At 51.9% G+C, this 71,403-nt stretch overlaps 1 protein-coding gene across 4 annotated transcripts; it reads right to left on the reverse strand.

Annotated features, from left to right (window-relative positions):
• Positions 1-22,949: 22,949 nt before the first annotated feature.
• On the reverse strand, positions 22,950-48,321 carry LOC116937539 (fructosamine-3-kinase-like). Of its 4 annotated transcripts, none has more exons than XR_012945466.1 (7): positions 48,025-48,043; positions 36,227-36,318; positions 32,997-33,119; positions 31,982-32,139; positions 31,040-31,228; positions 28,192-28,320; positions 22,950-24,362 (listed from the first exon to the last, which is right to left on the reverse strand). XR_012945466.1 is itself a non-coding variant. In XM_076070160.1 (7 exons), exons 3-5 carry the CDS (start codon positions 33,051-33,053, stop codon positions 31,210-31,212), a joined length of 234 nt encoding a protein of 77 aa, XP_075926275.1. In that variant the 5' UTR covers positions 33,054-33,119; positions 36,227-36,318; positions 48,170-48,318; the 3' UTR covers positions 22,950-24,362; positions 28,192-28,320; positions 31,040-31,209. The 4 variants fall into 4 exon arrangements, 2 of the variants coding, with proteins under 2 accessions (XP_075926275.1, XP_075926276.1); XM_076070160.1 differs by lacking the exon at positions 48,025-48,043 and adding an exon at positions 48,170-48,318; XR_012945465.1 differs by lacking the exons at positions 22,950-24,362; positions 48,025-48,043 and adding exons at positions 24,673-24,893; positions 48,170-48,321.
• Between the last annotated feature and the right edge of the window lie 23,082 nt (positions 48,322-71,403).

Consider the following 71,403-nt stretch of genomic DNA (forward strand, 5'->3'; position numbering starts at 1 on the left):
AGGGTCCGGGGAGGGTCCGGGGAGGGTCCGGGGAGGGTCCGGGGAGGGTCCGGGGAGGGTCCGGGGAGGGTCCGGGGAGGGTCCGGGGAGGGTCCGGGGAGGGTCCGGGGAGGGTCCGGGGAGGGTCCGGGGAGGGTCCGGGGAGGGTCCGGGGAGGGTCCGGGGAGGGTCCGGGGAGGGTCCGGGGAGGGTCCGGGGAGGGTCCGGGGAGGGTCCGGGGAGGGTCCGGGGAGGGTCCGGGGAGGGTCCGGGGAGGGTCCGGGGAGGGTCCGGGGAGGGTCCGGGGAGGGTCCGGGGAGGGTCCGGGGAGGGTCCGGGGAGGGTCCGGGGAGGGTCCGGGGAGGGTCCGGGGAGGGTCCGGGGAGGGTCCGGGGAGGGTCCGGGGAGGGTCCGGGGAGGGTCCGGGGAGGGTCCGGGGAGGGTCCGGGGAGGGTCCGGGGAGGGTCCGGGGAGGGTCCGGGGAGGGTCCGGGGAGGGTCCGGGGAGGGTCCGGGGAGGGTCCGGGGAGGGTCCGGGGAGGGTCCGGGGAGGGTCCGGGGAGGGTCCGGGGAGGGTCCGGGGAGGGTCCGGGGAGGGTCCGGGGAGGGTCCGGGGAGGGTCCGGGGAGGGTCCGGGGAGGGTCCGGGGAGGGTCCGGGGAGGGTCCGGGGAGGGTCCGGGGAGGGTCCGGGGAGGGTCCGGGGAGGGTCCGGGGAGGGTCCGGGGAGGGTCCGGGGAGGGTCCGGGGAGGGTCCGGGGAGGGTCCGGGGAGGGTCCGGGGAGGGTCCGGGGAGGGTCCGGGGAGGGTCCGGGGAGGGTCCGGGGAGGGTCCGGGGAGGGTCCGGGGAGGGTCCGGGGAGGGTCCGGGGAGGGTCCGGGGAGGGTCCGGGGAGGGTCCGGGGAGGGTCCGGGGAGGGTCCGGGGAGGGTCCGGGGAGGGTCCGGGGAGGGTCCGGGGAGGGTCCGGGGAGGGTCCGGGGAGGGTCCGGGGAGGGTCCGGGGAGGGTCCGGGGAGGGTCCGGGGAGGGTCCGGGGAGGGTCCGGGGAGGGTCCGGGGAGGGTCCGGGGAGGGTCCGGGGAGGGTCCGGGGAGGGTCCGGGGAGGGTCCGGGGAGGGTCCGGGGAGGGTCCGGGGAGGGTCCGGGGAGGGTCCGGGGAGGGTCCGGGGAGGGTCCGGGGAGGGTCCGGGGAGGGTCCGGGGAGGGTCCGGGGAGGGTCCGGGGAGGGTCCGGGGAGGGTCCGGGGAGGGTCCGGGGAGGGTCCGGGGAGGGTCCGGGGAGGGTCCGGGGAGGGTCCGGGGAGGGTCCGGGGAGGGTCCGGGGAGGGTCCGGGGAGGGTCCGGGGAGGGTCCGGGGAGGGTCCGGGGAGGGTCCGGGGAGGGTCCGGGGAGGGTCCGGGGAGGGTCCGGGGAGGGTCCGGGGAGGGTCCGGGGAGGGTCCGGGGAGGGTCCGGGGAGGGTCCGGGGAGGGTCCGGGGAGGGTCCGGGGAGGGTCCGGGGAGGGTCCGGGGAGGGTCCGGGGAGGGTCCGGGGAGGGTCCGGGGAGGGTCCGGGGAGGGTCCGGGGAGGGTCCGGGGAGGGTCCGGGGAGGGTCCGGGGAGGGTCCGGGGAGGGTCCGGGGAGGGTCCGGGGAGGGTCCGGGGAGGGTCCGGGGAGGGTCCGGGGAGGGTCCGGGGAGGGTCCGGGGAGGGTCCGGGGAGGGTCCGGGGAGGGTCCGGGGAGGGTCCGGGGAGGGTCCGGGGAGGGTCCGGGGAGGGTCCGGGGAGGGTCCGGGGAGGGTCCGGGGAGGGTCCGGGGAGGGTCCGGGGAGGGTCCGGGGAGGGTCCGGGGAGGGTCCGGGGAGGGTCCGGGGAGGGTCCGGGGAGGGTCCGGGGAGGGTCCGGGGAGGGTCCGGGGAGGGTCCGGGGAGGGTCCGGGGAGGGTCCGGGGAGGGTCCGGGGAGGGTCCGGGGAGGGTCCGGGGAGGGTCCGGGGAGGGTCCGGGGAGGGTCCGGGGAGGGTCCGGGGAGGGTCCGGGGAGGGTCCGGGGAGGGTCCGGGGAGGGTCCGGGGAGGGTCCGGGGAGGGTCCGGGGAGGGTCCGGGGAGGGTCCGGGGAGGGTCCGGGGAGGGTCCGGGGAGGGTCCGGGGAGGGTCCGGGGAGGGTCCGGGGAGGGTCCGGGGAGGGTCCGGGGAGGGTCCGGGGAGGGTCCGGGGAGGGTCCGGGGAGGGTCCGGGGAGGGTCCGGGGAGGGTCCGGGGAGGGTCCGGGGAGGGTCCGGGGAGGGTCCGGGGAGGGTCCGGGGAGGGTCCGGGGAGGGTCCGGGGAGGGTCCGGGGAGGGTCCGGGGAGGGTCCGGGGAGGGTCCGGGGAGGGTCCGGGGAGGGTCCGGGGAGGGTCCGGGGAGGGTCCGGGGAGGGTCCGGGGAGGGTCCGGGGAGGGTCCGGGGAGGGTCCGGGGAGGGTCCGGGGAGGGTCCGGGGAGGGTCCGGGGAGGGTCCGGGGAGGGTCCGGGGAGGGTCCGGGGAGGGTCCGGGGAGGGTCCGGGGAGGGTCCGGGGAGGGTCCGGGGAGGGTCCGGGGAGGGTCCGGGGAGGGTCCGGGGAGGGTCCGGGGAGGGTCCGGGGAGGGTCCGGGGAGGGTCCGGGGAGGGTCCGGGGAGGGTCCGGGGAGGGTCCGGGGAGGGTCCGGGGAGGGTCCGGGGAGGGTCCGGGGAGGGTCCGGGGAGGGTCCGGGGAGGGTCCGGGGAGGGTCCGGGGAGGGTCCGGGGAGGGTCCGGGGAGGGTCCGGGGAGGGTCCGGGGAGGGTCCGGGGAGGGTCCGGGGAGGGTCCGGGGAGGGTCCGGGGAGGGTCCGGGGAGGGTCCGGGGAGGGTCCGGGGAGGGTCCGGGGAGGGTCCGGGGAGGGTCCGGGGAGGGTCCGGGGAGGGTCCGGGGAGGGTCCGGGGAGGGTCCGGGGAGGGTCCGGGGAGGGTCCGGGGAGGGTCCGGGGAGGGTCCGGGGAGGGTCCGGGGAGGGTCCGGGGAGGGTCCGGGGAGGGTCCGGGGAGGGTCCGGGGAGGGTCCGGGGAGGGTCCGGGGAGGGTCCGGGGAGGGTCCGGGGAGGGTCCGGGGAGGGTCCGGGGAGGGTCCGGGGAGGGTCCGGGGAGGGTCCGGGGAGGGTCCGGGGAGGGTCCGGGGAGGGTCCGGGGAGGGTCCGGGGAGGGTCCGGGGAGGGTCCGGGGAGGGTCCGGGGAGGGTCCGGGGAGGGTCCGGGGAGGGTCCGGGGAGGGTCCGGGGAGGGTCCGGGGAGGGTCCGGGGAGGGTCCGGGGAGGGTCCGGGGAGGGTCCGGGGAGGGTCCGGGGAGGGTCCGGGGAGGGTCCGGGGAGGGTCCGGGGAGGGTCCGGGGAGGGTCCGGGGAGGGTCCGGGGAGGGTCCGGGGAGGGTCCGGGGAGGGTCCGGGGAGGGTCCGGGGAGGGTCCGGGGAGGGTCCGGGGAGGGTCCGGGGAGGGTCCGGGGAGGGTCCGGGGAGGGTCCGGGGAGGGTCCGGGGAGGGTCCGGGGAGGGTCCGGGGAGGGTCCGGGGAGGGTCCGGGGAGGGTCCGGGGAGGGTCCGGGGAGGGTCCGGGGAGGGTCCGGGGAGGGTCCGGGGAGGGTCCGGGGAGGGTCCGGGGAGGGTCCGGGGAGGGTCCGGGGAGGGTCCGGGGAGGGTCCGGGGAGGGTCCGGGGAGGGTCCGGGGAGGGTCCGGGGAGGGTCCGGGGAGGGCGTCCGGGGAGGGTCCGGGGAGGGTCCGGGGAGGGTCCGGGGAGGGTCCGGGGAGGGTCCGGGGAGGGTCCGGGGAGGGTCCGGGGAGGGTCCGGGGAGGGTCCGGGGAGGGTCCGGGGAGGGTCCGGGGAGGGTCCGGGGAGGGTCCGGGGAGGGTCCGGGGAGGGTCCGGGGAGGGTCCGGGGAGGGTCCGGGGAGGGTCCGGGGAGGGTCCGGGGAGGGTCCGGGGAGGGTCCGGGGAGGGTCCGGGGAGGGTCCGGGGAGGGTCCGGGGAGGGTCCGGGGAGGGTCCGGGGAGGGTCCGGGGAGGGTCCGGGGAGGGTCCGGGGAGGGTCCGGGGAGGGTCCGGGGAGGGTCCGGGGAGGGTCCGGGGAGGGTCCGGGGAGGGTCCGGGGAGGGTCCGGGGAGGGTCCGGGGAGGGTCCGGGGAGGGTCCGGGGAGGGTCCGGGGAGGGTCCGGGGAGGGTCCGGGGAGGGTCCGGGGAGGGTCCGGGGAGGGTCCGGGGAGGGTCCGGGGAGGGTCCGGGGAGGGTCCGGGGAGGGTCCGGGGAGGGTCCGGGGAGGGTCCGGGGAGGGTCCGGGGAGGGTCCGGGGAGGGTCCGGGGAGGGTCCGGGGAGGGTCCGGGGAGGGTCCGGGGAGGGTCCGGGGAGGGTCCGGGGAGGGTCCGGGGAGGGTCCGGGGAGGGTCCGGGGAGGGTCCGGGGAGGGTCCGGGGAGGGTCCGGGGAGGGTCCGGGGAGGGTCCGGGGAGGGTCCGGGGAGGGTCCGGGGAGGGTCCGGGGAGGGTCCGGGGAGGGTCCGGGGAGGGTCCGGGGAGGGTCCGGGGAGGGTCCGGGGAGGGTCCGGGGAGGGTCCGGGGAGGGTCCGGGGAGGGTCCGGGGAGGGTCCGGGGAGGGTCCGGGGAGGGTCCGGGGAGGGTCCGGGGAGGGTCCGGGGAGGGTCCGGGGAGGGTCCGGGGAGGGTCCGGGGAGGGTCCGGGGAGGGTCCGGGGAGGGTCCGGGGAGGGTCCGGGGAGGGTCCGGGGAGGGTCCGGGGAGGGTCCGGGGAGGGTCCGGGGAGGGTCCGGGGAGGGTCCGGGGAGGGTCCGGGGAGGGTCCGGGGAGGGTCCGGGGAGGGTCCGGGGAGGGTCCGGGGAGGGTCCGGGGAGGGTCCGGGGAGGGTCCGGGGAGGGTCCGGGGAGGGTCCGGGGAGGGTCCGGGGAGGGTCCGGGGAGGGTCCGGGGAGGGTCCGGGGAGGGTCCGGGGAGGGTCCGGGGAGGGTCCGGGGAGGGTCCGGGGAGGGTCCGGGGAGGGTCCGGGGAGGGTCCGGGGAGGGTCCGGGGAGGGTCCGGGGAGGGTCCGGGGAGGGTCCGGGGAGGGTCCGGGGAGGGTCCGGGGAGGGTCCGGGGAGGGTCCGGGGAGGGTCCGGGGAGGGTCCGGGGAGGGTCCGGGGAGGGTCCGGGGAGGGTCCGGGGAGGGTCCGGGGAGGGTCCGGGGAGGGTCCGGGGAGGGTCCGGGGAGGGTCCGGGGAGGGTCCGGGGAGGGTCCGGGGAGGGTCCGGGGAGGGTCCGGGGAGGGTCCGGGGAGGGTCCGGGGAGGGTCCGGGGAGGGTCCGGGGAGGGTCCGGGGAGGGTCCGGGGAGGGTCCGGGGAGGGTCCGGGGAGGGTCCGGGGAGGGTCCGGGGAGGGTCCGGGGAGGGTCCGGGGAGGGTCCGGGGAGGGTCCGGGGAGGGTCCGGGGAGGGTCCGGGGAGGGTCCGGGGAGGGTCCGGGGAGGGTCCGGGGAGGGTCCGGGGAGGGTCCGGGGAGGGTCCGGGGAGGGTCCGGGGAGGGTCCGGGGAGGGTCCGGGGAGGGTCCGGGGAGGGTCCGGGGAGGGTCCGGGGAGGGTCCGGGGAGGGTCCGGGGAGGGTCCGGGGAGGGTCCGGGGAGGGTCCGGGGAGGGTCCGGGGAGGGTCCGGGGAGGGTCCGGGGAGGGTCCGGGGAGGGTCCGGGGAGGGTCCGGGGAGGGTCCGGGGAGGGTCCGGGGAGGGTCCGGGGAGGGTCCGGGGAGGGTCCGGGGAGGGTCCGGGGAGGGTCCGGGGAGGGTCCGGGGAGGGTCCGGGGAGGGTCCGGGGAGGGTCCGGGGAGGGTCCGGGGAGGGTCCGGGGAGGGTCCGGGGAGGGTCCGGGGAGGGTCCGGGGAGGGTCCGGGGAGGGTCCGGGGAGGGTCCGGGGAGGGTCCGGGGAGGGTCCGGGGAGGGTCCGGGGAGGGTCCGGGGAGGGTCCGGGGAGGGTCCGGGGAGGGTCCGGGGAGGGTCCGGGGAGGGTCCGGGGAGGGTCCGGGGAGGGTCCGGGGAGGGTCCGGGGAGGGTCCGGGGAGGGTCCGGGGAGGGTCCGGGGAGGGTCCGGGGAGGGTCCGGGGAGGGTCCGGGGAGGGTCCGGGGAGGGTCCGGGGAGGGTCCGGGGAGGGTCCGGGGAGGGTCCGGGGAGGGTCCGGGGAGGGTCCGGGGAGGGTCCGGGGAGGGTCCGGGGAGGGTCCGGGGAGGGTCCGGGGAGGGTCCGGGGAGGGTCCGGGGAGGGTCCGGGGAGGGTCCGGGGAGGGTCCGGGGAGGGTCCGGGGAGGGTCCGGGGAGGGTCCGGGGAGGGTCCGGGGAGGGTCCGGGGAGGGTCCGGGGAGGGTCCGGGGAGGGTCCGGGGAGGGTCCGGGGAGGGTCCGGGGAGGGTCCGGGGAGGGTCCGGGGAGGGTCCGGGGAGGGTCCGGGGAGGGTCCGGGGAGGGTCCGGGGAGGGTCCGGGGAGGGTCCGGGGAGGGTCCGGGGAGGGTCCGGGGAGGGTCCGGGGAGGGTCCGGGGAGGGTCCGGGGAGGGTCCGGGGAGGGTCCGGGGAGGGTCCGGGGAGGGTCCGGGGAGGGTCCGGGGAGGGTCCGGGGAGGGTCCGGGGAGGGTCCGGGGAGGGTCCGGGGAGGGTCCGGGGAGGGTCCGGGGAGGGTCCGGGGAGGGTCCGGGGAGGGTCCGGGGAGGGTCCGGGGAGGGTCCGGGGAGGGTCCGGGGAGGGTCCGGGGAGGGTCCGGGGAGGGTCCGGGGAGGGGGGAGGGTCCGGGGAGGGTCCGGGGAGGGTCCGGGGAGGGTCCGGGGAGGGTCCGGGGAGGGTCCGGGGAGGGTCCGGGGAGGGTCCGGGGAGGGTCCGGGGAGGGTCCGGGGAGGGTCCGGGGAGGGACCGGGAGGGTCCGGGGAGGGTCCGGGGAGGGTCCGGGGAGGGTCCGGGGAGGGTCCGGGGAGGGTCCGGGGAGGGTCCGGGGAGGGTCCGGGGAGGGTCCGGGGAGGGTCCGGGGAGGGTCCGGGGAGGGTCCGGGGAGGGTCCGGGGAGGGTCCGGGGAGGGTCCGGGGAGGGTCCGGGGAGGGTCCGGGGAGGGTCCGGGGAGGGTCCGGGGAGGGTCCGGGGAGGGTCCGGGGAGGGTCCGGGGAGGGTCCGGGGAGGGTCCGGGGAGGGTCCGGGGAGGGTCCGGGGAGGGTCCGGGGAGGGTCCGGGGAGGGTCCGGGGAGGGTCCGGGGAGGGTCCGGGGAGGGTCCGGGGAGGGTCCGGGGAGGGTCCGGGGAGGGTCCGGGGAGGGTCCGGGGAGGGTCCGGGGAGGGTCCGGGGAGGGTCCGGGGAGGGTCCGGGGAGGGTCCGGGGAGGGTCCGGGGAGGGTCCGGGGAGGGTCCGGGGAGGGTCCGGGGAGGGTCCGGGGAGGGTCCGGGGAGGGTCCGGGGAGGGTCCGGGGAGGGTCCGGGGAGGGTCCGGGGAGGGTCCGGGGAGGGTCCGGGGAGGGTCCGGGGAGGGTCCGGGGAGGGTCCGGGGAGGGTCCGGGGAGGGTCCGGGGAGGGTCCGGGGAGGGTCCGGGGAGGGTCCGGGGAGGGTCCGGGGAGGGTCCGGGGAGGGTCCGGGGAGGGTCCGGGGAGGGTCCGGGGAGGGTCCGGGGAGGGTCCGGGGAGGGTCCGGGGAGGGTCCGGGGAGGGTCCGGGGAGGGTCCGGGGAGGGTCCGGGGAGGGTCCGGGGAGGGTCCGGGGAGGGTCCGGGGAGGGTCCGGGGAGGGTCCGGGGAGGGTCCGGGGAGGGTCCGGGGAGGGTCCGGGGAGGGTCCGGGGAGGGTCCGGGGAGGGTCCGGGGAGGGTCCGGGGAGGGTCCGGGGAGGGTCCGGGGAGGGTCCGGGGAGGGTCCGGGGAGGGTCCGGGGAGGGTCCGGGGAGGGTCCGGGGAGGGTCCGGGGAGGGTCCGGGGAGGGTCCGGGGAGGGTCCGGGGAGGGTCCGGGGAGGGTCCGGGGAGGGTCCGGGGAGGGTCCGGGGAGGGTCCGGGGAGGGTCCGGGGAGGGTCCGGGGAGGGTCCGGGGAGGGTCCGGGGAGGGTCCGGGGAGGGTCCGGGGAGGGTCCGGGGAGGGTCCGGGGAGGGTCCGGGGAGGGTCCGGGGAGGGTCCGGGGAGGGTCCGGGGAGGGTCCGGGGAGGGTCCGGGGAGGGTCCGGGGAGGGTCCGGGGAGGGTCCGGGGAGGGTCCGGGGAGGGTCCGGGGAGGGTCCGGGGAGGGTCCGGGGAGGGTCCGGGGAGGGTCCGGGGAGGGTCCGGGGAGGGTCCGGGGAGGGTCCGGGGAGGGTCCGGGGAGGGTCCGGGGAGGGTCCGGGGAGGGTCCGGGGAGGGTCCGGGGAGGGTCCGGGGAGGGTCCGGGGAGGGTCCGGGGAGGGTCCGGGGAGGGTCCGGGGAGGGTCCGGGGAGGGTCCGGGGAGGGTCCGGGGAGGGTCCGGGGAGGGTCCGGGGAGGGTCCGGGGAGGGTCCGGGGAGGGTCCGGGGAGGGTCCGGGGAGGGTCCGGGGAGGGTCCGGGGAGGGTCCGGGGAGGGTCCGGGGAGGGTCCGGGGAGGGTCCGGGGAGGGTCCGGGGAGGGTCCGGGGAGGGTCCGGGGAGGGTCCGGGGAGGGTCCGGGGAGGGTCCGGGGAGGGTCCGGGGAGGGTCCGGGGAGGGTCCGGGGAGGGTCCGGGGAGGGTCCGGGGAGGGTCCGGGGAGGGTCCGGGGAGGGTCCGGGGAGGGTCCGGGGAGGGTCCGGGGAGGGTCCGGGGAGGGTCCGGGGAGGGTCCGGGGAGGGTCCGGGGAGGGTCCGGGGAGGGTCCGGGGAGGGTCCGGGGAGGGTCCGGGGAGGGTCCGGGGAGGGTCCGGGGAGGGTCCGGGGAGGGTCCGGGGAGGGTCCGGGGAGGGTCCGGGGAGGGTCCGGGGAGGGTCCGGGGAGGGTCCGGGGAGGGTCCGGGGAGGGTCCGGGGAGGGTCCGGGGAGGGTCCGGGGAGGGTCCGGGGAGGGTCCGGGGAGGGTCCGGGGAGGGTCCGGGGAGGGTCCGGGGAGGGTCCGGGGAGGGTCCGGGGAGGGTCCGGGGAGGGTCCGGGGAGGGTCCGGGGAGGGTCCGGGGAGGGTCCGGGGAGGGTCCGGGGAGGGTCCGGGGAGGGTCCGGGGAGGGTCCGGGGAGGGTCCGGGGAGGGTCCGGGGAGGGTCCGGGGAGGGTCCGGGGAGGGTCCGGGGAGGGTCCGGGGAGGGTCCGGGGAGGGTCCGGGGAGGGTCCGGGGAGGGTCCGGGGAGGGTCCGGGGAGGGTCCGGGGAGGGTCCGGGGAGGGTCCGGGGAGGGTCCGGGGAGGGTCCGGGGAGGGTCCGGGGAGGGTCCGGGGAGGGTCCGGGGAGGGTCCGGGGAGGGTCCGGGGAGGGTCCGGGGAGGGTCCGGGGAGGGTCCGGGGAGGGTCCGGGGAGGGTCCGGGGAGGGTCCGGGGAGGGTCCGGGGAGGGTCCGGGGAGGGTCCGGGGAGGGTCCGGGGAGGGTCCGGGGAGGGTCCGGGGAGGGTCCGGGGAGGGTCCGGGGAGGGTCCGGGGAGGGTCCGGGGAGGGTCCGGGGAGGGTCCGGGGAGGGTCCGGGGAGGGTCCGGGGAGGGTCCGGGGAGGGTCCGGGGAGGGTCCGGGGAGGGTCCGGGGAGGGTCCGGGGAGGGTCCGGGGAGGGGAGGGTCCGGGGAGGGTCCGGGGAGGGTCCGGGGAGGGTCCGGGGAGGGTCCGGGGAGGGTCCGGGGAGGGTCCGGGGAGGGTCCGGGGAGGGTCCGGGGAGGGTCCGGGGAGGGTCCGGGGAGGGTCCGGGGAGGGTCCGGGGAGGGTCCGGGGAGGGTCCGGGGAGGGTCCGGGGAGGGTCCGGGGAGGGTCCGGGGAGGGTCCGGGGAGGGTCCGGGGAGGGTCCGGGGAGGGTCCGGGGAGGGTCCGGGGAGGGTCCGGGGAGGGTCCGGGGAGGGTCCGGGGAGGGTCCGGGGAGGGTCCGGGGAGGGTCCGGGGAGGGTCCGGGGAGGGTCCGGGGAGGGTCCGGGGAGGGTCCGGGGAGGGTCCGGGGAGGGTCCGGGGAGGGTCCGGGGAGGGTCCGGGGAGGGTCCGGGGAGGGTCCGGGGAGGGTCCGGGGAGGGTCCGGGGAGGGTCCGGGGAGGGTCCGGGGAGGGTCCGGGGAGGGTCCGGGGAGGGTCCGGGGAGGGTCCGGGGAGGGTCCGGGGAGGGTCCGGGGAGGGTCCGGGGAGGGTCCGGGGAGGGTCCGGGGAGGGTCCGGGGAGGGTCCGGGGAGGGTCCGGGGAGGGTCCGGGGAGGGTCCGGGGAGGGTCCGGGGAGGGTCCGGGGAGGGTCCGGGGAGGGTCCGGGGAGGGTCCGGGGAGGGTCCGGGGAGGGTCCGGGGAGGGTCCGGGGAGGGTCCGGGGAGGGTCCGGGGAGGGTCCGGGGAGGGTCCGGGGAGGGTCCGGGGAGGGTCCGGGGAGGGTCCGGGGAGGGTCCGGGGAGGGTCCGGGGAGGGTCCGGGGAGGGTCCGGGGAGGGTCCGGGGAGGGTCCGGGGAGGGTCCGGGGAGGGTCCGGGGAGGGTCCGGGGAGGGTCCGGGGAGGGTCCGGGGAGGGTCCGGGGAGGGTCCGGGGAGGGTCCGGGGAGGGTCCGGGGAGGGTCCGGGGAGGGTCCGGGGAGGGTCCGGGGAGGGTCCGGGGAGGGTCCGGGGAGGGTCCGGGGAGGGTCCGGGGAGGGTCCGGGGAGGGTCCGGGGAGGGTCCGGGGAGGGTCCGGGGAGGGTCCGGGGAGGGTCCGGGGAGGGTCCGGGCAGGGTCCGGGGAGGGTCCGGGGAGGGTCCGGGGAGGGTCCGGGGAGGGTCCGGGGAGGGTCCGGGGAGGGTCCGTGGAGGGTCCGGGGAGGGTCCGGTGAGGGTCCGGGGAGGGTCCGGTGAGGGTCCGGGCAGGGTCCGGGGAGTTTCCGGGGAGGGTCCGGGGAGGGTCCGGGGAGGGTCCGGGGAGGGTCCGGGGAGGGTCCGGGGAGGGTCCGTGAAGGGTCCGGGGAGGGTCCGGGAAGGGTCCGAGGAGGGTCCGGGGAGGGTCCGGGGAGGGTCCGGGGAGGGTCCGGGGTGGGACCGGGCAGGGTCCGGGGAGTTTCCGGGGAGGGTCCGGGGAGGGTCCGGGGAGGGTCCGGGGAGGGTCCGGGGAGGGTCCGTGGAGGGTCCGGGGAGGGTCCGGTGAGGGTCCGGGGAGGGTCCGGTGAGGGTCCGGGCAGGGTCCGGGGAGTTTCCGGGGAGGGTCCGGGGAGGGTCCGGGGAGGGTCCGGGGAGGGTCCGGGGAGGGTCCGGGGAGGGTCCGGGGAGGGTCCGTGAAGGGTCCGGGGAGGGTCCGGGAAGGGTCCGGGGAGGGTCCGGGGAGGGTCCGGGGAGGGTCCGGGGAGGGTCCGGGGAGGGTCCGGGGAGGGTCCGGGGTGGGACCGGGGAGGGTCCCCGCCTCGTTGACGAGGTGGGGTTATCAATCAGTATAACGCAATCAATCGTGTGCCGTTACGCTAGTGTCAATTCGGCCTCGTTGTCTAACTTCGTATTATTGATCAGCTTAATACAGTGATTCTCGCTTTAACACTCCCCGAGTGTTCATATTTTAGGTCCCAATTTCATATCATTCGCTTTAAAGTTTAATGAGTGTGGATTGGTGTGTTTATAGTTTAGGTTCCCGAGTTCACATCTCGTCGCAGGATACAGATTTTATGCAAAAACTTCAGGAAAGAATCACACGACCACTTCTGTATTAATCAATTTATTTTCTAATTAAACCTTAACTATAATATGTATGTGAACTCTCAATCTCGGAACTTCAACACGGTATCCACACGGTATCAAGACAGTATCATCAACGACTGTACGATTTCACTTTGATAACACATGCACCCCGCATAAAGCGATTGCTGTTAGTGAGAGAGAGAGTCGGGACATGCAAATGCTATGCTACACAAAAGCTTATACATTATAATATGAACGATCATTATGCTTGAAATGGTCAGCACATTATCACAGGCGATTGATTAACATCCAACGGTATTCATATAAAAAGACAATCAAACAGTTATTATTTCCAAAGGCATAAATGTAACAACAGATCCACCGGACAGAATATAAGATTACCGAAATGGCTTAGTGTGAGGGTATGCGGCGGAACGTGTTATCTCACGGGAGATTAATTAATTAATTCGTGAATAAGATTGTATGATCAGAAAATCGGTTTAGCACGATTCCTCCCCGGGAGCGTAGCTCCGGGGCGAAGGTGCCAAGGGTTAATTCGTATTGTTGGATCGGTTGGTAACTTATGCGATTAGAAGTACAGTCCAAAACAAAATATTAAAGAGGGAAATTATGAATATACTTATAAATGACGGACTGTTATCACACGAACGATGCTTCCACAGCCAGATGGTTCACGGACTTGAGTGTTCGCTTCTGGTTAAGGACCCGTGTATGTTTGAGTGATATGAATTGTTTTGAATAGTCAGTGTTTGGAATTAATTCTTTGCGTTGCCATACGCTGAAGTTGGCATCGCTTGTAGGAGAAGTAGCCTCGCTCCCTTTAGAGCGGTGAGGTGTGTGGGAGTGCGTCATACGAATCACCGCCCTCCTCCACGCAGCAGCCAGCCTCCGTCCACGGGGGAGAATTGCTTGATCGCTCTCAGTGCTGCTCAGTGGACACCTCTCTCCACTGCTGGATGAGCTGCGCGATCACGCTCGTGCTGGTTCGCTGACAGCAGTTTCTCTCCGCTGTTGGATGAGCTGCATCGGCACGCTCCCTCTCTCTGGGTGGAGAACTCGAACGTGCTCGTTGCTGGTTTGCTGAAAGCAGGTTTTTCTCCACTGCTGGATGACTCAAGTCGCACGTGCTCTTGCTCTGGTTTGCAGAAGCTCTTGCTTGGTGCGTCGGTCGCTCTGCAGCTGGACTCAATGTAGAATAATTTTTCAGCAATACTCTGTCTTTCAGCTCTTGGAAATCACACTAGGTGACGCCTCACTACCTTGCGGGTCTTGCCAACGTCAGTGGGTCGCGACGGGGCCACTTTGGCTTCTGCTCGCCGCCCCCTGCTCTGCAGCTCGCCGGCTGGCGATCTGTTGCTCTCGTTCCCGATTGAAACTGCTCCTGAGCCGACCCACTGGTCGAACTCCCCGCGTTCCGACCTCCTCCGAGTCGAACTCCCCGAGTTCCGACCCCCCTGGTAGAACTCTTCCAAGTTGCTCCTCCGAGTCGAACTGTCTCCCGAGAGTCGACCCCCCGGTCGAACTCTGGTGAGCCGACCCCCCCCCGGGTCGAACTCTGGTGAGCCGACCCACTCCTGTCGAACTGTCTCCCGAGAGTCGACCCCCCGGTCGAACTCTGGTGAGCCGACCCCCCCCGGGTCGAACTCTGGTGAGCCGACCCACTCCTGTCGAACTGTCTCCCGAGAGTCGACCCCCCGGTCGAACTCTGGTGAGCCGACCCCCCCCCCCCCCCCCAGTCGAACTGAGGTTTCAATGCTCAGGATCCTCTTTTTATGCCCAAAAATCCCGTCACTCGGATCCTGCCCACAAGGCGGGGTTTCTTTCGATTTTTGCTGTGTCAGGATTTGTCAGTATGTATCTGTGTCCGTGTGTGTCCGTACGTGTGTCAGTGTGTGTCCTTGTGCATCACCCACGTTATATTCCGTTGTCATACTCCTACCATAAAACCCACAAGTAAAACAATCAAATGTTATAAATTGTCTCGAAGGCGCCTCTCTGTCTGGGTGCACAACCTGGAGGGAGGGGCGATATTCCCTCCGACTTTCACCGACGCACAAAGAAATGGTTAAAAAGTTTTAAGTTAACATTTCATTTCATCAGAGTTCCATAGTTATGATTCTGTATTAATCCAAGGTCTGAGTCAGCTTCTCGTTGTGGTGTTTGACTCGTGTTTCCCCAAGCGTATACACACTCCTACCCCGCGCTGCAGGGATACAAAGACGGCCGGGATTTCTCTTTCTCTCCGACCCTGGGTTTAACATCGCCCTTTGCTTACGTTGCAGTTTTGCTGTGCGCTTGCATTTCTTTTCCTCTCTACTCTTACTTTAACCCTGCTTATTATTTGCGTATGGGTGGAGGCTAGAGCATTTATGTTGACTTAGGAAAACTTGATTGTTATAGGCTTCGGGTCAAGTCGTATAGAAATTATTAAAATATGAAAATACATTTCATATTAAATTAATAGACGGGTGATGATTACATTGACGTAGCTTGTGGCAGGGTTCAATTGAAGTGGGTGTGAAGATCAATAACTTTAGCCTACCCTGTCGTTAAATTCCGATTTTAAGTTACTTTAATAGTAATGTAGAACCAATCAGCTTTTTGACTGAACTATATCTAGGCTAACGCAAACTCCCAGTGACCCTGGCTTGGTGTGTTTACGTCAGCCCCTGGCAATTCGCTGTGCTCTGCTCTCTATCTGCTCCCTCTGACCCTGGGAGGGCTCTGAATGTCAAAATCGTGTTAGTGGGTCAAGGTAAATATGACCTCCACATGCCATGCTGAGGCCTGGTTTGGTGTTTTTATTCATTATTAAAATTAAAAGAAACAATAGAAATATGTATCTATATGTATTGAAAAATTACTTGTTAATATTAAGATGGAAAGGGGGCATATACAACATCCGCCCTTTTAAAAATGATCGGGGGTCATTTGGCCACAGGTCATTTTTAAAATTAAGAATATATGCACTTTTCCATCATGAATCATCAATATTACTCAAGTATTTTTTTCTTACAACGCGCGCACGTCACAACTTATGATTACATTTGAAATAAGAAAAGAAATACTAAAAGGAAGGTAAAACAAGGGGAAATTGTTTTACTGGCTACATGTTATAGGAGAGGTCGTTATTCCATGTACCCACGTTCAATACTGTCCGCAATCAGAATACATTTTCGGGTTTGACCAGTGGGAAATTCAACAAAAATGCCAGCTGTCTGGTCTGGGAGTCCCCATGTATGGGTGTGGCTGTACCCATTTTAAGGCAATTTGTACCTGTGTTGTACTGATTGTTTCCAGGGATGCTGATGGTAGCACATTTTTTTTTTAGTGTTGGAGTTACCAGATATGAAGGAATGTGTCCTTGGAGAAGATCACTGATGCTTGTGCTACGCAACAAGTCTTTGGATCAACCATTGAATTGGCTGTCGAGTATTCTCTTCTTCGTACAGATCTCGGATTGCGAAACCCAATTCTTGGATTGTTAAGCTAACCATGGCGGAGTGCAGGTTAACGAGAACCACGGTGTCTCTCTGTCTTTCTCATGTTACCTCTCTGCCACCTTTGTACCAAGTCATTGATAACCTGACTGACTCTTTTAGTCAAGAGTGTATCATATCTCTCATGGCCAGGTATCTTAGAGTTACCTATGACCCTTCCATGCAACATCACCATATCATCGTCCCGGCTCATCGTCGTGATGGCTTTGGCCTAATGAACATGGCTCACTGGTTCGTATCTGTAATTTATTTTATCACTCCCTTTCCATGTGAGATTGTGTGGCGTGAAGTTATGCTGTGCGTAACCAGGATCAACATACACCACGAGTTTCCGTGCTCGACTGTTGGGGTCATTTGCATTCTCCGCAGCCCTGTGCACATCTGCTGCCTCTGGGAGTTGATTTGACTCTGGGCCACGATTCCCTTCTGCGCTACGATTCGATTCCGTGCCAGAATTCGATTCTGGGTCACGATTCGATTCCGTGCTTTTGAGTGTGCTGTGTTTCAACACAATTCCCGATCCGTCACGGATATTCTTCTCCTCCACTTCAACACTCTGAACTCCATCCCTCCTTAGTGTGCCCGAGCACAATTTAACATCCAAAGGCTGATGTCTGCATTCATCTGCCTCTTCCACAGTACACTCACGCACTTCCGCGACACAAGGGGTGGCATTTATATTTACCAGACCATCAGGTTTTCCTTCCCCTCCCTGCGGTTGGTTATCATCTCCTGTCGGATCACACTTTAATGCAGTTATGTTTCCCTGCTCGATAGGCGTGTCAATTACGGGAGCAACACTTGCGCTCTCCACCACATTATCAGAACTGGTGCCCGACGCAGTTATTTTTTCCCAATCATTGGGACCCTCCTGGTTTACCTTGTCAACAGCAGCCTGCTTAATTTTTTTAACGGGTCCATGATTTCCCTGCAGCTCCACGGACACCACTCTCACTGAAAGCTCCCTCTCAACCAATGTGATTGATTCATCACGTGCCCGTGTCATTTTTTGTGTCTCAGCCAAGCTCACGCCTGTCTCCCTATTCCTCATGCCTCTGCTCTCTCCTGGTAAAACTGGTGGGGGAATCGATCGGAAGTGGGCCGATTGTGTTTGATCCCTCGTGTGTCGTGGCATTGGGACCCGGCATGATTCTGCTCTTGGTCTACACACACCGCGATTCTCGCAAATATGCGTCCCTGCACGCTGCGATCGCTCCCAGCCTGCGGGCCATTGCCTCGCTGGTCGTGCTGTGTTTCTGCTCACGTGATTTTTATTTCCCTCTGAAACGCTGGTTACATCATCCCTCTCCCTGGGTGTCGTAGAACTATTGTCTTTAGCTCTGTACAGCCAAGCTCTGTGCGCCTTATCCTCTATATGGTGTATGGAGGCTGTTTCTGGATTCAAAACCATTCCCACAATTTCTGTAATCTCTGGACTCAAAGACCCGAAAAACATAACTTTGAACCTTTTGTCACCTTCGTGATACTGATCCACATCACCCGCGTAGTACGCTCTTTTAAACCGTAGGAGGTAATCTCGCGGATCCTCGTCTGCGCACTGGGTCATAGATTTTGCAGCATTAAATCCCTCAGACCATGTTAAATATTCTCCAAACTTCCGGCTCACTGCCAGGCTCAGCTTTTTGAAATCGTTCCGAACCTTGTATGAAAGCGACTTTACCCATGGTATAGACTGCTCGTGCAAGCTTCGTCTCAGTAAACTGGCTTTCTCATTCGTTTTACTCAAACCCCTGATCACTGCTTCTGCTTCTACCGTTGCGATGTGAGCGTGTATGTCTCTGTTCCTATCGTGTGGATCAAAGTAGGGAATTCTGACGAGAGCCTTGTCCATCAATTTCAGAGTTTTACTACTGAATGAGTATTCGGACAGTTGATCATCGTCAGAGGCGTCTGTTCCTGAGGAGTGCTCACTCGAGCTGTCACCATCACGGTGGCGCTGCTTAACATAACTTTTGTAGTGCCTTTTGCACCTGTAACGTGAGTCAACTTTGCTCGGTGACTCCTGCTTATCCCATGGCTCATGCTTGTGTGATGTGCGTCTTTCTGGAAAGTAATCTCTGCCATAGGTTCCACGTCGGTCGTGCTTGCGTGGAATGTGTCTACCAAATGAGCTGTCTCTGTCATGTCGCTCGTCTCGCCCCAGCTCCGCCCTTTTTTGCTCGATCAGTACAGAATATCCTGCTGACTTAGTTTTAATATTTTTTCCCTCTCTACCCTCGAAGTTGTCAGTCCTATGTTTTCCTGTTTTCATCCGTATCTCTCCCTCCCCTCTCTCGAGTCGCGAGGGGGGATCTCTGTCAAAACCACTTTGATTTGTAGCCACACCTCCTGTGTGACCTGTCTCTGGTTTACGTCCGCGTGGCTCGGAGTGTGGTAAACTGTTACTCCCGTATGTGTTCTGTGTATCAACATCTGGGGGTTTCGCTGGTGCAGTTAGTGCTGACTCTTTCTCTCTCACGAGGGTGTGCAGACGCTCTACCTCCTCTATTAGGGACAGTTTCTCCTTTCTTTCCCTTTCAAATTTTACCTCATTCCATAATCTTTCTCTGTCTGTGTGAGGAGATATGAGTCTAACCTTACTATTTCTGCAATTTTTACATCACGTTCGGCTTTGTTACATGTCATCACGTCCTTAAGTAGTTTCCTCCTATGTGCCTTAACATCTTCTATATGTCTCCCCTCCCATACGTCTCTCTGCTCTGTCTGCTCTCTAGCAATCCGTCCAGTACGTTTTAACACAAATTCACGATATTGTTTTTCCATAGATTCCATCTCCTCCTAGGAGGTCCCCTCTATATCGGTGTTATGCGTTGGGGTGTCAAACTCAGAATGTTGCGGGTCATGCCGTTCTCTATTATGTAGTGTAGTTAATAGACTTAAGAGTGTATCTTAATTCTAACATCTCATGTGCGGCGTGAATTACTCTGGAATTCCACTTCAGAGCACATATAAAAACATTTGTATCACAGGATGTTGGTTCAACTCGAGCAAATAATCTTACCCCCACTGTCTTTGTTATCCACTGCTACTCTGGTATTTCCTTCAGAGTGCGTTTTTTTGTTTGTTTTACCCGTTTACAGTCACAGGGCAATGTTAGTTCACAATACCTTGATTAATACAACAGTGATTCGTTCCTTAATTTAAGCATAACCTGTCTGCGAGAGATCCCGGATACGAGCCCCCAATTTGTTGTATATGTGGGTGTGTGAAAATTGATGAAAAATAATTAAAATTAAATGAAATGCGAAATTTGCAGAATTAATCCGAAATTATGTTAATTCGTGTAATTATGCGTGTAACTATGCTAATTAGAGAAGTAATCGTATTAATTTATACGAGTGGGTGTGGCTGTGTTAATGATAGCCTTTATGATAATCAAGCCCCGCCTCGTTGACGAGGTGGGGTTATCAATCAGGATAACGCAATCAATCGTGTGCCGTTACGCTAGTGTCAATTCGGCCTCGTTGTCTAACTTCGTATTATTGATCAGCATAATACAATGATTCTCGCTTTAACACTCCCCGAGTGTTCATATTTTAGGTCCCATGTTCACATCGTTCGCTTTAGTTTAATGAGTGTGGATTGGTGTGTTTATAGTTTAGGTTCCCGAGTTCATATCTCGTCGCAGGATACAGATCTTATGCAAAAACTTCAGGAAAGAATCACACGACCACTTCTGTATTAATCAATTCATTTTCTAATTAAACCTTAACTATAATATGTATGTGACTCTCAATCTCGGAACTTCAACACGGTATCCACACGGTATCAAGACAGTATCATCAACGACTGTACGATTTCACTTTGATAACACATGGACCCCGCATGAAGCGATTGCTGTTAGTGAGAGAGAGAGTCAGAACATGCAAATGCTATGTTACACAAAAGCTTATACATTATAATATGAACGATCATTATGCTTGAAATGGTCAGCACATTATCACAGGCGACTGATTAACATGCAACGGTATTCATATAAAAAGACAATCAAACAGTTATTCTTTCCAAAGGCATAAATGTAACAACAGATCCACCGGACAGACTATAAGATTACCGAAATGGCTTAGTGTGAGGGTATGCGGCGGAACGTGTTATCTCACGGGAGATTAATTAATTAATTCGTGAATAATAATGTATGATCAGAAAATCGGTTTAGCACGATTCCTCCCCGGGAGCGTAGCTCCGTGGCGAAGGTGCCAAGGGTTAATTCGTATTGATGGATCGGTTGGTAACTTATGCGATTAGAAGTACAGTCCAAAACAAAATATTAAAGAGGGAAATTATGAATATACTTATAAATGACGGACTGTTATCACACGATCGATGCTTCCACAGCCAGATGGTTCACGGACTTGAGTGTTCGCTTCTGGTTAAGGACCTGTGTATGTTTGAGTGATATGAATTGTTTTGAATAGTCAGTGTTTGGAATTAATTATTTGCGTTGCCATATGCTGAAGTTGGCATCGCTTGTAGGAGAAGTAGCCTCGCTCCCTTTAGAGCGGTGAGGTGTGTGGGAGTGCATCATACGAATCGCCGCCCTCCTCCACGCAGCAGCCAGCCTCTGTCCACGGGGGAGAGTTGCTTGATCGCTCTCAGTTCTGCTCAGTGGACACCTCTCTCCACTGCTGGATGAGCTGCGCGATCACGCTCGTGCTGGTTCGCTGACAGCAGTTTCTCTCCGCTGTTGGATGAGCTGCATCGGCACGCTCCCTCTCTCTGGGTGGAGAACTCGAACGTGCTCGTTGCTGGTTTGCTGAAAGCAGGTTTTTCTCCACTGCTGGATGACTCAAGTCGCACGTGCTCTTGCTCTGGTTTGCAGAAGCTCTTGCTTGGTGCGTCGGTCGCTCTGCAGCTGGACTCAATGTAGAATAATCTTTCAGCAATACTCTGTCTTTCAGCTCTTGGAAATCACACTAGGTGGCGCCTCACTACCTTGCGAGTCTTGCCAACGTCAGTGGGTAGCGACGGGGCCACTTTGGCTTCTGCTCGCCGCCCCCTGCTCTGCAGCTCGCCGGCTGGCGACCTGTTGCTCTCGTTCCCGATTGGAACTGCTCCTGAGCCGGCCCACTGGTCGAACTCCCCGCGTTCCGACCTCCTCCGATTCGAACTCCCCGAGTTCCGACCCCCCTGGTAGAACTCCCCGAGTTCCGACCCCTCCGAGTCGAACTGTCTCCCGAGAGTCGACCCCCCGGTCGAACTCTGGTGAGCCGACCCCCCCCCCCCCCAGTCGAACTGAGGTTTCAATGCTCAGGATCCTCTTTTTATGCCCAAAAATCCATTCACTCGGATCCTGCCCACAAGGCGGGGTTTCTTTCGATTTTTGCTGTGTCAGGATTTGTCCGTATGTATCTGCGTCCGTGTGTGTGTTCGTACATGTGTCAGTGTGTGTCCTTGTGTGGATCACCCACGGTATATTCCGTTGTCATACTCCTACCATAAAACCCACAAGTAAAACAATCAAATGTTATAAATTGTCTCGAAGGCGCCTCTCTGTCTGGGTGCACAACCTGGAGGGAGGGGCGATATTCCCTCCGACTTTCACCGACGCACAAAGAAATGGTTAAAAAGTTTTACGTTAACATTTCATTTCATCAGAGTTCCATAGTTATGATTCTGTATTAATCCAAGGTCTGAGTCAGCTTCTCGTTGTGGTGTTTGACTCGTGTTTCCCCAAGCGTATACACACTCCTACCCCGCGTTGCAGGGATACAAAGACGGCCGGGATTTCCCTTTCTCTCCGACCCTGGGTTTAACATCGCCCTTTGCTTACGTTGCAGTTTTGCTGTGCGCTTGCATTTCTTTTCCTCTCTACTCTTACTTTAACCCTGCTTATTATTTGCGTATGGGTGGAGGCTAGAGCATTTATGTTGACTTAGGAAAACCTGATTGTTATAGGCTTCGGGTCAAGTCGTATAGAAATTATAAAAATATGGAAATACATTTCATCCATAATAATTAAATTAATAGACGGGTGATGGTTACATTGACGTAGCTTGTGGCAGGGTTCAATTGAAGTGGGTGTGAAGATCAATAACTTTAGCCTACCCTGTCGTTAAATTCCGACTTTAAGTTATTTTAATAGTAATGCAGAACCAATTAGCTTTTTGACTTAACTAGATCTAGGCTAACGCAACCTCCCAGTGACCCTGGCTTTGTGTTTACGTCAGCCCTTTGCAATCCACTGCGCTCTGCTCTCAATCTGCTCCCTCTGACCCTGGGAAGGCTCTGAACGTCAAAATCGTGTTAGTGGGTCAAGGTAAATATGACCTCCACATGCCATGCTGAGGCCTGGTTTGGTGTTTTATTCATTATTAAAATTAAAATAAACAATAGAAATATGTATCTATATGTATTGAAAAATTACTTGTTAATATTAAGATGGAAAGGGGGGCATATACAACAACTACAACACATAAATCAACAGTTGCGAATTGTTTCATAATGAACTGTAACCTTCTTTGCATGCCGTTTAATTTTGAACTTATTTTTTACATCAATAATCAGTGGCATAAAACGAGAATATAAGAAATATTCGCAATAATATTAATTCTACCGTCAATAATCCAAACAACACAATATCCACGACATTGGAATTCGATTTTTTTAAAATAAAATATGCCAAAAAATAACCCGTACCCATGACCCAAGCCGAAACCTACAACCCCTCACTCTTATGTACTGAGAGAGGCCTCCACTTCTTTGAAACCCTCAGCAACAGACCTCATAAACATCCATGAAATCATATTCTTTGGGTCTTTCGGTAAAGTCACGTAGGTAGGTTGAAAGAAAATAATTTTTAAAAATAACAAAAAAACTACGACGTTTCGATCACAACACAAGCGATCGTCATCAGGAGGAGAAAAGAGGAAAGCTGCTGAGGCAAAACAGTCTGCGACAATTCTGTAAGCAGCCAGGGCCTTAAACGAAGTGCAGACCCCTTCCCAATGTTAAATGAAATGCAACTCATATTATTTCTGGCACAATTATTCCGGAAATCAGAAAACGATGACTGTGGACATTTAATTCATATTCTAGATGTGTGGGGACCGGTGGCGCAGCGGTGAGCGCACTCTGTGAGAATGTGGAGATTGGTGGCGTAGTGGTTTGCACATTGTGTGAGGGGGGAGTGGTGGCACCGCGGTTAGCACACCGAGTGATTGGGGAGCGGTGGGCACAGTGGTTAGCTATAAATGCTCTGACACGTGTGGCATTGCCTTTGTACTGTTCGCCTTTTGGCGATCTCTGGTCTGACACTGGTGGTGAGACTGGGCCATAAAGAAGGCTGTCTCTGGTGTAGGCCAATCAGTTTCAAAGAAAATGCAAATATGATCAGAGCATGTTTGTTTGCATGTTCACCACAAGTCACGTGTGTGGTTAATGCAGACTTGATTCATTGCAACAGGTTTCTATTTGGTGTTTGAACATCTTAACATAACTCCTGTTTTACTGCCAGAAAGGGAAAAACCTTTTATTATTTTTCATACTTTGATTCTGGAAAATGGTCCCATGATACAGCTTGTTTGGCTGGATGGGGCTAAATGGATGTGTCATAGGCTAGAAGAGAGATGGAATGATGTGGTACAGAAGGATGTGGATGGAGCTAATTGGACTTTGATGACTTGTACCAAGTGTCAAAATCAGCCTCTGTGGAGGAGGTTTTCATATAAAGTCTTATAACTTTTTTCACAAGATCCCTAATCTCAAGCAAAAAGCCACCCAGACACGAACATGTGACACATTTCAATGTTTATTCACCCGATTGCTACTAAGCATGCATCAATTTCCAATTGCAGTCGACAGACACATTATGGTTTGATGTGGAAAATAGACTGTTGCAGAGTGCGAATACGATCTACAAAAAAAATATTTTTGATAGCAGCTTGCAGTCTTTTACATGATGAAGGATCATTTCCATTTATCATCCCAACGAGTAAACCATCTTAACCAATCAAATATGCTATGATTTTTGGAAAACCATGAAACACTATTAAAGTGTTCATTTTTGTACATATTTTCATGAAATGCTTCCAATAGATGTTTATATAGTTTTCTTACACGCGTCATGTAGTTCACTATGATAATAATGGTCTTGATATCACGCCATTTACACAGGGGCGTCTCAGATAAGGGGCGTCTCAGATAAGTGCCATGCAGCACATTTCATGAGGTTTTCTAAATAAAATTTTTGCAGGCTCCTTGTGCAAACCAGTCTTGTTTTCATGTCGTTAGTAAAGCAAAACTCACAAACTCATGGACTGTGTTGACCGGGGGAGGTGAAGATAATCACCAATAACCTTGCCATGGACATACTCTAAGACAACCTCTGTGAAGGACGTTCTCCCTGTGGAACTCATCATCCCTTCTTGATGCCCCGATCATTGTAGTGGTCCCCTAGAAGGCCAATAGACCCCCTCTGAGTACCCCTACTGCTCAACATCCATGGCAATTAATGTATGAGAGATGCGAGTTGATGACCCAGGTCAAAATATAACAAGAATATAAATGTATCATACATAGTTTGGACAACACTCACTTTGCTATCATGTATAATCAGGTTGGGCCAAATATTTAGACAGTGCATTTATTGTCCATTGTGTCAGTTTTGAAAGAATTAAGCAACATTGAAAAATAGCAAGCTCTGTCTTCATCTCCTGCCAATGCCAACATCATGCTCATGTTTGCTTTGCCAGGTCCGTTGACATGTGTGGCAAACCCAAAAGATAAAAATGCTATTGACAACGCATGTAAAAAAAAGGCATTTCTGATTTGACCCAAAATCCATGTTCACTTGGAATTTTTTTTTGCATTATGGTGCAGTTAAAATATAGTATTCAGCTCATTAAATTAACCTTTTAACATTAACTTTAAATCAGTTTTAGAAAAAATATATTTATTGCCTTAATTAATTATTTTGATGTTTAGTTCCCATTATATTTATATCCCTGATCTATAGTATTCTGCTTGTGCAGAAATGTGTAAGAGACTCCTGCATGTTCTGGTGAATCCAGTCCATGAACTTGGCGACTGTGCGCTAGACACCTGGCTGGTAAGCCCGTGCACAGCCAACGCCCCAGCTGGTAATTCCAGAAAGGAACCAGCGGCCGTTTGAGTCCTGGCAAACAAAGGGCCCCCCAGAGTATCCCTGCAACAGACACACACGACACCAATGTTAGAAGTTAACTGACTGACAAGGAGCCATGATGGAGCGATGATTACAATGACCCAGTATAGGAAATGGCATGTTATGATACCAAAGAAGGCATATCAGAAGGCCCAATAAGTAGGTTTAAATGTTCAGCGCAAAGAGCAGTACAATTGAGAGGCAGGCTTGAAATGTTGTGGGACTGGGATCCTGAATGAGGACTTTGTTGTGGAAGGCCCATTCAGGACATGGCATTAAAACTCCGCTCTCCTCTTGCTTAAAAACAAACACCTACAAAATCACCCGAAGACAAATTGGAAAAATATTTTAATTACATGCTGTCAAATGTCACAAAGGGTGATTAATGCACTCAGCAGTGACTTATCTGTGTGCTCCAGTTTCCTTCCACATATATACAAACTCACTAATTGGCTGGCAACATCTGAACATATATAGAAATGCAGGGCAATTGTTGGCGCAGGCTCACCTCCCTTGCAATATTCCAGCTTGGTCTTTGGCTCCTCAGCAATTCTGAGATGCAATTATCATGAACGACGCTATATAAAATGAATCGCTAGATATTTTTTAAATAGCATAGCAAATGTGCTAAATTATCAGTGACAATTTGCTTGATTCGGAAAAGCCACATAGATCAGAAGGCTGGGAATGCGTTCAGGTCGTGTTGAACAGGGAGCTGTGCGAGTGACTCGAGGCGTGGCTGCCCCTGTGGCGCCCAGCTGATGCCCGCATCGCTCGTGCCACTCTCCTGGACCACCGAGTCATGGAACTACCCGCGGGACCCTGAGTCGATGCGACTCGTGTCATTGAGGGAGTGGCCGCAGGGCAAGTGAATGTCGGGTGCCCACAACTTAATCGGCATTATTTTCTATTGGCAAGCTTTAGGCAACCCTGTGATGAATTTGTATGTTTGTCTATGGGATACATTCATCATAGTAACAGGACCTTTCTTACCAAAATCTGTTCTTAATTATCATGGGAACTCAACACGTTCGTCAATAACAATGACCTTAAAATTAAATTAAAATGAAAAAATGTAGACTTTTGGGCAATGGCCCTTTTTCATAGTACAAATGGGAGACGGACCATGGCCCGAAACGTTGCATATAATGTTGTGTCTATTAAGGCCACAACATTACTGACTAATGTGTTGAGTTTTTTAGTTAGTTGTTCTTGGGCACCACTGCCAACGCAGCAGCAGCATTGCCAAATAATAATGTATCATCCGGTTAACTTGTTAGCACTCCATACTGCTCAGTCTGGGTCAGCGAAGCATTGAACCAGTTCAGATTTTGCTTTCCACTGATACTAGCCATGACTGGTTATCAAACTCATGTGGCTGGCTTCCACAGCAGGGCACACTGAACAACACTGCCATTGCCGTGAATATTACATGTTTATATTATTCTTATAACATACGATACTTGTTTCGTACCACGTGTGTTGATTTCGATTTAAAGCTTTCGTGACTGCAGGGATTAATCTTCTTGGTTTTTTCGGTAAAGTCACGTAAAAGGGAAATAATAAAATGATCATAAAACATAATAAAATAAAATTATCACGACGTTTTGGCCACAACACAAGCAGCCGTCCTCAGGTGAAGAAACAGAGCTGTTGGAAAGACAGCATTCCAATGAACACTGCTAAGCTTGGCAGTGTATTTTAAGCTGGGTGGGAGGAGCAGAGCGCCTTGACAAAGGAGTTTACATATCAACAGAAGAATTTTGCATTGAAGTAGCTATGTTAATGTGAGAGATTAGCAGGATGTTAAAGTCAGAAATTAGCATGTAACTGGGAGATTAGCATAATGTTAATGTGACGAATTAGCATGCAACTGGTCACGGAAGTGGCTATTTTAAAGTCAGAGTTCACATATCAACAGAAGAATTTAGCATACATTGAGGGAAAAAAGTATTTGATCCCCTGCTGATTTTGTACGTTTGCCCACTGACAAAGAAATTATCAGTCTATAATTTTAATGGTAGGTTTTTTTGAACAGTGAGAGACAGAATAACAACAACAAAAATCCAGAAAAACGCATGTCAAAAATGTTATATATTTGACCCCCTCTCAATCAGAAAGATTTCTGGCTCCCAGGTGTCTTTTATACAGGTAACGAGCTGAGATTAGGAGCACACTCTTAAAGGGAGTGCTCCTAATCTCAACTTGTTAGCTGTATAAAAGACACCTGTCCACAGATGCAATCAATCAATCAGATTCCAAACTTCCACCATGGCCAAGACCAAAGAGCTCTCCAAGGAAGTCAGGGACAAGATTGTAGACCTACACAAGGCTGGAATGGGCTACAATACCATTGCCAAGCAGCTTGGTGAGAAGGTGACAACAGTTGGTTTGATTATTCACAAATGGAAGAAACACAAAAGAACTGTAAATCTCCCTCGGCCTGGGGCTCCATACAAGATCTCACCTCGTGGAGTTGCAATGATCATGAGAACGGTGAGGAATCAGCCCAGAACTACACGGGAGGATCTTGTCAATGATCTCAAGGCAGCTGGGACCACAGTCACCAAGAAAACAATTGGTAACACACTACACCGTGAAGGACTGAAATCCTGCAACGCCCGCAAGGTCCCCCTGCTCAAGAAAGCACATATACATGCCCGTCTGAAGTTTGCCAATGAACATCTGAATGATTCAACTCGCCGTGTTTGGAGGAGGAGGAATGCTGCCTATGACCCCAAGAACACCATCCCCACCGTCAAACATGGAGGTGGAAACATAATGCTTTGGGGGTGTTTTTCTGCTAAGGGGACAGGACAACTTCACCGCATCAAAGGGACGATGGATAGAGCCATGTACCGTCAAATCTTGGGTGAGAACCTCCTTCTCTCAGCCAGGGCATTGAAAATGGGTCATGGATGGGTATTCCAGCATGACAATGACCCAAAACACACGGCCAAGGCAACAAAGGGGTGGCTCAAGAAGAAGCCCATTAAGGTCCTGGAGTGGCCTAGCCAGTCTCCAGACCTTAATCCCATAGAAAATCTCTGGAGGGAGCTGAAGGTTCGAGTTGCCAAACGTCAGCCTCAAAACATTAATGACTTGGAGAAGATCTGCAAAGAGGAGTGGGACAAAATCCCACATCAGAGATGTGTGCAAACCTGGTGGCCAACTACAAGAAACGTCTGACCTCTGTGATAGCCAACAAAGGTTTTGCCACCAAATACTAAGTCATGTTTTGCAGAGGGGTCAAATACTTTTTTCCCTAATTAAAATGCAAATCAATTTTATAACATTTTTGACATGCGTTTTTCTGGATTTTGCTATTGTTATTCTGTCTCTCACTGTTCAAATAAACCTACCATTAAAATTATAGACTGATAATTTCTTTGTCAGTGGGCAAACGTACAAAATCAGCAGGGGATCAAATACTTTTTTCCCTCACTGTATATATAAACAAATAGTGCATATTTAGTGTATCGTTGAGTGCATGTTTACGTGCTCTAACCCAAAAATCTCGATTATGGACTCAAAAAACCGCTGGGAGACTTCTCACTCAGACCCGTAGCAAGACGATATCGCCCAATGTTCAAATTGTTCAAATATCTCCCGAACGAGTCCAGGATCAATTTAAAGATCATACTCGGCATTCTGAAGGTCCTCCGTGGTCTGACTATAATCACGTTGCCATGTTTACGCTTCTTACAAATATTTTTGCCCTGTTGAATCGATCACCAAACCCAAGTGACGGTAATGTTACGGTAAAAAAAATCTCAGTGGGTGACCTCTGGGCAGAGCATGACCTTGCAAACAGACGACCAATCGAGTGAAATAAACATGGGAAACGCACCTCGATGAACAGGCTGACTTCCCTGTGTGTTTGGACAAACTTATTCATCACAGGCAAAACGAGCATGTCCCGAATGCCCACGTCCTTCAGGAACTGCATCTGGAGGTATTGGCACACCAATTGCGTCACCTAGCAAAAGAGGAAAACAGCAGGAACGACGTGAATACATCATCGCCATGCAGCAGTCTACGCCCGTCAATTTCTCACAGCGGAAGTAAGGTCCTTAGGTGTCTGGGAGCACAAGGCAGGTGCAGGTGGGTGAGTCATAATTTCCTTCCCTTACGCCAAAACATATTTGAGGCTGTGCAAGAGATAATGACACAGGTGAATTGTCACACAAGCCAATTAGAAAGCTGCAATGCTGTTAATGGTTAGTAAACTGAACTCACAGACCAGAGGTCGCTAAATGGGCACACCACAGTTAGCTGATCGGCAAGTCACGTGTGATGCAGCAAAGTGTGGCTTTCAGCCGGCTCTTCCAACACATCTGGTCAACGTGGAAAAGTAGAATATGGGACCTTCCTGGTGTGGACTAATCAGTTTCAAAGAATGTTCACCACAAGAACGTGTGGTAAATGCAGACAGGATTCCTTGAATAAGGATTCTGTTTGGTGTTTTAACATCTTGACACCTGTTGTATTGCCAGAAAGGGTAAACCCTATTGTTATATGGAAAAGTAGACCAAATACTCGTAAAGAGTTCGCTCTCATGAAGGTCTTTTCACCAGCGGTGGTGTGACCAATCAATTGCAGAGCTGCACTTTTATATAAGTCAGGTCAGAGCCAGATACACATTGGAGGATAAACATCCCACGGTGGCTGGGCAATTGTTGTGCAATAATGTCAGGTCAAACTTACTTAGGATATTTACAGGTGCGTTTTATTCATGCCGTATATATTAATGCACACATTGTGTAGTGGTATTATTATTAAACTCACCTTTAATGACGATGACCATAAACATGATTAAGAGTGTGACTATTAATGAATGTGCGACTGTACGATGTGGACGTAGCGGAGGGGCCCCCCACGGTGAGCGGTGACGCAACGCGCGCAGTGGCCCGCGTCACGTGGTTGGCACCTCACGTGCACAGAGCGAGGCAGGCAGAGCCAGAGGGGGGGGGGCGGCGTTGCCTAGGCGACGTTGGCGTCCTCGCGGTCTACTCCACGGTCAAGCTGCGTGTCACTTGGTGACCCCCCCACCGCCTCTTACTGGACACCTGTGAGTGAGAGCTTGATAGCACTTCGGATTTCTCCAGGGTCAAAACAGATTTTGATTCCGAGTACAGTGTGCACAGCACCTGTATGGCGAGTCCTCGTTTAACGCAGTAGATGCGTTCCTGAAAAGTGCCGCGCTAAGCGAAAACTATTTCCCCCATAATGAATGTCCAAGCGCAGTCAGAATTGGGTTACAAACAACTTGAGGGGACGCCGCCGCGTTACCGTCTCGTCTCGCTCAACCGCGCAGCTCAAGAAAGTAGTTCGGCGTCGACCGCTCACAAGTCGCCTTATGGCGGTGCGCGTTCTCTAAATGAAGGCAACCGCGTTATAGCGTGAACACGCGGGACAGACCCAGTTGTCGTGTGCGGGTCAACTCCCTGAGATAAATTTGCTGCCGACTTCATGCGTTGTATACGCCCAGTGCTCAGCCAATTGTTGTGAGCGTCGCTCCTCTGCCCTCTGTTGTTAATGGAGGGAGACTGCACCCAACTGCCAAGTATCATCCTTCGCGAGCCTCTTCAAAATGCTCATCTTGACACCGCTGGAAGCAGCCATCGACCTTGACCTCACCCCGCTTGCACCAATCGCACAACATCACAGCGTTGACTCTCAACTGTTACTTGTGTAGAGGGGGTCAGATTGTCCAGACATTCGGTTGATACTAATAGGGTTTATTTGCCAGTATTGTAGATTATTTGAATTACATTTGTTTGGGCGTCAGGGTGGTGCAGTGGTCACGCCCGTGCATGGCATCTTCTGAAGGACTGCCTGGTTTCGCTTTCCTAATTCTGGTCCCTTTCTCTGCATGGATTTACTCCCATAGCAAAACAACAACAAACACATACACTGTAACTGGTACTAGCCAAACATCTGGGATTGTTTTTGTTATGCTGCCTTGCCCAAAATGGCATTTGGTGATAAAAAAAATTTGGCAGGAATTGATGCACTAATGCAATTTGAACTCTTATTTATTTTTATTTCATGACTTGCTTAGCGTTCATATTCTTGGTTCTTTCGGTAAAGTCACATAAATAGAAAACAAGAAATAAAATTCAAATTAAATAAAAACATTCAATTTAAAAAAGAACAAATAAAAAATAAATGTAAAATAATAAAAGCAAAAAACCCACGACGTTTCAATCGCAACACAAGCGGTCTTTATTTTATTGTTTTTTGTTTTCTATTTACGCGACTTTACCGAAAGAACCAAGAATATAAATTCCTGCAGTCACGAAAGTTAAGTCAAAATTTGCTTCGCGTTCCTTTACTTTGCCCTCCCATCTGTTTGTACTGTTGTTTGTTGTTGTAACTTTCTGACTCGCCCCGACTGGACATCTGTGAAAAAAGAGCTTCATAGCTCATCAGAATCGTCCAGCCTAATTAAAGATTCTGATTCGGACATTAACTGACCCAGTTTTCACGTGGAGATCACGGCCAGGATGTGGAACAAAGGGACCACCGGTCACACTCACGTGGAATGCCTAGGGCATTGCACAGCATTTAATGGACTAGTTTCGTGAGATTTAGTGGTGGCTTAGGGAAGGCCTGTATTCAACAATGTATATCATGTATATCATGGCCGATAAGAATTTTTATAGTCATACACCATAGCCCACGATTTCCTGCACCGTTCATTCACTTGAGGAGACTGCGCGTGGTGGAGATGGATGGCCCTCGGTATCCTGTCTCAAAGTGATTCCAGTGGTTCAGGTAGTGGAAGAGTTGCTGGAGCTTCTGGCTCTTGCCGAAGCCTTGTGACTTTGGGATGAGAGCGTGGTAGGATGAGTGAAGCGTGGAGCTAAAGCTCCTGGAACATCCTGTACCCAAACAACACCAAACATTCAAAATCTTACAATGCTGTTGTTCCAGCATGAACAACATAACAATGAACAACATTTTCACAAATTCAACGTAATGCAGGAAATTGAGTGGCTCGAGGTTAATTTCAATGTCAGAGCACCGAGCCAATGCCATTGAGGTCCTCCATTCAAAATTCAGTGAGCCATCTATCAACAAACGTTCCTGCGAATTGAGGGCAGGAATGCTGTGGTCTCAACTTGGTCACCAATGGCTGCACAGTAAACATCATGTCAAATGTGTTTTTGTTCACTGAAGCATATCCCAGCTCTGAGGGTTTGAATTCCATTTGACGTGTAATGAATTATCTTCAGCTTGGATTTCTGGTAAAGCACATCAGTGGCAACTTGTCTCTGAACCAGGGGTTCCTTGTTCGACAAACTGTGTTTCTGGAACATTCAAGCATCCTCAAGTGCCGTGGATAAGTAAGAGTTTTATTGTTCCACTATTGTTTTGTGCACCGTATCAGCTTTAACAGGATTTGCCCAAAAAGCCTTAGCAAGGAAGGATGAGTCTTTGTAAGTTAGCAAATAGAGAGGGTGGAGACCTCAGCATGTAGACATCTCAACCACAACTCTACCTGGTCTCTGTTATTTATTTAGTGAGCCAGCCCTTGCCACACTGAGGTTATACGAATGAACCTTGCATGCCACAGACAGGGCAGTGAACGGCAGTTGCTGCTATTGTTTTGGTTGTTTGTAGTTTTTTCTTACCCAGCGATGGCAAGCTCGTACTCCGAGTGCCCATAGAAGGAGGCTGGGTCAAAGATGACGGGCCCTTCATTAATCTCTGCAGCATTCCCAGTCCATAGGTCACCGTGGAGCAGTGCCGGAACCACCTCTACGTCCCGGAAAAAATCCCCCAACCGAAGCTGCACACCACGCAAAAAACAACACCACTTTATTCATGATAACGTTTTTTTAGAGTTAGATCGCATAAATTTACATGCGTCGTACACCCACTCCAATTGCCATTAGGCAATTGCCAGAAGCCAGAACGCTTCTGGCAATTGCTTGATGATGCTGGGTGTAATCACCAGCGAAAGGTCGTACTCGTTTGAAAATGTTCTGCGTTTCCTCTCTAACACACCAGAGTGCCGAGCAATAACATAAATGGCACGTTCTGTTCATGTCAGAAACATTACTAATGGGCTGTGTTGGGTGGATGTGGGTGCACGACGCATTTACACTTACGCTATCTAAGCCAAAAAAAACTTTATCATGAATAATATTGGTCGCGAAAGCCTGCGTGTGAAACACCACTTTACCTTTAAAGTCACCTCGAAAACCCACTGCGATCAAATGGGTTTCCCATATGGCTGTGCACATGATGAGCTACACTGCTGCATGTATTAACTCTTTCCTGCTCCGAGATGACTGCAAGTTGCGGGGTGCATCCCGTTCACCGCTGAATCTCGTGTACGTCATCGGAACGTAATAGGAAGTAAATATTAAATAACTTTATCGGTACCGAGGATCCCACAAGGCCGTGCGGGAAGGTGTGTAGCACAGTTTGGTACCAGCTATAATAGAGTGCTGTCCTGTCGCTACGGTGCTCTGCGGCGAGTACAATGTCTTTAAAAACAACGGCGCTATGCCTCTCTAAAAAAAATTACCGCTGAACCACTTGCGCGTTCCGAGATTCGGTGGTGAACGAGACCCATCCTGAAATGAGCAGTCGTCTCGGAACAGGAAAGGGTTAAGGGCGAGAGTGAAACGGCTTACGAACCTGAAGCCGAGACCAGAGCTCGCGGGTTTCCCGTTCACCGTAGTCCTTCTCTATCATGTCCAGCTGAAGCTGCAGTCGCTGCCGTGAGAAGAATGTCACCCAGTCCTCCTGCCACTCATTCAGCTGGTGGCATAAATATAGTTTTATTACAGACATTTAAAAACATAAGCAAATAATACCTACTTTATTTGGCCAATCCTTGACCTAAAACAGTGATATTCACTCATTTTCGGAGGCGGGCCACTTTCGCGAATAAGACATTATCAGTGAAAGAGCCATCTCACATTTGAAACCATTGGGGGGTTTGACAGCATGATGGGGTGTTTTCACTTGTGTGTATTGTCGGGGACTGCACGTCAGGGGTCGCAGTAAAAAGGACACCAGGGACTGCCACCGGCCCGCGGGCCTTGCAATGAAGAACACGGTCACCCAGAAACGTTGAATTTTATGTACAAATGGCTGGGTAATTCTTAAGACATAATTCGACACTCATGTTATGTACCGATTATCATGCTGTAGTCTTTGAACATCTCATTCTAGCCACCAATTGATATCCTCATAAAAAATTACAACAGCATTGATCCTAACGATAGGTTCTGCGCTTAATTCCCGCACCTCCGTTTAGCACGGTTGGCTATGTACGGTGGAAAGGAAGTGCAACATACATTCATACAAGTCTGTCAAACCCGGCTGAGTGTAATTGGTAATTAGCGAAAACATAACTGATTACGTGAACACTGGTTATGCAAGATCGATCTCTGAGGGAACTTGAGTGACATCTGGTGATGTCAGTTGTAACTGTGTGCCCTGTTATCAAAGGTACAACTCTGTGCAATTGAAGAAAATATATGCATTTTTTCATCAAATATACTGTTTTATAAATTTGTGTACTTATGCAAGAAAAAATGTACGTCAATCTAGTTCTTAAAATGTAACCTTAAACCAATGTTACCATCATCAGTGGTTAATAGACTATTACACAAAGGACTCTCATATTTCTACGATGTAATACTAATTAGACTGACATCTGAACAACAGCTGATTTTACCGCTCCATGATAAAACTAATTTAATCAAGTAAACATTATTGCCGCTCCTATAAAACTTTGGTCACCCAGGCTGTCCTTCAACAAAAGGGTATATTAAATCTATAATATGCTTTTTTCTGGGTTAGATCGCATAAAAATAAATGAGCCGTTAAACCTACCACCACCTAACAGCCAATTTGTAAGGTTGTCACGTAAACGGAACATGCCAATCCGCTACTAGTACAGCAAACCGAAGTGTTGGAGAGAAAATCCACAACATTTACAATCTGAGTATGACGTTTCGCCAGTATTTACAACTATCATCATTAGGTGGACAGCCAAATTCGTAGAGAAATCCTCCTGTTTCATTCCTTGGAGGGATAGATGTGATGACGTCACTTGTGAGCCCTTCACGAATTGGAATGTTCTGTTTATGTGACAAACCTTACGAATTGGCTGTGTCGGTGGCGGGTATAACGACAAATTTATATTTCAACGATCCAACCCAAAAAAACCGATATTATGGATATTGGCCGCGAAAGCCTACGTGTTAAACGGGTATATTAAAATTTAAATGGGCTACAACCAGTTTCATGACTTTAAAGCGGAGATCACATGTGGGATGTAACCACAGCATATAGCCGTATGAAACCCACATACTCTACATCCTCCTGCCCAGGGTCCATACCTGTTGGGAGAAATTCAAGACTGAAATTTGTATCAAAATCTGTAAAGCACATGAGAACCTTAATTTAGCAGTCTCAAACTGACTGGGACCCCTGTCGTGACGGAGCAGCTGAACATTGCACAAAATCATCAACGCATATACCAAGGGTGACCAACTTTCCTGACCCTACCAGCAGCATACCATAATCTTTAGATGGCCACGGGAGCCACAAGAGATAAAGATTAGCCATACAGAAGTTGACTCGTGTTGACTGGCTGTGGAATTTTGAGTTTAGAAATCTCAGTGCCCTGGGAGTACTCATGGCCTGCCTCCGATACCAGATTGTTCTCACTTCATATAAAGTTAAATTGAAGAGTTACAAATTAGCAGCGCCTCTGCAGAGCCACACTTGAACTGCCCAGGAGCCACATGCAGATGCCGAGCGATGGTCTGGCCAACCATGGTATTTTCTGTACATTATAGACTTGTAAATCTAGCGTATATAAAAAAATCAGCTGGAAACATTTATTTTAGCATTTACTCTATTGCCCTTTAATGAATGAATAGCAAAACTACATGAACTCTCTCCTAAAGCCTTCTTTTGGCTAGCAGACCTTGACATTTATCTCCTGAACATATTGCGATTATATTCTTGGTTCTTTCGGCAAAGTCACGTAGAAGGGAAATAATACAAATAAAACATAATATAATAAAATTCTCACGACATTTCGGCCACAACGCAAGCAGCCGTCCTCAGGTGAAGAAACAGAGCTGTCGGAAAGACAGCGTCTTAATGAACACTGCCCAGTGTTCACTGCCCAGTGTTCATTAAGACGCTGTCTTTCCGACAGCTCTGTTTCTTCATCTGAGGACGTCTGCTTGCGTTGTGGTCGAAACTTCGTGAAAATTTTATTATATAATGTTTTATTTGTATTATTTTATTATTTCCCTTCCACGTGACTTTACCGAAAGAACCAAGCATATGAATCCCTGCAGTCACGAAAGCTTTAAATCGAAAAATATTGCGATTAGCAAAAATATAAAGGGACGCAATGTTGAATGCTCTAAGTCTCCTTTGCAGAAGAGTTTGCCCTGATGGACTTAAATACAGATACTTTTAATAGCCATAATTCATATATTACCCAACATAATTCATATTCTGAAAAGTACATTGCACACACATGAACAATACAGTTCCCTTCATCACAAAGATGGCTAAAACAAAGAGATGAATGTGATTAGGTGTGGAAAAGCATGACTGCTGGCTGGCTAGTTGTGTTCATGTATGAAATAATGACAGCATGTGTCTATCTCATTCACTAGCTCAATCGCTTGATTTTTACGATTAATAAACAGCTGTATGAAATGTGTGTTTGTTTACACACAAATCGCCTGTTTACACATATTCATTAGATCCGATTAGCATGCCTACTCTCAGTGCGAAGGAATGTCAACATAATACATAGTTGACATGATGCTAGGGTTGGATCGGTGGGCCTAGTTTTCCACATGTTTTACATTTTCATGATTCAATACCGATAGTTTTCTCTTCCTTGTGAAGCCTCTCTCCAATCTTCCTGTTGTGAAGGTGCATTTCAGCCAGATGCTGCCCCAACAAGCCTGAGCCCCTGTCAGAGTGTACAACACAATAGACATGTCAAAGAAAACATTAACTTTATCATGTCAACAAACCCCAAGTAATAATTCATATGCAAACTAAACTACATCATATTTGTCCAGGTGGTCTGTGGCCGAGAACCTCGCTTGAAAATACGAATATATCAGTTCACATTCTGGTTTGGGTGACTCAAAACAATATTCTTCTGGGGTTTATACAATGAGTGTTACTTCCTGGGAAGTCAATCCTATGTAGACTATAAATGAAACCATTTTTTATTTTACCAGAGCTATTTTTCAGAACCGACCTGGCCACAAATGATAGCCTAACGAAGTGGCTTATCACATGGAAATTTATAGCAGCCAAATGCTCAAAATACTCATGTTTCTAAATGTGCAGGGAAAAACTGGAGAAACTGGAGAAAAACCTGCACGACCACGGGGAAAACATGCAAACTTCAAATATACAGCAGGCGTCAAGGTCGGGATCGAACCTACGAAGTTCAATATACCAGGCGAGGTAGTTAACATCTCCTAGCCACCATGGCGCCCCATTCTCTGACTTATCCACCCACCCACCCACTCGTAAAGCCACCCACCCACTGACTCACCCTGCCACGTACTGAATCTCTAAACCAACAACTCAACCACCCACCCACGCACTCACCCTGCCACATACTAAATTTCTAAACCAACAACTCAACCACCCACCCACTCATCCAACCTCTCACTTACTAAACCAGCCACTCACCAACCCACCGACCCACTCATCCACCTATTCACTTAAAATAGTTCAACTACAATTGAATTATTTAAAAATCACCAGGGAAGGCCCACTGAGCTATACAGATCCTTGTCAGAAACGACGTGGCAAACAAATGATAGCTCAAAGAAGTGGCTTATCACGTGGACATTTATAGCAGCCAAAGCCTCTAAATGTATATTTCTAAATATGCATGAAAAACTCGGAGGTCCCAGAGAAAAATCCATGCAACCACAGGGAGAACATGCAAACTCCAAATATACAGGCGTCACGATCGGGATCGAACCCACGATGTCCTATACAAATGGCGAGGGAGTTAACATTCCGCTACCCTGGCGCTCCACTCTGACTCAGCCTCCCACCCACCCACTCAAACACCCAGCCAAGCACTCATGAACCCAATCACCCTGGCACCCACTCAATCGCGAAACCCACTCACTCATCAACACACCCAGCCACTCACTTAACCACTTACCTACGAACCCACCTGCATACCCCCCACTCACTACCTCAACGACCCACTCACTCAACACTCCACTAACCCACCCACTCACCTATTCATGCCCCAAATCACACACTGACCCATCCACCCACTTAATCTATAACTCATGCACTCACTCACCCACCTGCTCACCAGCCACTTATCTACTCACCCACCCACTCATCCTGCCACCTTCTCAACCTCTAACCCACCCACGCACCGAACTACCCACCTACCCAATCACCCATCCAATAAACTACAACTAAACTATTTTGTATTTTACCAGGTAAGCCCCACAGAGCTATATAAAACATTTTAGAAGTGATCTGGTTACAACTGATACGTGAACGAAGTGGCTGATCACGCTGACATTTAGTGCAGCCAAATCTTCTAAACAAATCTTGACTCTAAATGCGGAGGGATAAATCTGGAGGACCCGGAGAAAAAACCAGAAGGCCACAGGCAAAACATTAAACCTCATAATATACAGGCAGCAGGGTCAGAATCGAATACACGATTTCCTGTATACTCAGTGAGGTAGTTAATCTCTCACCATAGTGGCACCCCTCTCTCTGACCCACTCACCCAATTACACACTAACTCACCCACTCAACCTCCCACATTAACTTACCCACCCACCAGTCACTCCCCCATTCACCCAACCACCCCCTCACTCACCCAACCACGCACCAACTCACCTACCCACTAACTCACCCACCCATCTTCTCCCGCACTCAGCCAGCCACCCGCTCAATCACGTGCCGACTAACTTACTCACACACTCACCGACCAATACACCCATTCACCCACTCACTTACCCACCCACAATCTCACTACCCAAGCCAACCACCCAGCCCCTCACTCACCCACTTATTCAATCACCCACTACCCCACACACTCACCCAACCACTTGCTCACTTACCCATATGCTAACCCAACCACTCACTCACCGACTCACCCACCCACTAACTCATCAAAATTAATTATCAACCACTCACCCAGCCACCCACGCAATCTCATACCCACTAACTCACTCACCTACCCATTTATGCACTCACGCACCCACAAACCAACCCACCTACCCATCTCTTCACTCACTCACCCACCCACACAGTCAATCACTCACCTACATACCTACCCACTAATACTCACCCACTCATCCAACAACGAACTCACCAACCCACCCGCCGAATCACTCACTCAGGTACTAACCCACTCAACTTCTAACCCACACGCTAACCACCTAACCACCTACCCACACACTCACTCACTCACCCACACACTCACTCACTCATCCACCCACCCAAACATCCACTCACCCACCCACTAATTCACTCACCCACTCACTCCCTCATCCATCCACTCACCTACTCGCCCATCCACTCACTTACTCAATGAGCCACTCACCTTCTCACCCAGTACTTACACATCAACTGACCCTGCCACCCACTCAATTTCTAACCCACCCACTCACCCAACCAGCTGCCCACTCCCTCAGCCACTCACCTACTTACCCACCCCGCTTACACATCCACTTACCCTGCAATCCACTCAATTTCTAATCCCCCACTCACCCAACCACCCGCCCACTCATCTACTCACCCATTACCACGGAATTATTCACCCACCCATCAGTAAACCACCCAATAATCCAACCACTCACAAACTAAATCACCTATTAATTAAACCACCCACTACCTCAACCACCCACTAACTTAACCACCGAGCCACTCACCCACTCAGCAAGCCACCCACTACTATATATCTAACCCAATATCTCACTCACCCACCGCCCACTCACCTACACACGTATGCACTCACTCACACACCGCTCACTCACCTACACACTAAATTATGTTTATTTTACCAGGTGAGGCCCAATGAGCTACATAGCTCGTTTTCAAAACAACCTTCACCACAAATAAACCGACCATTAAAATTATATTTCGATTTAAAGCTTTCGTGACTGCAATGATTCATCTTCTTTGGTTCTTTCGGTAAAGTCACGTAGAATGATAATAAAATAATAAATTGATATTATTGATATTATTGATATTATTGTGTTATTTTATTTTATCAATTTATTATTTTATTATCATTCTACGTGACTTTACCGAAAGAACCAAAGAACATTAAAATTATAGACTGATCATTTCTTTGTCAGTGGGCAAACGTACAAAATCAGCAGAGGATCAAATACTTTTTTTCCCTCACTGTACATTGCGGGGGTCACAAAAATATCTCCAAAATCCTGAATGAACACAAGATCCAGGTCCGATTCAACACAGTACAAAAAAAATCCGTGATCTGGTTATATCTGTAAAGGATGTGGTTCCAGACATACAGTACCCGGGCGTTTACAAACTAAAGTGCAACTGTGGTAGCAGCTACATTGGAGAAACCATACGACATATATCGGACCCCATCCGCGAACATAAAGCAGACTTGAAACACGGTAGGAGGAACTCCTCTGCCGTGGCAGATCACTGTTATAATTCAGTGGGCTAACATGACATTGACTTCTCCAAGACGGAGGTTCTTTGCAAGCCAACCGGCTACCATGAGAGATTCGTTCATGAGGCCATCCACATATACAAGCACAGAGACAATTTCAACCTAGAAGATGGATTCTGGCTTAGTAACCATTGGAAAGATGTTTTAAACCATTTCGGTTCTTAATTGATTGTATTTTATGGTGATTTTCAGACCGCAGCCCTTTCACTGGCACTGCCTCTTAATACTTCTCACACCACGGTCAATGGTATGGTTTACAACATGTAGTATAATAATCAATAGTATAACATTGTAATGTTTAACATAACTCATAAGGCAATATATAGCATCGTAATTGCATAATGAATATACATCAGTGTGGTATATAGTTGGGTTCATAGAATAAGACATAGTGTAATATCACAAGTCTAATAGTTTATAATCTAAAGTATAGGGTAGTGTAAAGTAACGCATTGTATAATTCAAAAGTGGAATCTGTCTATGATATGATGTTATACCATGTAGTTTAGATTGGAAGGTATAATATTGTATTATATAGTAGTCCAGTTTACAGCATAGTCGTAAGGCAACTCAGGACACAACAGCGCACCTTGGCTGTTGCACTTGCCCCTTTTCTTGTTTCCTCTCTGCCTGTGTTCCCAGCCCCCTCCCTCCTCCTCTCCGGAGGTGATGCTGGTAACATGCAAATTCATATTTTAACTCCGCCCACACAGCTTAATAGACGCGGTCCTTGCATGTCAGCGTTCATTCAAGCTCTGTCTTCCGCACAGACCTGTCTCTTCACTTGAAGAAGGCCACTTGTGTTGTGGCCAAAACGTCGTGAGAATTTTATTGTCTTATTTTATTTTATTATTTTATTCCCATTCTACGTGACTTTACCGAAAGCACCAAGAAGATGAATCCTTGCAGTCATGAAAGCTTTAAACCGAAATTTACTTTTTATTTCACCAGGCAAGGCCCATTGAGCTATATAGATCCTTTTCAGAACAGACCTGGCTACAAATGATAGATATACGAGTGGCTTATCACAGATACATTTATTGCAGCCAAATCCTCTAAACGCATGTTGCTTCTAAATGCAGAGGGAAAACCCTGAGGATCTAGAACAAAATCCAGGCGACCACGGGTGAGAACTTACAAACTCCAAATATACAGGCGACAGGGTCGGGATCGAATCCACCACCTCCTGTATACTAGGCAAAATAGTGAACATCTCACCACCTTGGCGCCTCACTCTCTGACTCAACCATCCACTCACTTACACGCTAACTTACCCACTCAACTTCCAATGTTAAATTACCCACCCAGCCATCACTCACCCATTCACTCACTCACCCAACCCGTCACTCAACCCTCCGCTCACCCACCCACTCACTCATTAACTTGCCCACCTATCTTCTCAACCACTCACCCAGCATCCCACTCAATCTCATACCAAACTAATCTACACACACCCACACACCCACTCACTGACCCACTCACTTATGCACTCGCCCAACCACCCACTTACTCCCTCATGGACTCACCAACCCACCCACCCATCTCCTCACTCACACACCCACCCCATCAATCACCCACCCACTAACTAACACCCACACACTCACCTACTCACCCACTCACCGACCCAGCACTCACTCACCGAGCCACTCAATCGCTAACCCACCCACTCACCCACCTACCTGCCCACTCACTCACCCAGTCACTAACGCACTCACTCAATGTATAGCCCACCCACTACCCACCTAACCTCCTTCCCACACACTCATTCACCCAACCACATACCCACCCACACTCACCCATACACTCACCTACTCGCCCAGCTGCTCAATTATTTACCGAGCCACTCACCTAATTACCCAGCCACTCACCTACTCACTCACCCTGCCACCCACTCCATTTCTAACCCACACACTCACCCAACCACCTCCCACTCCCTCAGCCACTCATCGACTCATCAAATCACCCACTACCCAAATAACTAATCATCCACCCACCCATCACTCAACCAAACAATAATAAAGCCACCCAATAATTAAACTACTCATTAACTCAACCACCCACTAACTCAACCAGGTTTATTTTACCAGGTAAGGCCCACTGAGCTATAAATATTGTTTTCAGAAGCACCATCGCCAAAAATTATAGCTCAAAAAAGTGGCTTATCATGTATACATTTATAGCAACCAACTCCTCTAAATACATGTTTCTAAATGTGGAGGGAAATATACAGGCATTAGGGTCAGGATCGAACCCACAACCTTCTGTATACGAGGCGAGGTAGTTAACATATCGCCACTGTGGCCCCCCACTATATGACTCTCCCACCCACTAACCCACACAGTCACCCACTCACTTAAACACCCACCGTCACATGCATCCAGGCACTGACTCACCCAGCCACTCAGTACCCATAAAACCACCCAGGCACTCACCCATGCACTTGCCCACTCACCCACCCACCCAATTATCCACACACTAAACTAAATTTTAAATATTTTTTTTTATTTTACCAGGTCAGGCCCACAGCAAAATAGATATTTTTCAGAAGCCACGTGACCACAAATAACAGTTCAATGAAGTGGCTTTTCACGTAGAAGCTAAATTATATAAATGCATGTGTCTAAATGCAGCAGGACAACCCGGAGAACTCTGATTAAATGTCACGCGACCACAGGAACAACATGCACACTCCAAATTTCCAGGCGTCAGGGTCGGGATTGAACTCACAACCTCCTGCATAAAATACGAGGAAGTTAACATCTCGCCACAATGGCACTCCACTATCTGACGTAGCCACCCACTCACCCACCCACTCATAACAAACCCACTCAACCCTGACAACTACTCAATCTCTAACCCACCAACCCAAGCACACAACAACCCACCTACCCATTCACCAACCCAGCCAATAAACTAAACTAATTTTATTTTACCAGGTAAGGGTCACAGAGCTATATACTGTACATCGCTTTCAGTAGTGACCTGGTTACAAATGATAGGCCAACGAAGTGGCTTATCACGCGGACATTTATTGCAGCCAAATCCTATAAATGCATGTTGATTTTATATGCAGAGGGAAAACCCGGAGGACATGGAGAAAAATCCATGCGACCAAGGGGAGAACGTGCAAACTCCAAATATACAGGCAGAAGGGTCGAGATCGAAACCACAACCTCCTGTTTTCCAGGTGAAGTGGTTCGCATCTCACCACAATGGCGCTCCATTCTCCGACTCTCCCATCCATGAACCCACACACCCACCCACTCAAATACCCACCCATTAACTCAACAACACATGAACTCAACCACCTACTAACTCAACCAGCCACTTACTCAACCAGCTTACTCAACCACCCACAAACTCAACCACCGAGCCACTCACACACTCACCAAGCCACTCTCTCAATCTCTAACTCACGCTCATGCATCCAGCTACTCACCCATCCACTCATCCACCCACCCACACACCAACCCACTCACCCACGCACCCAGCCAATCATAAAAAAACACTGAACTAAAACGAGTTTTTTTCCAGGTAAGGCCCACAGCTATATAAATCTTTATCAGAAGCAATCTGCCCACAAATAACAGCTCAATGAAGTGGCTTTTCACGTAGAACGTTATAGCAGCCAAGTTCTATAAATGCATGTTTCTAAATACGGAGGGACAACCCGGAGAACCCGGAGAAAATTCCAACCGACCATGGGGAGAAGATACAAACTCCAAATGTATACAGGCTTTAGGGTTGGGGGGAACCTACGAACTCCAATATACCAGGCGAGGGAGTTAACATCTCGCCACTGTGGCGCCTCATTATCTGACTCACCCACCAACTCAACTACTAAAGCCACCCACACACTCACTCACCCACTCACAAACCCACTCACTCACTAACCCACTGACTCATCAACACACCAAGCCACTCACTCAAGAACTTACCTATGCACCCACCTACACACCCACTCACTCTAAATATACAGACGTCAGGGTCGGGATCGAACCCATGACCTCGTTTATAAAAGACGAGGCAGTTAACATCTCGCCACTATGGCACTCCACTCTCCGACTCAGCCACCTACTCACCCACCCACTCACAAAACCACCCACTGGATCTCAAACACACTCACTCACTCACCAATTTACCCACCCACTCACCCTGACACCCACTCAATCTCCAACTGACCCACCCACGCACTCAAAATCCCACCTACCCACTCAACCATCCAATAAACTGAAACTAAACAAAAAATTTTTATTTTACCAGGTAAGGTCCACAGAGGTATATCAAGTGACCTGGTTACAAATAATAGGTCGACGAAGTGGCTTATCATGTAAACATTTATTGCATTCAAATCCTTTAAACGCATGTTGATTTGAAATACGGAGGGAAAACCCGGCTAACTTAATGCACACAATGGACCAGAAGGACAAGCGCAAAGGGTTCACATAATGCGCATGCATAATGTATGTTGACTCATTAATCTCTCCCCCCCTCCCCACTTTGCATCAAGAGCACCAAAGTGTGGTCACCACATCTATGCCTCTTTATAAGGAACGAAACAGACTAACTTCTCCACAAATCTGGCTGTCGCCTGATGAAGCTAGTTGTAATTACTGGCGAAAAGTTGTACTCAGATTGTAAATGTTGTGGCTTGACTCTCCAACACACCGGTGTGCTGTACTAGTTACAAATTGGAATGTTCTGATTACGTGACAACCCTTACTAGTTGGCTGTGTCGGGTGGTGGTGGGTTTTTTAACGACACATTTATATATTTACGCGATCTAACCCAAAAAAAACCCTCTATTATGGATATTGGTCGCGAAAGCCTACGTGTAAAACAAACCCCAAGGAATCAAAAAAATCGACGCGACCACGGAAGAAGATGAAAACTCCAAATATACAGGCTTCAGGGTCGGGATCGAATTGATTACATCCTGTATTCTGGGCGAGGGAGTTAACATCTCGCCACTGCGGCGCCTCATTATCTGACTCACCCACCCGCTCAACTACTAAAGCCACCCACACACTCACTCACCCACTCACAAACCCACTCACCCTGCCACCCACCCACTCATACAAATCGGCATCAATACCGTTGCTTTGTATGATCTGTGAAACGCAGAATATTGCAGATAAAATCGGACATTTTGAGCTTACTGCCGGATCGATTGAGAGGAATCAATACAATTAGTCTCGATTCACGATCAACAAAGACAATATATAGGAAAATCTCTGATCGGTGATTTTGATTGCATCATATTGCAGCGCCCCTTTGATGATGTTATAAAGCACTTGCCCCAACAGTCTGTTAAAGGCTACACGGGGGATCTTTGTGTGCGAGTAGCTCACAGATGCTTGAGAGATCTGGACACTGTCCGATCATCAGTGAGCTCCTCCGGCAGGCGAGGCTGAGTTGGCTGTTGTCTGTGCATTAAGAGGTGTTAAATATCCCACGCAGAGGAGTCTGCTTACAGGACAGTTAAAAGGTTCTTCACGTACCGTGTCCCGTGTCACCTGAACGTTAAATGGGGCCCCAGTAATTCAGTGTCCACCGCTGATCATCTTTCACCATCACCACTCGTCCATGAAGGCCAATGCGACGAGGCCATAGATAGACGGCGTGTTATAACGGAGGAGGGGGGGACCAGGAGAAACGTTGTACTACGTGACATCACAACACCCTGCACACAACCGTAGTGGCAGATTAGGGTGCGCATCATTCACGAATATGTGGTTTAAGTGGTTGAGAGTAGATTTTGGTGTAAACTGATCACGATGCTTTGCGTGGCCTGCATTTAAAATGTAATGTGTGGGTGAGTGAGCAGATATGAGTGGGTGAGTGCGTCAGTAAGCCAGTAGGTGAGTATGTGGGTGGATGGAGGGGGATGGGCGGGCACGCCATGGGCTGGAGTGGAGGTGGACTGATGCGTTATGGGAGGATGTGGAGCTGAGTGGGCTTTGCCGACGACTGGTACCAGCGGTGTCGGGATCGGCCTCTGCGGGAGAGGCTCGTGAAGGACGCTTCTACTGGGCAGTTGGAGACAGTCGCCCTCCACCAACGGAGGAGTGACGCTCACAACAACGAGCGGAACACCGGATGATAAATATGCAGCAATTTGGCACAGTACGGGGTACAGGTGGTGCATCTGCCAGTCATCTCAGTCAGCCAACCCATGGCACCTGGGTCTGTTCCAGGATCTCTGGTCAGCAAGCCTTCGACACGTCACGTGGCTTCAAAGTGCACCTGGCCTGGCACAGGCGCCGTGGTGACGTCACTGTCACTTATTGGCGAATGGCGACGGTCGATAACGCGGCGGTGGTTGTGAGAAATGCCATTTTGGGGGGGGGGGGGGCGCCAAACCTGACCAGCTGTAAACCTCACGTCGCCTCGCAGCCACACAGTGGCAACAGGGAGTTCTGGATGGGTGCAAGGGGCTGGTAATCCCCCTCCACCTTCAACTAAATAACCACACACGCGAGCCCTTGGGTCTCTCTGTGAGTCGATGGATCTGTGTGTGGTGAGTCTATGGCTCTCTGTGAGAGTCCGTGGGTCTCTGTGTGGTGAGTTTATGAGTCTCTGTTTTATGAGTCTATAGGGCTCTGTGCGAGTCTGTTTGATTCGGTGGTTCTCTGTGTGATGAGTCTATGCGTTTTTGTATGACTCTATGGGTCTCTATGTGGTGAGTCTATGGGTCTGTTTGGTGAGTCTATGGGTCTCTCTCTGAGTCTATGGGTCTCTGTGGGGTGAGTCTCTGCGTCTTTGTGGGGTGAGTCTATGCGTCTCTGTCTGATGTGTCTATGGGTCTCTGTGGTGAGTCTATGGGTCTCTGTGGTGAGTCTATGGGTCTCTGTGTGAGTATGGGTACGATTGAGTCTATGGGTATCTGTCTGGTGAGTCTATGTCTCTGTTTGGTGAGTCTATGTCTCTGTTTGGTGAGTCTATAGGGCTCTGTGCGAGTCTGTGGATCTGTCTGAGTCTGTGGTTCTCTGTCTGATGACTCTATGGGTCTCTGTGGTGAGTCTATGGTTCTCTGTGCAAGTCTGAGGGTATGTGCGTGGTGAGTGTATAGGTCTATGTGTGATGACTCTATGGGTCTCTATGTGATGGATATCTGTGGTGCACATATCCTGGCACAAGCGCCGTGGTGTCGTCACCACCACTAAGTGGAGAATGCTCCTACCCCTGCTCCTGCTTGTTCTTGTGCTCGGGAAGGAGAGAGAAAACTAGACTAAGGTCCACTGAGCTAAACATCTCTTTTTCAGAAGCGACTTGGCACCAATGATAGCTCAACGAAGTGGCTCATCATCACAGTCACTAAAGTTTTAAGTCAAAACTTTAAACGAATGTTTCTAAATGTGGAGGGAAAAACCGGAGGACCCGGAGAAAAAGTCCACACGACCACGGGGAGAGACAGAGACACGCAAACTCCAAATATACAGCAGGCATCAGGGTCGAACCCACAACCTCCTGTACACCAGGCGAGGTAGTTAGGGGGGAAAGCAGAGACAGCGAGAGGGAGGAGAATTAGTCAAACTCACACTCAGTATTACTAACTAACCATGATACACTCACCATGATACTCACCATCATACTCACGCATTCACCATCATACTCACACACAAGCCCACACACATCAACAGTCACCATTCACCACTACGTGGCGGTGATGTCCCCACAATAACTCAGGTGCCAAGGTTTGACGGCTGTGCCAGGCTAAGTGCAGGAGGAGGCCACGGGCCAGACTCAGGTGCCATGGGTTGACTGCTCTGCCTGGCTAGGTACAAGAGGAGGGCTAGACCCTGGTGCTATAGGTTAACTCGTGTGCCACCACCTGCACAACCACCACAATAACAACCACACAACAATAACCACGACCAACAACTGTAACCACAACTATAATTTAACCACAACTATAATTCCCATCAGCCACACGGCCCTCTGGGAGTGCCTCTCAACTGCAGCAGCAGCAGGGCCGAGCTCTGCTTGAAGCAGCGCCGTGAACTCAGCAGAACGTGACGGCTGTGGGCCAGGCGCCTCCTCCTCTGTCTCCCCCCACCACCGCCGCCACTGCTGATGTGTGCACACCGCGCGAGGTTCTCACCTTCAGGCTGAGTCGACGTAGAGGAGGCCCAGCGAGCCGCCGCTTCAGAAGCTTTCGCGAGCCACTGACGGTGGCCGTGAGCGGGAATCCAAATCAGCCGCTCGCCACCCACAATCCACAGCGCGCGCCGCCTCCACTCGGCCCCGGCCTAAGCGGAAGTAGCAGCGGGGGAGGGGGGCGGGGCATGGGGGGTGAGGGGGCGGGTCGCGAGGGGGTGGGGCAGGGGGGGCAAGGGGGGGGTGAGGGGGAGCATAGAGGGGGTTCGTTAGGTGGAGAAAAAGGGGGGGCATGGGGGGTTGTGAGGGGGCATGGGGGGTTGTGAGGGGGCATGGGGGGTTGTGAGGGGCATGGGGGGTTGCGAATGTGGAGGGGCGGGGGGGGAAGGGGGGTCACGAGGAGGGGCAGGAGGGGCAGGGGGGTAGCGAGGGGGAGGGAAATGGCGGACCATGGGGCGTGGTCGCGAGGGGGGGCAGGGGGGGAGGAGCTCAGGTGTGAGGGGGAGGAGCTCATGGCTCTGACGTCACGGGGGCGTGGTTACCTTGGACCACCCCCGCGTCTCGCGCCACGTGCTTCCGACTGGCAGTTTGGCCGTTAGAGAGACGCGGACCGACCCCAGAGCAGGAGTGGAACCGGGCTGTGGGTGAGTGGTGGCGGTGGTGGTGTGAGTCTCTCTGTGCGAGTCTGTGTGTGTGTGTGAGGCTTTCTATATGAGTCTGTGTGTGTGACTCTCTGTGTGTGTGTGTGAGTCTATCTGTGTGAGTCTGTGTGTGTGTGAGTCTCTCTGTGTGAGTCTGTGTGTGAGACTCTGTGTGTGTGACTCTCCGTGTGAGTCTCTGTGTGTGTGACTCTCTGTGTGACTCTCTGTATGTGTGAGTCTGTGTGTGTGTGTGACTCTCTGTATGTGTGAGTCTCTGTGTGTGTGTGTGAGTCTCTGTGTCTGTGTGTGTGTGTGAGTCTCTGTGTGTGTGTGAGTCTCTGTGTGAGTCTCTGTGTGTGTGTGAGTCTCTGTGTGAGTCTGTATGTGTGTGTGTGAGTCTGTGTGAGTCTCTGTGTGTGTGAGTCTGTATGTGTGCGAGTCTCTGTGTGAGTCTGTGTGTGTGTGGAACGGTCGTAGAGCTGACAGCGCGCCACGCTATGAACCCGGCGACCCCGAGTTGGATTCCCTCTAAAGGCCAACAGCAGTAACGATTATCTGAACCGGTGCTGGGCCTCCCCTAGATCGACTCAACCTCGAATGAGTACCTGGTGTGGTGTGTAAAGATCGCCACTGGGGAGACAAAGGCGGCCGGGCGTGGTGCTGGCAATCCAACCCCCTCGTGTGTCGTGCCGGCCTTCATACGTACTGCTGGCTAACAGCACTTGCCCCTACAGCCTGTTAAGTCTCTACGGGGATCTTTGTCTTTGGTGTCCCATACTGGCAGGGGGAGGAGTGGTGGTGTTAATGTTGGTGGTATTAGTGGTGGGGGTGCTCGTGATGGTGGTGGTGTTAGTTGTGTTAGTGATGGTGGTGTTAGTGATTGTGGTTGTTAGTAGTGGTGATAGTGGTGGTGTTACTGGTGTTAGTGATGGTGGTGTTGGTGTTGGTGGTATTAGTGATGGTGGTGTAAGTGAAGTGATTGGATGCCATGGTGGTCCCCATCTTTAAGAAGGGAGACCGCACAGACTGTAACAACTACAGGGGCATCTCACTCCTCAGTGTGCTGAGAAAGGTCCTGGCAAGGATTATTCAACACTGCCTTACCAGGCATGCTGAGGAGAGGCTTGCGGAGCCCCAATGTGGTTTCAGGAAAGGGTGGTCCTGCACAGATGCCATATTTTCTGTCCGTTTGCTAAAGCAGAGGTGTAGGGAATTCCAACAAGACCTACATCTCTGCTTTATTGACCTGGTAAAGGCCTATGACACCATCAGTAGGCCTGGGCTCTGGGTTCTTCGTGCTTTCGGAGTCCCTGACCCGCTGCTCACGATCTTTAAGGACCTTCATTATGGTGAGCGGACCCGGGTAAAACTACATTGCCGGGAGTCGGAGCCATTCCCTGTTCACCTTGGGGTGCGACAGGGATGTCCTCTGGCTCCAACATTATTTAACATCTATTTCGACCACGTAGTTCGTGAGGCCTTCAGTAGCTGTACCGGAGGAATTTCCATCTGGTACAGATACAGTGGGAGGCTGATCAATGCCCGGATGCCGTCAAGGGATGGCTCCCTATTGGTCAACCACGTTATGTATGCCGATGACGTGATAATTGCGGCTCACTCAGAGGAGGAGTTGGAGGCGCTGCTGCTAAAACTGGAGTGTGCCACTAAGAGGTGGGGCCTTACCATCAGCCCCACCAAAACGAAGCGCCTGCCTGAGTATTTTGTACCATCGGGCACTCCACCTCCACAACTCCCAATCGGTGATGGGGCAGTTGTGGAGAGAGTGGAAAGTTTCCCATACCTGGGCAGTGTGCTCATGACCATCTCCGGTTTAACAGCAGAGGTCTCACTCCGAATCAGTCGAGCGGCATTATCTTTTCAGCAGTTGCGTAACGCTGTGTGGAAGCTACCTGGTCTGTCGCTCCACACGAAGCTTCGGGTCTTCTCAGCCACAGTCATTCCCTCCCTTCCCTACGCTTGTGAAACGTGGACCCCCCTAATGGAACATCTTTGCCGGTTAGAAACGTTGAGGCTGGCCTGCCTCTGATCAATCCTGGGTTTAACCAGGCTGGATTGTGTGAGGAACTCACAAATCCTCGAAAGATCTGGACAAAGCCTCATCAGTGAGCTCCTCCGGCAGGCAAGGCTGCGTTGGCTGGGCCATGTAGCCCGCATGCCCAATCACCGCATGCCCAAGCAGCTTTTATTTGGCCGGATCGAGGGGGCTGAAGGGACGCAGCACGGGCTAGAGAAGAGATAGAATGATGTGGTACAGCAGGATGTGGAGCTGAGTGGACTTGCCGATAACTGGTACCAGCTGTGTCAAGATCGGCCTCTGTGGAAGAGGCTCGTGAAGGACGCTACTGGGCAGTTGGAGGCAGTCGCCCTCCAACAACAACGGAGAGCGCAGGAACGACGCTCACAACAACGAGCAGAGCGCCGGATGGCTAAAGCACAGCAAGTTGGCACAGTAAGGGGCACAGGTGGTGCATCAGCCAGTCATCTCACTCAGTCGACCTGTGGCACCTGGGTCTGCCCCGTGACCTCCTGCCAGCGGGCGGGCGTTCGACACTTCACGTGGCCTCAAGGTGCACATGGCCTGGCACAAGCGTCGTGGTGACATCACCGCCACTTAGTGGCGAATGGCGATTGTTGTTGTTGGTGTTAGTGATGGTGGAATTTTTGTTGCTGGTGTTAGTCGTGGTGGTGTTAGTGATGGTGGTATTATTGGTGCTGGTAGTGGTGTTCGTGGTGGTCTTAGTGGTGGTGTTAGTGTTGGTGGTATTATTGGTGGTGGTGTTAGTAGTGGTGTTAGTGATGGTGTTAGTGGGGTAGTGTAGCAGTTAGCGCGCTGCGCTAAGAACCTGGCGACCTGGGTTTGATTCCCGCTCACAGTCAACATTGGTGACGATTATCTGAACTGGTCCTGGGCCTCACCCTAGATTGACTCAGCCTTAAATGAGTATCTGGTGCGAGGTGCAAACATTGCCACTGGGGAGACAAAGGCGGCCGGGCGTGGTGTTGGCTACCCACCCCCTCGTGTGCCGTGGCGGCCTTCATAGGTGCTCGCGGACAGCACTTACCCCAACAGTCTGTTAAGGCTATACGGGGGATCTTTGTTCGTGGTGTTAATTGTGGTGTTAGTAGTGGTGTTCGTAGTAGTGGTGTTCGTAGTGGTGGTGTTCGTAGTGGTGGTGTTCGTAGTGGTGGTGTTGGTGGTGTTAGGAGTAGTGTTAGTAGTGGTGTCCGAACAGAGGAGCAACGCTCACGACAACAACCTTTGAGCCGGGCATCTAAAATGCAGCAAGTTGGCACAGTCATCTCAGTCAGACAACTCATGGCACCTGGGTCTGACCTGTGACCGCCTGTCAGTGAGCCTTCGGCACTTCACGTGGTCTCAAAGTGCACCTGGCCTGGCACAGGCGCCGTGGTCACATCACCGCTACTTAGTGGCGAATGGCAGTTGTTGTTTTTTGTATTTTTCGTATTGTGTGACTGGTGAGGATGTGAGTCCGTGTTGATGAGAGTCCGCATTGTGACGTGACGTGGGTTTAGACGTGGGTGTGTCATGCCCCTTCAACTCTGCGTGTCCCTTGCCTCTGTCTGCCGCTCTCCACGCAGAGACCCGGACCGCGCGAGAGACACGGTGAGCTCTGAGCACCCTCGTCTGCAAGTTGCTACCATGGAGGTACATGTGGCTCCTCGACTCGTGTGGTGAAGTATGGGTGGACGTGTGTTCTCCCCTCTGCGTGTGCCTACCTGTCACCTGTATACCTGGGTGTGCTTCTCCTTGCCCGCCTAAGTGTGTGCGGGTCTATCAGAGTGTCTCTCCGAGATCCTGTTGGTGTACGTGCCCGTCTACGCGTGAGCATCTACAGCGCTGTTATCTATCCACTGATGGATGAACGCCTCCCTCCCTGAGACCCTACTACCCCTCACATCCTGTGATGGAATAATCCGCCAAGCGCCGATTTCGTCGCACCATCTCTCTGGTGGCTCTCCTCTCTGATGTGTTCTGTTCCTTGGTTGTCGCTCCGTTATTATTCTTGACCGTGAGCCATTGTTGTCCCTCCTAGCCATGGCTCGTCCGGCCCGAGTCCCACTCACTCCTCTTAACAGTTTGAACGATCCCATTGACCTGCGTGTGACCTCGAAATCCACACGTCTTTCATTGTAAATCCAAGCATGACAACTGATATTGGCCAAATATCCCAACGCTGAGAACTGGCAACATCTCGGCAGGACCCTCCTGAATGTGGAGCCCAGGATGTCAGAGATGCTGGCTCAGTGCTCGCCCACTGCACTTGCTCCAACATCTTAATCAAGCCCATGTGGTGGACCTTTGTCTTTGTGTGTGTAGATCAGCCGAGCTGGAGAGGCTCGGAGTAACGGCGAGTCTTGCACCACGTGGAGTGCGCTGTCCTCAGCGCGCACCGGCTCCATCCACAGCAAATCGCCACAAGGTAAGAATAGAAATGAGTGACGTCAAGATGGCCACGCTGAATGGTGGGACATCACGACGGTCATGTTTCAAGGGGGACGTCACAGTGACCATGATGCATGGGGGACTTCATGGTGGCCATGTTGCATGGGTGATGTACCGTTCGAATTTTGCCATTCTCTGGTCTAACACCGACGAGACAAGGTCATAAAGAAGGCTGTCTCTGGTGCGGGCCAGTCAGTTTCAAAGACAATGCCCATATATTATCGGAGCATGTTTGTTTGCATATTTTTCAACAAGTACGTGTGGTAAATGCAGACTTGATGCCTTGCAAAAGGTATCTATTTGGTGTTTGAACATATTAACACCTGTTTTTGTGCCAGAAAGGGTAAAAGCTATTCTTATTTCATAAAATCCTTCTTGGCATACCTGTGTTATATTTATCTAATTCGTTAACCCCGTTTTCAAACCCAAGCAACCTAAGATGTCCTCAGAGCTGCATATAGCTGGACATCGAACAAAGATGATCACTGCATGGCACGCTTTCAGATGTGCTTCTGCAGTCATCTGGAATGCTCTTCCGACATTAGGCAGCCACTGGAGCGATGCACTTTTAAATCAATAATTTTTGCGAACTTGTTAGTTTGTTGCCTTTCCCCCTCACTTCTGATTAGCAGGGCTGCCGAAGCACGGTTTAACATACGGACATAACTGGTATTGGCCAAAACATCCAAATCCCCTGCAAATTCCTCAAATTGGGATCACACAGCAGACGTAATGGCAGCAGCGTCGCCTCCATTCTCTGTAAAGCATCTGCAGGAACCTCCTGAAAAGGAATCTTGAGACTTTTTGAGGCAGTGCTGCTTAAATGAAAGATCACCGACAGCTGTTGTTATTCTCTTGCCTGCAGCAATCCTGGCTCTCTTTGGCCCACAAATGACCCACCGGGAGAAGCTGGAGCTTGTCGCCATACAGGAAGTATGGTACTTTGCGCTCCGTAACAGATCCCGGGGACACAACAACGATGGATACGACGACCATGAACATCATTACATTCCGGTGAGACTCGCCACAAAGCCCCCGCCGTGGGGGCGGTCACAGGGCGCAGCGGTCGCGGGGTTCGTGGCTTCTTGTCATTGCAATTTAAGCAGCAACCAACCAGAGAAAGCACACGTGCACTCTCCCACACACTTCACAATCAGAAGTTTATTTCCCAAGTTAAGCCCATTGAGCTAAAGAGCTTTTTTTAGGGTGACTCGGCCAGCAGACATCAGAGCATTCCACAATTACAGATTTAAGAAAACCAAATACTTAATAAAAGCAATTATTTCGTAAAATAATGCTCACATGTTGTGATTTTCAAAATATAGTCAGTCTAAATTTGTGTAATTTTGTGCAGGTCCACCATGAGCACCTTCACTACCGCTATGAGGTGCTGAAGAAGATTGGGGATGGAGCTCAAGGCCAGGTGATCCGGTGCCTTGACCACAAGATGAACACCCTGGTGGCAGTGAAGATCTTGAGATCACCATTGAGGTAAGAATTCAGAGTGGTGTCGTCACAAGGACGACGTTGTTGTTACGTCAAGTGCTGTGGGCGGCCGTGTGATGAGGTGGTGACAAGTCGTGCCTCACGTAGAGGGTCCCCGGTTCGACTCCTGACTCGGGTGTCCTCCTGTGTGGAGTTTGTATGTTCTCCCCCTGTTCTGGATCAGTTCACTCTTACATTACATTAAGTCTTCATTTAACCCGGTAGATGCATTCCTGAAAAGTGCCGCATTAAGGGAAAGCACATTAAGCAAACATAATATCCCCATATATAATGTAACGATAAAGTTTTGCAAGATAAAATACACGCACACAGTGATGTAAAGAGATCAATAACGGAGGGCATGCTGTCACGTCACGTGATCATTCCGCATTCCGCCTACTGTGTCATACCGCTCAGCTTTGCAATTTTATAGCGGGCACATTCCACGTTATAATGGGCGCTTTCCTGCATTAGAACAGAAGCATTCCGAATTATAATGGGTGCGGTCCGTGTTATAACGGGAGCCTTCCATGTTATCATGGGCACGTTCCACGCTATAAAAGGCGTGTTCCACGCTGTAATGGGGTTGTCCCATGTCATAACGTGCGTGTTCCGTGTTATAACGTGTGCGTTCTGCGTTATAGCAGCTACATCATGGGACCTCCTTTGCCAATACCAAAATATACTCCCAAAGAAGGTCCATGATGTAGCCGTTCACCCTGAGCTCTCATTACTCTGATAACGCTTGTCTTTGTGCTGTACGCCTTTTGCCGTCCTCTGGTCTAACATCGTTTTTGAGACGAGGCTCAAAAGAAAGCTGTCTCTGGTGTGGACCAATCAGTTTCAAAGACAATGCATATATTATCAGAGTATGTTTTTGTTTGCATTCTGACCACAAGTATTATGGTTAATGCAGACATGATTCCTTGTAAAAGGTTTCAGTTTGGTGTTTTAACATCTTAACACCTGTTTTGTTGCCAGAAAAAAATGGAAAATCTATTCTGATATTTTGGTACTGGCAAAGGAGGTCCCATGATATTCCACGTTATAATGCCTTGCTCTGTGAGAGCCACATTCAGTCACGACTCAGCTGTGGCTCAGTCTCTAAAACTCAGGCTCAGCTCTCGCTCAGCCGTGGTTTGGCTCAGGCTTGAGCCGCTCAGCTGCTGTTAAAGATACATGAGTGGCTCAGCCGTGGCTTGGCTCAGCTTCTGGGAATCCTGAGTGTGGCTGGGGCCATGCTCGGAGTCGGCTCAATTCACACATTAGGGAATCACTACGTTCAGGCAACACCCCAAACCCCCTTCTATCCCTTGCTTATTTGATCCTCTTCCCGATCCTTTCTGGAACCTTCCATGAGCGCGCTATCGGAACTCACAATGCCATTACACTTGGGGAACGCATATTTATTTATTTAATTCGGAATAGAATTTGTTTCTGGTCATTCCTTTAGCAAGTCTAAATCATGATTAATTTGTGGATTTTCTCTGCACAGCTCCAAGGATGATAAATTTCAGAGAAAGGAGCTCCAGATGGCTCTGGAACTTCAGGGTGAGGGCAGTGATGAGGAGTACAACGTCATCAAAGTCCTGAACCATTTTGACTTCAGAGGACACCACTGCATTGTCCTGGAGCTGTTGAAGTACGTACCATGTGTTCCCACCGCCCCCCCCACCCCCCATAGCGTGGTTAACTACATTAGCTAAACTAAAACTTTTATTTAACAGGTAAAGCCCACTGCCCTATCAGTTATTTTTCACAAGCGGCCTGGTTACAAATTATAGCTAAAAAAAGTGGCTTATGTGGAAATGTATAGCAGCCAAATACTCTAAACACACGTTTCTAAATGTGGAGGGACAAACCAGAGAACCCGGAGAAAAATCCACGTGACCAGGGGTAGAACATGCAAACTCAAAATATACATGCGTCACGGTCGGGATCAAAGCCCCGATCTCTTCCACACCAGGGGAGGGTGGTAACGTCACACCACCGGGGCTAGATGTTACTTTTGGGATTCCTGTGCCACCCACGCATTGCGGTACTGTGGAGCTGTCATGTGTCCCGGGTGCACGAGGCCACTCCTCTTTTCTCAATCAGCCCTGCCCACTTTTATATAGCCACGCCTCCACTCGATCAGCAGGTTGGCTGCAGCGCAGTGGTGACGCTTGTGCCCCTCGGTGAAAATCCCTGAGTTCGATTCTCAACTCGGACGCCTTTCTGCGTGGAGTTTGTATCTCCTAATGGATAATTCCACCACCCGGAAACAGAGCCAATGAAAGCAAGTGGACAGATGTGCTAACTGATTTGGTTCATCAGCAAACCGATGACCTAAACCCACACTGAGCTATGAATCATATTAGTCGTGAATGTGCAAATATAATATTAATATTGTCGTTATCAGAATCCACGCAGTATTGCAGGGTATGACACTGACGCTGCTTCGTTGTTGTCATTGTTGTTGCTGCTGCTGCCTCTTTCACAGGGAGAGCCTCTATGATGTGATTACGGAAGCGGGGTTCCGGAAATTGCACATGGGGATGGTGAAAACTTACACCAGGGGCATCCTCAAGTTCCTTTGCCACACCAAGGCCAGGAGCATCATCCATGCGGACATCAAGCCAGTGAGTGGACACAGCATTCAGCGTGACTTTGTTCCGGAGTTGTGTCATTATTGGGGACTCGGTCCATAGAGAAAACTAACCACGTTGGTCACAGGGTCGATGTGTTAGCTCTGTCCGTCTATCTGGAAGGAAGCAGGGTCACGTTACCTCTGGTGATGATCTGGTATGAATTAAACTGTCGTGTAGAGTCGTGTCGCTATTGGGGGACTCACCACAGATAAAACTAGCAATGTAGATCACAGCGTTGCCCCAAACTTTGGGAAACACAAACCGGAGCTGAAAAGAATGATTTTCAAAACGTGCCAAACACGCGTTTGAACTGACAGCTGCCCGTTGTCAGCTTCCATGCTGTGAATGGAAAACTTCCCAAGACAAACGCGCGGTGGAAGGCGTCACGAAATCCATGCGCCCTCGAGCGTGGTTTTTGGTCCGTAACTCGTTATCGGGCAGCTGAGCAACTAGGATAAGTTGTCTATAGAGCCTCGACTAACATCGCTCATCTTGACGCATTTGAAAGGGGCACCCCCAGTGGCAGCTGTCAGAAAACAGCGAATGTTGCACTGGACTCAAGGTTGATGACGGCGCTACGTCTCACCTAGTTCCCCTGTTTAGCTTGTACCGTGGTACGTGATTGATCCACTGCTGGCTGAATGCTATCGGCGTAACCTCCGAGTGTGAATTCCTTCTGCCTTTCTTCCTTTAGGAAAATGTTCTACTCAAGGATCCCGTAACCGGCACCGTCAGGGTCACGGACTTTGGCACCAGCTTTTTTGTGAAAAGGCAACGTGAGTAACCTCACCTGGGTGTGAGTTTCTGCCTGTGGGTGTGTCTGTGTTCCAGTGTGTGTGTGTGTGCAAGTCTCTTAGTGTCTGTACATGTGACAGTGTGTGATAACGATGCTGTTCATGACACAGTGAGTATACACACACACCTACATATATATTTGTTGTTGTTGTGCAGCTCTGCATGTGGGTGGGACCCTGCCATACCTCTCTCCGGAGGTATTGCTGGGCTACAGATTAACCTGTGCAGTGGACATGTGGGCACTGGGCTGCACAGTGGCGAAGTTGGCGACCGGCAGGAATTTATTCCAGTCGGACAGCTGCGACGACCACCTCCCGTGCTGCATGGAGGTATTTCCAACTGGCCGTTCACCCGCTCGTGATTCCCCCCTCCTTTCTTGAAGTTGTAGGCTATGGGGGGGGGGGCAGGAGAGGGGGGGCGATTGGCTACTTGGTGATCTGGCGAATGGCAGCCATCGTATGTTTTATGTGTGTACACGTGTGTGTCTTGTACGTGTGGGGGGAGCAGTGGTGTAGCGGTTAGCGTGCTCAGCTACAAACCTGCTAATGCGAGTTTGATTCCAATTCACGGCCAACATCAGTGAGGATTATCTGAACCAGTACTGGGCATCCCCTAGTACAAATCAGCCTCAAATGAGTACCTGGTGCTGTGTGTACCTGCTTCAATATGGCCAACCATCCCCTCTCTGTGTGTGCCACAGTCCTAGCCCTCAACAGGTGCCGCTACTGTTGCTGCTGCTGTTTCTACTCACTACTAAAAACACTTGCCCCTACAGTCTGCTGCGGCTACACGGGTGACTTTTGCCTTTATCTCAACCATGTGCAGATCCTCGGGTTGCCTCCAAAATGCATGATGGATGCAGCTCCTGACGGAATGCACTACTTTGGTGAGTTGAAGGGTGGGGCGAGCATCCAACCGGATTCAGTGTTAGGGTGTGGCCTGGAGCTGTTGTAGTTTTTTTGGGGGGGTGGCCATGGGGGGGGGGGTCTCTTTGTATTTTCAATTCCTTGGGTGAGTGGGTGGGTAAATAGGCGCGTGGGCGAGTGGGTAGGTGGGCAAAGTGGTGGTTGGTGACTGTGTGTTTCTCCTGCTGTGCATGTCTCCTGCAGATCGTTTGGGCATGATGTTCTGCCCAGTCAAGAGAAGGGTGCCAGGGAGCTTGTCACTTCAGAGGGCACTCAGAAGCCACGACCCGGAGTTTGTTGACTTTGTCAGCTCCTGCCTGCGGTAAGAATCATCCCCCACTCCCTCCCCCCTCCCCATGAGGATTTCCCCCACCAAGGTGATCAACGATCGCTCTCCACCGATAACCAGGAAGATGTGGAGCTGAGTTAACCTGCCGATGACCAGTACCACCGGTGTTAAGATCGCCCTCTTTGGAGGTCCGTTAAAGATGCTCCTCGGCAGTGCGAGGCTCAGGGCATTTTTAGAGTACTGCATATTGAAGGATTGACGCTGCTACCAAGACTACCGCTGCTGCCGTGCATTCCTGGACCTCGTGGGAGAAGGGAAGGAACGTCAATCCTCTCACCACGCCTCTCTCACCATGTGCGCTGCGTGTGACCCCCGTGCGTCTCTCAACAGATGGGATCCGGATTGTCGTATGACGCCAGCGCAGGCGCTGGGTCACAGCTGGCTCCGGACCGTGGCCACCAGCACCACCAGCAACGCCACCGCCACCACCATTGCTGCTCCTGGCAGGGTACAGTGTTTTGGAGCTGCTGAGCGACGGTAAGCCACGAGCTGCTTGTCCAATGTTCAAGGCAGTCCATAGGGAAGTGTGGGGCCCGGGGCAAGTCACAATTAAATCAGAAGTATTAGCAACAATACAGGGGTTTTTTCGGTTAGATCGCATAGATATACATGTGTTGTTAAACTCACCACCACCCAACACAGCCAATTAGTAAGGTGTATCATGTAAACAAAATGTGCCAATTAGTTACTAGATCAGCACACCAGTGTTGGAAAGTAAACCCACCACATTTACTATTCGATTTCGACATTTTGCCGGGGATTGCAACCAGCCTCATAAGGTGACGGCCAGAATTGTGGAGAAATACTCCTGTTTTGGTCGTAAATAGTGATAAATGTGAATGTGATGTCATCATTTGTGAGCCAATCTGGTGCGAAAGCCTACGTGTTAAAAAGACATTTGACGTCTGACACCGTGACATCGAAGCACAGGGCCGCCAAAAGCACGGTGCCTGGGGCGGTTTCCCCAGTACACCGTACCCGGGGGACGGCTCTGCTCCTGTTAATGTATTTATATTTATTACTACTACCCTTATTTAGCCAGCATGAGCTTCACTCAGTCTCATGACTCTTTTTCAGTAGAGTCCTGCCAAGTTGTTTGCAGTACAGAACAAATTTGTTTTTGCTACTGCTGCTATGCGATCCCGATTGAATGATTTGGAGGTTCAATTTCTAACACTGGCGAGGATGTCCATCCAACACTGGTTGCGTGGCGTGTGTCAGGGTTCAGTTACGTGGAGGAAAATGCCAAACCCAAAGGAATGAAAGTTACATTTTAATGTACAATTTTATTAAGGGACTGTGTGTTGTCTTGGAGGGGTCTGGGGCTGTTTTTGTTGATGTTTTGCTGCCTTGCCCAAGTTTACATTTAGTGTTGAAAATCTGGCAGGATTTTATGTACTTTGTGCTTATGTGCTCAATTTTTTGTGACTTGCTTACATTTTTACACGTTGCACTCCTTTTGTTTGTTGTTGTAACTTGCTGACCGTGTGCCTTGACTGCATATCTGTGAAAGAAGAGCTTCATAGCTTATCGGATTCCTCTTCATCCAGTCTAAATAATGTATTCTGATTTTGGAAACCAATGCAGGACAAAACGGGGGGGGGGGGGGGGAGGGGGTAGAACACACTCCACATTCCACACGGAGAAAGTGGCCCAAGTATGGGAATCAAACCCAGGTCCCTCTTTGAATGAGTTCCAGGCCTGCCGCCTGCAAACGAACACATGTACAGTTCAAACCCCACGTATACATTCGGTTATATACGGATGTATTTTTATAATTGGTTCCTGGGTGAGGACAAATAATGAGACAGCCATATCTTTGCCATGTAGCCCTTCATCCTTTGTGATATCGTAAGACTAATGCCCATTCTGTAACCAGACCCACGATGGGCAAAGGTATGCTGCATTATTGCAGCATCGTTATTAGCCTGGTTAATCTATCTCTGCACACAGTTAGTCCGTACGCGGACGATGGTGGGGGGGCTGTGATCTCTGCTGTAGCAGGAAGTTGGAACGGTGTCGTGCGCATCTCTTTACAGAGCGGAGCCGGCGCTGCCCCCATCCTCCGCGCTTGCCCTGGCCTCTAAATGGATGCTGACGTTTGTGGTGGAAGAGGAGACCCTGGTGGAGGAGCTGGTGGTGCAGGAGGAGGAGGACACCCTGGTGGAGGAGCTGGTGGTGCAGGAGGAGACACTGGTGGAGGAGCTGGTGGTGCAGGAGGGGGAGGAGACCCTGGTGGAGGAGCTGGTGGTGCAGGAGGAGAGTCTGGTGGAGGAGCTGGTGGTGCAGGAGGAGGAGACCTTGATGGAGGAGCTGGTGGTGCAGGACGAAGAGGAGATGGAGGGGGAGACAGAGGAGGTGGAGATGAAGAAGGAGCAGGAGGAGGAGATGGTGGTGCAGGAGATAGTGGTGGAGGAGAAGCAGATGACAAGGAACGAGGATCAGGCGATGGTGATGCAGGAGGAGAAGAGGAAGCGAGGGGGCCTGGCTCGCATAGGGAGAACCATCCGTTCACTCCTCCAACGCGCGCTGCTGTGTGGTGGCCGGTCCACCACACAGTAGAGGTGGTGGTCATGGATCGTTGTGAACCACGACCACTATCACCACACCCACCACATGCACACTCCACACATACACCCCCCTGTGATACCCACCACCCACCACACACACCCTGCACCCACCAACCCCGTGACACCCACCACACACTACACAAAGGGCTAGGGGTTTAGAGGGTTAGGGGTTTATAAAGTTATGGGTTTAGAGGTTTTGGGGTATTTTGGGGATAAGGGGTTTATATGTTTAGGTATTTCGAGGGTTATAGGGTTTAGGGGTTGAGAGTGTTAGGGGTTTAGGGGATTCTAGAGTTAGGGGTTTAGAGGGTTAGGGTTTTAAGGGTAAAGGGGTTTAAAGGGTTAGGTGTTTAGAGGATTAGGCTATTAGGGGTATAGGGGTTTAAAGAGTTAGGGGTTTAGGGGTTCAGAGGGTTATGGTTTTAAGGGTAGAGGGGTTAAGAGGGTTAGGATTTAGAGGGTTTTGGGTTTAAAGATTTTGTGTTTAAGGGTTTAGGTTAGGGGTTCAGTAGGTTAGAGGTTTGGGGGTTTATGGGTTAGGATTTTAGAGCGTGATGGGTTTAGACCGTTATGGTTTTAAGGGTAAAGAGGTTTTGAGGGTTGAGTTTTAGAGGGTTACAGTTTAGAAGGTTATGGTTTTAAAGGGTTTTCGGTTTTGAGAATTAGGTGTTTAGAGGGTTTATGGGGTTTGATTGTTAAAGGGTTAGTGGTTTAGAGGGTTAGGAGTTTATAAGGTTATGGGCTTAGGGGTTTAGAGGTTTTGGGGTTGTTAGGGGGTAAGCAGTTTAGAGGTTTGGGGGGTTTTAAGGGTTATGATGTTTAGGGTTTGAGCGTATTAGGGGTTTTGAGGGTTAGGGTTTTAGTGGGTTAAGGGTGTAGAGGGTTAGGGGATTAGAGGGTGAGGGGTTTAGAGGGTTGGGGTTTTCGGGGTATTTGGGTTAGGATTTCAAAGGGTGAGGAGTTTAGACGGATAGGGTTTTAAGGGTGAAGGGGTTGAGGTTTTTATTTGGTAGAGTTTAGAAGGTTATGGGTTTAGAGGGTTAAGGGTTTAGAGTTACTGTCGGTGTTTAGAGGTTTAGGGGGTTTATGGGTTTTGATTGCTCGGTGTTTTGGTTTACAAGGTTACGAGTTTGAGAAGGTTATGGGTTTAGAGGTTTCGGTGTTTCGGGGATTAGAGGTTTATAAGGTGAGGGGTTTAAAGGGTTATGGTTTTACAGGTTTATGGGTTTAGACAATTTGGGGTTTAAGGGTTTAGAACAGGGGTGGGCAAATTTTTTGACTCGCGGGCCACAATGGGTTCTAAAATTTGACAGAGGGGCCGGGCCAGGAACAGATGGATGGAGTGTTTGTGTGAACTAATATAAATGTCATGTAAAAATAATAACATGAAAGGATTTGGCCTTTAACAGGTAGCAAAGCATTTATTTGCAAGGCAATTTAACAAATTGCACCAACATGAACAATACAAAAACATGTCGTAACTCCCGGTCAAAGTGCACCATCTAATGGGGAAATGGGGGCATTACAGGAGAAAGGTAAAATTTAATTTAATAATAATATTTGTACACGTTCGGCGGGCCGGATTAAAAAGCCCAACGGGCCGTACTTTGCCCATGTCTGGTTTAGAAGGTTAAGGGTTTAGACAGTTAAGAGTTTTTGGGGTTTATGGGTTAGGGTTCTAAAGGGTGAGGTGTTTAGACGGTTGGAGTCTTCAGGGTAAAGTCCTTTAGAGAATTTGGTGTTTAGAGGGTTAGAGTTTAGAACGTTTTGAGTTTAGAGGGTTTAGAGAGTTACGTGTTTAGAGGTTTATGGGTTTCGATTGTTAGAGGTTGAATGGTTTAGATGGTTAGGAGTTGAGGAGGTTATAAGGGTATGTGTTTAGGGATTTAGAGGTATAGGGGTTTCAAGGGTTAGGGATTTAGAGTGTTAGGGGTTTAGTGGTTTGAGAGTTGAGGGTTTAACACCTAGACTTTCACAACTAATATTGGGTTAGTCTCCAACACTAAATGGAACTTTTTGTTGATGTGACAAATTTTCCTAATTGGCTGTGTCGGGTGGTGGCTGGTTTAACGACACATTTATAGTTACACAAGCTAACCCCCAAAAAACATGTATGGGTTTAGAGGGTTAGGGGTTTAGTGGGTTATGTGTTTAGAGGGTTAGCATTTTAGGGGTATAGGTGTTTTAAGGGTTAGGCATCTAGAGGGTTAGTTCTTTAGAGGGTTGGGGTTTAAATGTGTTGGGATTAGATTAGGGATTTAGGGTTTTAGAACGTTAGGGTTTTGAGGGTTAGGGTTTTAGAAGTTGAGGATTTAGAAGGTTGTGAGTTCAGAGGGTTAGGGGTCTAGAGGGTTAGTTCATTAGAGGGTTGTGGTTTAGATTGGTTGGTATTTTGAATATTAGGGATTTAGGGTTTTAGAAGGATAGAGTTTCAAGGTTTAGAGGGTTAGGGATTAAGAGGGTTGAGGGTTTGGTTTTTAATGGCTTTGAAGGTTAGGGTTAAAAGACTAAGGGGTTTGGAGAGTGAGGGGTTTTTGGAGGGTTAGGGTTAAGGGTAAAGGGTTTGAGAGGATTAGCGGTTTAGATGGTTATGGGTTTAAATGGTTAGGGATTTAGATAGTTACGGGGTTTAGAGGTTTAGAGGGTTTTATTTGTTCGAGGTTTAGTGGTTAAGGTCTCTGTGCGAGTCGAACAGGTTTATTTTAGTCTATGGTAAGATAAAAACAGTTCAGTTTAATTTGTATATATTTAAACAATTTGTTTACCTTTCCTGTCGTGTTTTTGTATTGTATTTTTGTTATGTTCTGACCCGCCCGATTGGACGTCTGTGAAAACAGATCGTTATAGCTCATCAGATTCATCCAGTATAAATAAATATTCAGATTAAAATTCTATTGACCTCTGTGCGAATCTATGGATTTCTGTGTGAGTTTTTGGGTCTCTTGAGTGTATGGATCTCTGTGTGAGGCTATTGGTCTCTGTGCATGTCAAAATGACTCTGTGTGAGTCTATGGGGTTGCCGTGTGAGTCTGAGTGTCTGTAGGAATGTGTGGGTCTCTGTTGGAGTCTATGGGTTTCTGGGTATGGTTGTTTGTGCGAGTTTTACATGCACAAATGGAACTTAAAAAGGCCATTGAGGGTTGCAGAATCCAAGTTGAATATTAAGTTCCCCGCAGTGCAAGCCAGCTCCCTAGTCGTGTGATCAAACAGCCCCTGTAATTCTTTATAATAATAAAAGACTTACTCCAAGAAATCCACACTGAGTCACAGTAGGGTCCTGAATTGGGGTTTTATTTTATAATCTTTGGTTTTATTCTGTTAAGACACGTAGGTAAAACATAAATTAAAATTAAATAAAAAAAATTAAACACGACGTTTCGAAGGCAACACAAGCTTCCGTCTTCAGGTGGAAACAGTCACAGCAAAAAATCGCTGCACCAAGTGGCGAGGCTCTGGAAACCTCTGGCTTAAATAAAGGTTAAGGGAGGGGGGGAGGAGCCATGTAGGGGGACCTTGGTGGGGTGAGGGGCTGAGTTAATCCGTCTTTTGTTGTGTAGAGGGTGTGGGGGGTGGGTCACTGTGTGTGTGCAATAGAAACGGAAAAATTAAAGATCGGCAAGAATGTGCTGTAAGATGCGGAGTAGAAAACTGTGGAAATAGAAAAGCTTAAATGCAGGTTAAGGGGGGGGGCGGGTGGGAGGAGCCATGTAGGGGGACCTTGGTGGGGTGCGGGGCTGAGTTAATCCGTCTTTTGTTGTGTAGAGGGTGCGGGGGATGGGTCACTGTGTGTGTGCAATAGAAACGGAAAAAAATAGAAAAATTTAAGATCGGCAAGAATGTGCTGTCAGGGGAAGTAGAAAAAAGGGAAATTGAAAGTTCAGAAGGAATATGCTTGGTACACCACTACTTGAAATTGCTGTTAGAAATTAGTTGACGTTTGGTATGATTTAAAACGTCCTTCCAGTGGTTGCTTAATTTGAAACTATCCTCTCGGTTGAAGGTATGCCTGTATTTGTATATCTGAATGGCTTGGTGAACACATCTCTGGTGATAACCTAGAGGTTTACAGAGAACCTTGGTATCGGAGAAGACAATCTCATGATCACCCATAGCGTTGTAACAATGATCTGCCACAGCAGATGAATTCGTTCTGCCGTGTTTCAGATCCGATTTGTGCTCGCGAATTCGGTCAGAGATATGTCGTTTCGCCTCCCCGATATAGCAATCACCGCAGGTACAACTCGATTTGTAAACTCCGGGGTACTGTAAGTCAGGGATGACATCCTTTACAGATGGGATCAGATCACGAATTTTGTGTACTGTATTGAACCCGACTTGGATCTTGTGTTTGTTTAGAATTTTGGAAATCTTTTTGTAACGCCTGCTATGTATGGTAGTGTGATGGTTTTGATCAGAGTATCAAGTGGTTGTTTCTGTGTGGTAGGAGAAACAGCTTGGCGGATGGTACGGTCAGAGTATCCGTTCCTCTTGAGGGCCAGCCGTACCAATTTTAATTCACTGGTCAAGTGGTGTTGGTCCGAGATGCAATGAGCCCTATGGTGTAACGTTTTGATGAGAGCATTCTTTTGAGCCGGGTGGTGGTGGTGGGAATCCGGTTTCAAGTAGGAATCTGTGTGGGTGGGCTTTCTGTAAACAGAATGTCCCAACGAGCCATCAAACCTCCTCTCAAACAGAACATCCAAGAATGGCAGTTTGCCATTTTTCTCTACTTCCATGGTGAATTTGATGGAAGAATGTCTGGAATTGATGTGGTCCAGGAAAAGGTTCAAAGCTGGGAGGCCATGTTGCCAAATGACGAAAGTGTCATCCACATATCTCTTCCACAGGGAAGGACTGAGGGTGGATGTCTGGATGGCGTCCGATTCAAATTTCTCCATGAAAACATTGGCTATCACTTGTGACAAGGGGGAACCCATGGGAGTACCCTCATTTTGCTTGTATAAGGTACCATTCCAAGTAATGTAGGTGTTGGTGAGGCAGTGCCTAACCAACGTGGGTACCTCGGGGTTTAGTCCGTGTTGGACCAGATCCACAATTATTTTAATGGTGTCAGGTATTGGGACCTTGATGAACAGAGAAACCACATCAAAGCTGACGAGGATATCGTCAGGGGCCAGTGCAATGTCTTTAACCATAGAGACCAATTGGGATGAGTTAAGTACTGCTGAGGAGGTCTTGCCAGTAAAAGGAAGCAGAGTATCTGACAGAAAACGGGCCAGTTTGTGGGTAGGGGAGTTGATCGTGGACACGATGGGTCGTAGTGGGGTACCTTCTTTATGGATCTTGGGAAGACCATAGAATCTAGGAGGTCTCGCAGCGGAGGGTTTTAGGGAGGGAATTTTGGTTGATTAAATTAGGGAGGTCGAATTTGTGATGATCTTGTTGGTTTTAATCGTTAGGCTGTTAGTAGGGACATTTTTAATTTTTGAATAACTCCCATCATTGAGTAGGTCCTGAATTTTATTGTTGTATGAGTCTTCATCCATAATTACAGTGGCATTGCCCTTATCGGCTGAGAGGATGACTATATCATCTCTCTCTTTTAATTTAGCGAGTTCAGAGCGTTCATGTTTGCTGATGTTGCTAACGGGTTTCTTAGCACTCTTAAGAATAGTGGCTATTTCAGCTCTCGTGACGTCTGCTTGATGTGTCCTATACCTTTGAGAGCTACATCGACCTGACAAATGATATCATCTATTGGTATATATTTTGGGGTGACAGCAAAATTTAGCCCTTTAGCCAATACAGTTTTCAGATTGTCCGAAATCGGGGTGCAACTCTAATTGATAACAATTTTGTTCACGTCTAGTTTTGTGATCTGTGGAACTGGGTTTTTCTTTGATAGGTGGTTGAATTTAGCAATTAGGTTAGCCTTGCATTTGACTGATAGTGAATCAGCAGAAGAAACAGTCATATTATCAAAGTGGTTCCAATCATAAAGTGTTATTTTTTGTGTTAGCATTAAATGAGATTGTAGGAAAGTCCTGTCTAAACTACCGAGTTCAAATCAGAGTAACCTAATCCATTGGTTCTATTCGGTAACATCACGTAGGTAAAAAATAAAACAACAAAAATCACGACTTTTCGGCCAAAACACAAGCGGCCTTCATCAGGTGAAGGAACCAGTCTGTCTCGAGGACAGCGCTGGAGTGAAACACAGCCACGCTCAGACCCCGACCTTTAAGCTGTGTGCGAGGAAACAAGGTGCCTTGACAAAGGAAGTAGCATAAAAATTAGCATTTGATTGGCCGACTTAGCATGATGAACGGTGTAGAGGTGGTGTACATGCGGGTGCACATGCCGGTTGGCGCGGGGGGGGGGGGGGAGTTTACCTATTGATGGTGTGAAAAGGGAATTTTTAAGAGCTGCGAAAGTTGGGGTACCACTACTTAAAAAATATTCTATACCATTGAAAATTTGTTTAATGTTTGGTTCGATTTAGAACATCTTTCCAATGGTTGCTTAATTTGAAACCATCTTCTCGGTTGAAATTGTGTCTGTGTTTGTAGATCTGAATTGCCTCGTGAACAAATCTCTGATAAAAACCCGTGGGTTTGCAAAGAACTTTGGTATCGGAGAAAATTATATCGTGATCACCCAGAGCGTTGTAACAGTGATCAGCTACGGCAGAATAATTCGTTCTGTCGTGTTTCAAATCTGATTTGTGCTCGCGAATTCGGCCAGAGACATGTCGCTTTGTCTCCCCGATATAGCAATCACCGCAGGTACAACTCAATTTGTAAACCCCGGGGTACTGTAAGTCAGGAATGACATCAGATCACGAATTTTGTGTACTGTATTGAACCGGACCTAGATCTTGTGTTTGTTTAGAATTTTGGAAATCTTTTTAGTAACGCCTGCTATATATGGTAGTGTGATGGTTTTGACCGGAGTATCAAGTGGTTGTTTCTGTATGGAGGGAGAAACAGCTTGGCGGATGGTACGGTCAGAGAATCCATTCCTTTTGAGGGCCAGGTGTACATGTTTTAATTCACTGGTCAGGTGATGTTGGTCCGAAGTGCAATGAACCCTATGGTATAAAGTTATGATGAGATAATTCTTTTGGGCTGGGTGGTGGTGGGAATCAGGTTTCAAGTAGGAATCTGTGTGGGTGCGTTTCCTGTAGACAGAATGCCCCAATGAGCCATCAGGTCTCCTCTCAAACAGAACATCTAAGAATGGTAGCTTGCCATCTTTCTCCACTTCCATGGTGAATTTGATGGCGGGATGTCTGGAATTTATGTGGTGTAGAAAAAGTTTCAGAGGTGGGAGGCCATGTGGCCAAATGACGAAAGTGTCATCCACATATCTCTTCCACAGGGAAGGTCTGAGGGTGGAAGTCTGGATGGCGTCTGATTCAAATTTCTCCATGAAAATATTGGCTATCACTGGTGACAAGGGGGATCGCATGGGGGTACCCTCATATCTTTTGTAGAAGGAGCCATTCCAAGTAAAGTAGGTATTGTTGAGGCAGGGCCTAACCGGTACAGGTGTATCGGCGTCTAGTCCATGTTGGACCAAATTTTCAATTGTTTCAATGGTATCAGGTACTGGGACCTTGGTGAACAAAGAGACCACATCGAAGCTGACAAGGATATCGTCAGGGGACAGTACAACGTCTTTGACCATAGAGACCAATTGGGCTGAGTTAAGTACTGCTGAGGCGGTCTTGCCAGTGAAAGGCAGCAAGGTATCTGACAGAAAACGGGCTAGTCTATAGGTAGGGGAGTTGATCGTGGATACGATGGGTCGTAGTGGGGTGCCTTCTTTATGAATCTTGGAAAGACCATAGAATCTAGGAGTTTTTGCAGCAGAAGGATTTAGGGAGGGACGTTTAGTTGGGTCGATTAGGGAGGTCGAACTTGTGATGATCTTGTTGGTTTTCATCGCTAGGCTATTGGTAGGGTCATTTTTAATTTTTGAGTAACTTCCATCGTTGAGCAGATTCTGGATTTTGTTGTTGTATGAATCTTTATCCATAATAACAGTAGCGTTGCCTTTATCGGCTGAGAGGATGACTATATCACTTCTGTTTTTTTTTAATTCGCGAGTTCAGAGCGTTCATTTTTGCTGATGTTACTAATGGGTTTTTTAGCATTCTTAAGAATAGTGGCTATTTCAGCTCTCGCAACGTCTGCTTGGATGTGTCCCACGCCTTTGAAGGCTACATCGACCTGAGAGATGATATCATCTACTGGTATGTTTTTTGGGGTGACAGCAAAATTCAGTCCCCTAGCCAGTACTTTTTCAGATTGTCCGAAATCGGGGTGCTACTCTGATTAATGACGATTTTGTTGATGTCGAGTTTTGTTATATGTGGAACTGGGTTCTTCTTTGATAGGTGGTTGAATTTGGAAATCAGGTTAGCTTTACATTTGACTGACAGTGAATCAGCAGAAGAAGCAGTCATGTTGTCTATGTGATTCCAATCAGAAGGTGACATTTTTTGTGTTAGCATTAAATGAGCTTGTAGGAGAGTCCTGTCTAAAGTATCGAGTTCAAATCGGAGTAGCCTTATCCTCTCTGAGATTAAAGATAGGCTGGCCTTAAACAGAATCTGTTTAGAATTCGGAGAAGATACAGCAGAAGAAATGAGTGTGAAAGCGATAGGTATTACCTTGTGATTGCGGCATCTTTTGAGGAAGGTCAGCGTCTCGATGAGCTGTGACTTCTTGTCCCGTAGTCTGTTAAAAGCTCTAACAGATAGGTGAAAGCCCTCCCCGTAGAGGTTATCAATTCTAGATTTAAAGCTTTCGTGACTGCAAGGATCCATACTCTTTGGTTCTATTCGGTAAAGTCACGTAGGTAAATAATAAAACAACAAAAATCACGACGTTTCGGCCACAACACAAGCGGCCTTCATCAGGTGAAGGAACCAGGCTGTCTCGAAGACAGCGCTGGAGTGAAACACAGCCACGCTCAGACCGCGAACTTTAAGCTGTGTGCGAGGAAACAAGGTGCCTTGACAAAAGAATTAGCATAAAAAATAGCATTTGATTGGCCGACTTAGCATGATGAACGGTGTAGAGGTGGTGTACATGCCTGTGCACATGCCGGTTGGTGCGGATTGGAATCACGTAGACAACATGACTGCTTCTTCTGCTGATTCACTGTCAGTCAAATGTAAAGCTAACCTGATTTCTAAATTCAACCACCTATCAAAGAAGAACCCAGTTCCACATATAACAAAACTAGACGTCAACAAAATCGTCATTAATCAGAGTAGCACCCCAATTTCGGATAATCTGGAAACAGTACTGGCTAGAAGACTGAATTTTGCTGTCACCTCAAAACACATACCAGTAGATGATATCATCTCTCAGGTCGATGTAGCCCTCAAAGGCGTAGGACACATC

This window comes from Petromyzon marinus, chromosome 27 (genome assembly GCF_048934315.1).
Source record: "Petromyzon marinus isolate PM22_M1 ecotype Great Lakes invasive population chromosome 27, UKy_Petmar_22M1.pri1.0, whole genome shotgun sequence".
Classification (NCBI taxonomy): Eukaryota; Metazoa; Chordata; class Hyperoartia; order Petromyzontiformes; family Petromyzontidae; genus Petromyzon; species Petromyzon marinus.

What these genes read in the sequence shown, in the direction of transcription:
- LOC116937539 (XM_076070161.1), bottom strand. Translation starts at nt 33,053, where the DNA reads ATGATAGAGAAGGACTACGGTGAACGGGAAACCCGCGAGCTCTGGTCT. An exon ending in AGCTCTGGTCTCGGCTTCAG is followed by an intron (nt 32,140 to 32,996) that starts GTTCGTAAGCCG and finishes CGTGGTGTGCAG; the next exon opens with CTTCGGTTGGGGGATTTTTT.